Source organism: Leiobunum rupestre, chromosome 1 (genome assembly GCF_980474605.1).
Source record: "Leiobunum rupestre chromosome 1, qqLeiRupe1.1.hap1, whole genome shotgun sequence".
Classification (NCBI taxonomy): domain Eukaryota; kingdom Metazoa; phylum Arthropoda; class Arachnida; order Opiliones; family Sclerosomatidae; genus Leiobunum; species Leiobunum rupestre.
In genome coordinates this window covers 9,536,038-9,608,126 of record NC_143384.1, presented here as the reverse complement: position 1 = coordinate 9,608,126, position 72,089 = coordinate 9,536,038, and the positions used below count along the sequence as shown (strand labels likewise).

Here is a 72,089-nt window from a genome sequence, read left to right as displayed (position 1 = left end):
TGCGGGAATTCATTTAGAAAACCCATGCTTTATGTGGCGTGCTCAAGAGTTGGAGCTGCAAATAACCTGTACATACTTACTCCAAACGGAGAAACTAAAAATATTGTGTACAAAACGCTTTATCATAATTACATCTTAAACTAATCAACGAAATCAAATATTCGCTAACGAAACGGGTATAGGTGGCGCGGCCGTCGCTGCCCCTGCAGCTTGATTTTCCCGTCTATTTCGGTGATCAAAAATAAACATGGCGAGCGTTAAGGCTAGGGTTAAAGGAGGTAGAATTTGTGCTGTACCTTTATGCAATAATACCGCACTAAAAAGGTAATTAATCGTAAAGAACAAACTTCAAACTTATCGGTTCACAATTTCCCAAAAGCAAGAAACTTTTAAGCGTGTGGTTAAGAAAATTAAATCGGGGCAAAAAAGTCTAGTAAATGGGCTTAGATTTGCAGTGCCCACTTTAATGGCAATGACTTCTTAGAAAGAAATTATTTATTATTAATTAAAATAAACTTGGAGATAAATAACACCGTTTTAGATGGAAAAACTGTGAAGAGACGTCTGAAATTCAAAGCTATTCCTTCTAAGAATTTACCATGTAGGCCTACTCCTGAATCAGCTGTAGTTAGAAAGAAATCAGAGAGATCACAACGTTTTCAAAATCGTTCTAAAGGTTGGTCATTTTATAAATTTATATTGTAAATTAAGAATTGTTAATAATGCATTTATTAATTTCAGATGAAACATTGGACGATTTACAATCAGAGTCATTGGCACAATCATCGACTGAGACAAATTTTATTGAAGGCCCTGAAAATGTTTCCACACTTTCCAACTTAAATTTGCTTGCCAAAATAGCAGCTGAGATACATTCGTCGTCTAGCGAAACTGTGACAGAAGTAACGAAAAATTCTATTGGCATTCAAGTTAATTTGGAGCAAACCAAGAATAAAGTGTCATCATCAAGAACTGGACTATCTAGCAATGGAATGACTAGTAGTGATTTTGTATCTCTCATTGGCATTGGAAAATAACTATTTGACAGTTTGTCAATTGAGGTTTTAGGAATAGAAAACAATAGTAACCTAAGTGATTTTCTAATGCCCGTTAATGACCGTATGTTATTAACGTTAGTGAAGTTGAAGTCGAATTTAACGTTCGATGCCTCAGCTTCGTTAGTTCTAACCGTTCAGTTTCAACGTACTTCAAAAGAACGCTTTGTGCCCTTTCTGATGAAATTGTTACTGTTATATGCAGGCTAGTAAATTTACAAAAAAACAATTCTGGCAAATGACAAATTTAATGATTAAATTTAAATACATTGCTAATGAATATGACTCTTACTTAAATTTGATTGAAAAAATTCATGATGTAAAAATTAAAATCTCTTTTAACCTCAATTAAAAGATCGCCTTTATTTCCACAAATTTCTTAAAGAAATCAGATTCTTCAGTAGTCATCTCAAAAATCTGATTCTCGTTGAAGAATTTCTTTCTGATATTTGGCGATTTGGTCTTCGGGGAGAGCTAAATTAAGTTTCCTACCGGACTGAAACAGTAGGAACCCTTGCTGGACGAAGTTAATGTAAAAAATACAACATTTTTTGGTAACCGAACAACTTTAATACTTTATTATTTCTGAAGGAAATGACAATCTGCTTTGGCAGAATTACAGCTAAGGACTTCGAGTTCGAAAGCTTATTCGATTCTGGTTGATTTCTTGGTTCTACAGGGCTTTTTACCCTTCGGAAAGGGCCCCTCCTTTCAAATGGGGGGGAGGATAAGTGGCCGGGCAATGCCTGGAAAATTTAGACAGGCGACAAGCTGACACAATACATTTGAAACATGACATACAATGAACGACCTTCAGAGAGGATTTCCTCTCTGAAGTAAAAGTTATTTTCTTTACAACAAAAATGGAATATTTTTAGGCCTATTTACAACAATCGAAATATTATATACAACACTATTATTTTTACAAAGGTTAATACACTTAAAATTTACAGTCATACAATACAATTTTTACACTAATTAATTTAATTATTTCACTTACAATCTAAAAACGCGTAATTAACTATTTTAAATTTTAACACTCGTGGAGTCCTAAAAGGGTTAGTTTCAAAAGTTCCTCGAGGAAAGAATAGTCTTCTGAATTGGACGGACCAATTTGCCTACGTTTAGATAGATTGTCATTTATTTCACAAGCTTCTGTATTTGCAGTATTATCAGAGTAGCAGTTGTCACGGTTTCTTTGGGTTTTTGATTCGAATTTACAAATTCTTTCGATCTGAATGGTAAATGTCTGGTACACATTGGTTCGTATGGAAAACTAGATATTATTCGTTCTTCAGACTTTTCTAAGCTATTAAGACTAAAGATGGGTTTCTTAGTAATGTGATTGCACTGTCGCTTTGATGTACATGACACTGCTTCAGGCATCTGCTTTAACTCTCTTCCAAAATGATTGATAAAAACAAACCAACTACGGAATGTTTACAGAATCCAGAGTGTCTACAAAATAAAAGAGTTAAAATTGAGAATTTGGTATAAATAAGAAGATAAATATTTACCCGCTTTTGCACGAACAGTGAATACTTTCAATATAGTAATTCAATATATAATTTTAACATCAAGGAGTGAGGGTCTCCGGTTGATTGGCTTGATTGTATGAAAAATCCTTCAATTACTGTAATACCATCCTCTTGACTAGAAAGGAAGAAATTTAAAGACCTCTTTGGGATTTCTTTAAAGGCACTATATCACCGAAAAAAAATCGGTATTGACCTCACTTGTTTTCTAAAAAGTGATTCCATATTTACGTTCTGCATAGTGGCGACCTCGTATTTTTGCGGTAGTTTTCAAAATTACTTTCAAGGTTAGGCAGGGTGGGGGAGATCGGCCGGTTTTGAAAAGGGGACAGCATGTCTTGAAGATACAGGAACCGAGATATCGAGAAGTGTTCCATCCAAAGGGGGATGAACTGCTGGAGGGTAGAAACGAAAATTGGGCTATGAAAGTTTTCGACGGTCGCGCGGACCCGAGCGAAGAGGGATCCCTAGAGAGATAATCCTTTTCTCTGTTCCCTCGACCGAACAAAGAGCAGCTTTTCCCTCGTCTAAATTCATTTCGAGGAATATTTAAAACTAGCTTATCACCTATAGAGTAAGAATGCTTCCGCAAATGCGAGATTGATAAATACATTTCGTTTACTGTATATACAACATAGGTGAAATCCTCCGTATTGATTTTATTTTATAAAAATTTTAAAAATAAAATTGCGTTTTCAATGAAGTAAATAAGGCTTACTTTTTTTCATCGATTTCCAATTAAGTTAATTAATTAAATCATGTATTTTTCCCCCTGGAACGGTGCCGTGAATCCTGCAACCTACATACACCTATATAACCAATATTTTTCTGCCTCAGTCAATTTAGCGGCTGTGCTGGGAGAGGGGGGGGGGAAGGGTTTGGTTTATGACTCAGTCTTCACGGGATTTTAGTTCTAGCTGGGGTCCGGCCGAAGGACGGGCTACTAGGGCTGTGCGAGTACTCGCTCATCATCGAGTACCCGATTTATTTTTATGTCGGTTACCCGAACTCGTAACTCGATTAAGAAAAATGCAATACTCGTCGATTATCGAGTATCGAAAATTTACATATTCGGGTACTCGAGTAAGCCACCTTGCTGAATTCGTCGGGTTATTATTTTCCCCAGCATGTTCGGGTACTCGACTATTTGAGGAGTATTTTACAAAATTTTGTGTTTCCGCCGCAATAATTTCAACGCGACGCTCTGATAGTACTATATTTATTTTCGTCTCCTTGAATTCGGATGACGCTTTTTCGGTTACGGCGCTTATAGTCCAAGAGCCCATGACTAAATAAGCATGTTATAAGGTACACGATGGGTCAAGGTATTTTTTAATTAGGTTAGTGATTTGTAACAAAGAACTGTTTGTCTTACGGGTCAAAGTGGGGGCTTTCCGGAAATACGAACCACGTGACGTCACTTCCGGTGACCTTGAAAATTGATATTACCTGATATTGGTATCATTCGATTGTTCTCAACGTGCTCTTACCAAATATCGCAAATTTAACGATCAAATAAGAACCAAGGGGCGCATACGATTAAAAAACTAATTTTGAGCCCCCCCCCCCCCCAAATTTACAGGTATAAGACAAAGTTACTTTTTTAGTCTTATACGCCGTTTGGTTCGGATTTGAAGGTTAAATTAGCCATATTTGGTAAGAGCACATTGAGACCAATCGAAGCAAACTTTCAAAAACTCGGTATTCATGGTATGCCCCTACCCTTTCAAATTTCGCCACGACCCCCCCCCCCCCCCTCCGTATCTCGCCCATTAAATCTCGACCTGACAAATAGGATTGAAATATACTGCCTACAGCTATCGGGACAAGGAGAGACTGGCCGCCCGCCGGGGTTCGAAATAGAAAAGCCCATTTGCGGGTTGCATATTGAACATCCTTTTTTCGATGTTCTACCCGGAAAACCAAAATGGACTCTTCTATCTTCGCCACATAGCAAACATTACCCGTCAAATACGAACAAAACTTTAGGAGGTCCGTTTCTACCCTGGCGCCATCTATTTCAAAAAATTCAACTACAAGAAAGTTTTTTTTAAATAGGTCGTGATATAGTGCCTTTAAACATCCGCTCACTGTAGTTTTCTTTAGCGAATATGTTAATATTGCACTAATAACCGTTTGCAATTTAAAAAAATGCCTATTTACTATTTAAAAATAATTCGGCCTGTTAAATCACAACAGTTCCCCTTACATATTAATTTAATATTAATGTGTAATTAATTTGGGTTTTTTTTAAACATTTAATTCAATTCGTTTTCTTGTACGGCAATATTTCAAACACCTTGTATATTTTCCGTTCTTTTTATCGCCAATATTCTCCAAGGTCGTTTTACTTTGTCATTGCAGAGAGAATTTATAATAGGGAGTGGAAGGTGGGGGATGAATTGTAGCTCCTAAACCCCCGCGATCGCAATATCTGGCCAGGCGGGTTTCCGGTATGACGTTTTCCAGGGGGCGGGTCTATAGTGAGCCGTTGAGGAAAAAAATTTGAAAATTTGAAAGCAGAAGAAATAGGCAGAGGACCAAGCTGCGGTGTGTGAGCGATGTCCTTCGGAAAAAAAGGTTATTTATTTATTATTTTGCATCTTACTTTAAATTATAATTATTATTAAATTCTTATTTATTTAGTTGCTGTAAACCATTGTTTGAAAAGGACCATCAAAAAGATGAATACCCAGAAATTTGTTTTTCGTTTGGAGAAGTATCTTGTTGGCACTTTTATGACGAATTTAAATCAAATGCTGTGCATAAATAGTGACAGAGAAGCGCTAATATCATACATTTCGACTGAAGTTCAGCAATTGAAATTTAATGACACAACAAGAGAAGAGTACCTAAAAGCCACACACACTATTTTGAAAAAAAAGAGGAAAGATCAAGGGCTTGGACACCTTTTACTTAGAATTACACCTAGTTTTAAAAATTTGCAACCACCAACACAGAAAAATCTAGCTAGCAGAATGCTACATTTACTTTTGCACGAATTAATGGTGCAAATGAAAGTGGGGGTTGACAGTGCAGTCGTAAAAGAAAGCTCCAAGATATTGAGGGAAAATAAGAAAAAACAGCTTATTGGATCAGTTTCTGACAAACCAAAGCCTCTGGGGGTAATCACAAACAAAATTGCAGAAAATCTCCCAGTTACTAGGTATGTTGCTGGATTTTCAGCCTACTCGTTAATAAAAAAAATGCCCTTCAGAACTGATTCAAAAGATTATGAAAGAAAAAGATCCAAGCCATGTAGAGCTAGAAGATGTAACGGACCAATAAATTAACCAGGGGTGGATTAACTTCTGTCACAGATCAATTCTTCCAGTTGATGAAAATGATTAAAACTATATCTGATGTAATTTACGTCACTAATGTTAAAAAGATCAGGCATCAAAATTTAAAAACCAGAGCTATCAAACACATTACACAAAATGATGAAATTGGGCAGGCATGGAAGCTAATCTACAATCAAGATGATAGCAAGAAATGGCTTTTGAAACTTTTAGATGTTTTTTTAAACACGAGAGGAAAATGTTTAGTGCGGGACATTCTTGAGCAATACCAATTTGAAACAAGAGAAGCCCTCAGAACGAAGAAAGCATTGAGAAAGAGCCTTATGGAGAAAAGCAAAGAATGTGAAAACCGAACCTCTCCAAAAAAGATAAAATCTAAAACTAGTCAGAAGAGTCCTGGCAGGGAAAATGTCAAAGCACCAATAAAGAAGAGCATAAGGAAAAAAGCCCAAAAACCAGATAAAATTCCAACTTTACATATAAGAGAATCTATTGAATGTCCCTCAACGCAAGCTACCACATCAACTTCAATGCAAAGTTTCAATAACTTTCAAGACAATTCCGATTATGACTTTTTAAAAGGGGATCCAGATCTTGACCTTTTTGAACAATTCCTACCTCAATTTACCTGAAAAAAAAACTAAGCAACGTGATATTTCAAAATGTTCCTATTTAAAACATGGGGCAGTTTGATGGCCAATTTAAGGGGTTTTACCTCATAATTACTACTGAAATAGTTCAAAAGAAAGTTTAGTTTAGAAGTAAGTCGCAATGAATTTCAATTTATCACCAAAATTTTTATTAAACTGTGATACTGTTTTTAAATGATTAAAACAATATTTACTTAACCATCTTTTCTGATATCATTGTATTGCCATTAACGGCTTCTAAAACAAGTCCTGATAAAGCTTTTAATTTATCCATATTGGCTTCAAAGAGAGAAACGGAGGGATTACAATTTCTACCACCAGAACATCTCTGTCTTCCAAAATACTGTTCTAGCGGGTCTTGATTTAGGTGTTGAGTCAAGACAAACTTGGCTCCCTTTTTAAGAAGGAATTTTACTATTCCCACTGTTGAAAGAGCTGTAATTGAAAAACAACTTAGAATATATGAAAATGTAAAGCTCTTATCGTTGTAATTATAATAGCTGTACCAGTCATACGTAGACCTTCAATAGTTGGAGCACTTAAAAGCATTGCATTCCTTTCCTTTTTTGAAAAATCACCTGGGCGTACTGCAACGTCTTTCTCCCAGTCATCTAAATATTTTATGAAGTCTGTTTCGAGCCACTAAATTTAATACAAATATTAATTATTGAGTCATCCATCAATCCAATATTGGTGTCATTACCTTCAAACGCTCGTCATTAACATCGTCATACGCTCTTTTGTTGACCTTTCTTTTCCTTAAACTTTCATTGCAGTTCTTAACATTACACAAGTCAAAAAAATTATCAAATGTCCGTATGAACTTCACTGTTTCAGGGTATTTCTCTTCCCCAAATAGTGTTTCTATAGCAGAAGCCACAGTTGTGCTCATAACTTGGGTTGCCAAATTAACTTTCATCTTAGAGTATCCATTTAAAAAAACGTGTCCATATGTTAGCTTCGATGCGTTTTTAAATTGACCTTTCATTTTTAATTGCGAGTAATAAAGGCGCAAAATAACTTTCCATGAAATCTCCTCACCATTTTTCCACATACTCCGAGACTTTGAATGAGCACCACTGTTACTAAAGCAGTTGCGAACAGTTTTAATCAAATGTGGAACGTCTGATAGAAAATATATCTCCCTTTCTTCATCAGCTGCATGAATATTAGTAGTGACAAATGGAACAGTCTTGTTTGTTTCATTACTGGCACACATACGAAAAAACTTTCGATTAGTCGAAGCTCCATCTCCAACTACAGCTAAAATTCTGAAACCATTGTTTTCCAACAAACTACTGGCCTCCCAAATAAGTGAATAGAGCTCTCCACTAGTAGCACCATTTGTTGGAAAATGCGCGAATGGTATTTTAACATTGCTGGTAATTCCACGAACCATAAATTGGAGAATATTGGTTGCTAGTGGCGGTGCAGTTCTTCCCATTTCTTCACGCTCCATGTCATCAAGGTCATTATGATGGTCATCTATGTCAATAAATCCAGTCATATATCCTGTATCTTTGTGACATATTACATCAGGCTTGACTGACATTTCATCTAACAGGAGAACAAAGTATTTCTTATGGCCAGGAAGATTATCAATGTCCGTCATTTCAACCATTTCATTAATCGAATCTTCATCAAAACCAGATTTGTTTTTTAAGGTATGGTCATGACTATAGAATGTTCTTGTTGAGGGAAGTATAACAATTCCAGATTTTTGTAAAGCTTCGTAGGTTGATTTTGATTTATTTTTAATGTAGGAGCACCACTTCAGAAAAAAACTGTCCCACCTCATGCCATACTTAGATCTTTCTAAAGCTCTTAATTGTTCTTTAATGAATACTGACATGAAAGATCCAGGTTTTTCTTTCTTAATTTTTTCTTTAAAAAGCTGTTTTAAATTGTTAACTTCTTTCTTGCCCTTCTTAGATAAAACATGCTTGGTTTTCATCTTTCTGTTGGGTTTCATTGGCTTCGATTTTCCTTTCATTTCTTCAGCTTTTTTAGCTAGAGCTTTGGATCGCAAACGTAAGGTTCGTAAGCTGGACCTATATTGCTGGCAAGCGAAGCAACGCTTCTTATAAACTTCAATGAGTGTTTCGCATCCGTTACTATACACAGCTCCAAAATGTTCAGAGTAACTGCTCATTGTTTTATGATTATTTGGGCGCCTCTCAGTGTAAAGTCTAACAAGATCTTCATCTTGATTGCCAGGGCACGTTTTGAAATGATTCATTCGCGCTAGGAAGTTGTAAATATACATATTATTCTCAATTTTTAGATCCTTCTCAATCTTTTCCTTTGATATTGTTTTACCCAAAGCGTTAACAGAAACCAAAAATGTGGGATTATAAAGAGAAATAGGTTCGTTTTTGAAGAATTCACATGATAAAACAATCTGTCTGTTGGAATGTTTAGTAAATATAACACTGTTAGTCTTAATTTCCATTGACCATCCTGTTGGTGGTGACAAGCCTTTGAAGTTGATTTGCGAATTGTTTTTATCAGATATACACAGATTTGAATCATCTTCATCCATTTTTTCCTGTACTTTCTGCGGTTCAGTATGGCTCATTTCTATTTGCAAAGGTATAATAATGTATCTATTTACGTCACAATTACCCAAGAAAAGATTTAAAATATATTACCTGATTTAATGCATCTTGATAAACAAAATTAGGGTCCAATAGACGTTTTAAAGGTATTGGATCTGGGTGTTGATCAGTTGGGCCTTTAAAGCCAAGGAAATGTCGGGAGCAGATGTAGGTACCCCGAGTAACGCATTCTAAATTTAAGTCCTTTCTAGCACAGGCCTCAATCCACCGCTGACATTTTTCAGTTTCTTTTTTAGCTGAGGGAAACTTGACGAAATACACTCCAGGAGCTCCATTTACTTGTCTGTTTGATGAATTTTGTTTTGAAGTGCATGAGCCATACTTGCAAGCAATTCGTTGAGGCATACTTAAGCCTTGTACTTCCACAAAAAGCTTTACTATTTATTAGGATAAACATGATTAGAAATACTATTACACAAAAAACTATTAATAACATATTAAATAGCCATAAAATATTTACCTTTCTTTAAAATTTTAATTTTATATTCCTTAATGTAAATTGACTTGATCATAAGTTCTCTCTGAGACTCTGACTTGATTGAAAAATAATCTTCACAGTAAACAACCAATAAGAAACAAGGGGTGAATTTTATTTTTTGAGTGGTCATGTGACCGGAAGCCAGCCTGGCCATATCAGCTCGGCGGGACCGCGTGTTTGAGCGACATCGCTTTTTGTGTTGTAGAAGGCAGGGCCTTCCACTCCCTATTATAAATTCTCTCTGGCACTACCTTCTTTTTTGTTTCGTAAAGAAAAAATAGATCTTTTTCTCACTTCCAACGGGTCACACGCGCCCAATTTTCCTTTCCGAGATTTTGGAGAATAAATAGTACATTTATGTTACCAGTCGCGGCGAAATTTAGTAAGATTATTGTAATTTTGTAAGTATTGCCCTCCTGTTTATTAAAGTTATTGTTTTAAAATAAATCCGTTTCGATTTCAATACGCGTTACTACGATATACGATCCCACTCGATAGGACCTTTAGAAATTCAGTAAAACCAAATTTTCATCCCCTCCGTCCTAGCGGATTGGCATCACACGGCCGGGCTTCTCAGCTAGTTGAGTAAATTGGGGTTTCGAAAACGGGAACAAAATGCACTTTACATTAAATATGCAAATTAAATTATTTTTAAATAGTAAATAGGAATTTGTGGAAATTGCAAACGTTTAATAGTGCAAAATATCATATCTTGTAACATATATTTGATTTCTTTGATTAGTTTAAGATGTAATTATGATAAAGCTTTTTTGTACGCAATATTTTTAGTTTCTCCGTTTGGAGTAAGTATATACAGGTTATTTGCAGCTCCTCAGTCTTAAGTGACTGTCCTTGCGATTTATTAATTGTCATTGCGAAGTTAAGATCGGTTGGTATTATAGGCAAAGATGGGCACTTGTTTTTCCTATCTATCTTTTTACCTCTCAAAATCATTAAGATGGCGCCCCTATGACTATCCCGATCAATTTTTTTTATAACCCCACAACATTTAAATATCAATTTAGAATCAAAGATGAGTAACTTTTCTTTATCAATTTTCTTTCCTCTCGAAATTTGCATACCTTTCAAAAATTTGAGTAAACACCACTATCAAATTCCTATCAATTTTTATCTAATGGTTAAGTCTATATATCAATTCAAAATCAAATGAGTACTTTCTACCAGATCAATTTTGTTCCTTTCAAAAATCTTTACAAGGTACCTCTATTAAATTCCAATCAATTTTTCACTAAAATCACTTAAGTTTAATATCAAATCAAATAGGCACTTTTTTATCCGAATACCTTAAATAGAAATTTACAACCCTTATCCCTAATCCACCGGAATTACGTGAACTACGGTTTTGGTTTGGTATTAGTTTTACTTTGCCAACGGCCAACTTCGATGACGCGCTTAAGCGCCAACAGCGCGTCATCGAAGTTCGCCGTGCTTTACCCATGTCGAAAATAATTCATTGCACGTGAAATCACGTGACACTCGTCAAAAGACGTTTTAGAGGAAGCATGGACGAACTGCCTTATAATAAAAAACAACGATTTGCCCCTCCCCCCTTTTACGTAAGCCGGACAATGAAAAAGACTGTTAGCAATCAACTTTTTGACCGAGAGCCGAAGATTATATTAGATTCAAATCAATATTTTAACTTAGTTTTTCGAAACTATCAAAAATTAAGTTTCACCTAACCTACAAAAATCAATCTCGTTCCAATTTTTTTCGGTAGATGGCGACCTCTTTAACTTTCAAATCAAATTTCACTTGACCTGTAAAAATGTATGTCATTTCAATTTTTTTTTCAATATTTGTCGACACGTGTCCTATCCCATTAAAATCAAATTTTCGTAACGATAAATATGCGGAATCACAAATCAATCAATTTTTTTTAAACCTTTCAAAATCAATTATTCTTTGTATAAAATTTTTTGTATTAAAAATCATATCAAAATTGATAGAATTTTAAAGAAAATTTCTTAAGTCAATCAAAAAAAGTATCAGATTCAAAAAAGATATGATAGTGCCCATCTTTGATTATGGGTATGCGTGGATTGAATACGGCCCGGGCAAAAGTGTTTGCGTGACACATACAGAGAGGGGAGGGGGTGGGGCTGAGAAAACAGAACGAACGCGAGTGAAAAGGGTCGAAGGTCGTGCTATGCAGCAGCTAAGTGAGGCAATTAGAGCCAGAGATATAAACTCCCGTGTCTCTTTATACCCGCGTCTCTTGACAGCGTGAGGTCAGGAATTTCGGTCTTGCGGTCACCGGTTATTGGTCCCGTGGTCAAAAACTACGAAGGTTAGCAATATCAAGACGCCCCTATAACCTGACGGCAAGGGCCACAATGCCACAGGCCAAATTTCGTGCGAATCGGACAATTATCTTGGGCGTGCATAGAAGGTAACAAACCAATACATACAAACATAAGATTTTATATATAGAAATAGATATATAGATAGATTCGACTGATTTCTCAAGTCTCTCTCTCTTCGCGCTCTACTACCCTCCCCGAGGCTTGTTTCTGGTTTCCTGTCAACCAGCGACGTCACTGAAGGTGGGCCGGTAGTTGCCAAGCCCCCCAACGTACCCGCTGAAGCGCTTCTCTACAGACCCCGTCGAAAGAGCTAACCTTATTATACGCAGTATTTTACCAACCTTGAGTAAGCGTCACCGGTAACTTTACTCCGCTCTTAACCCTTCGGGTCAGAGGTCCCCACTTTCGGAGAATTCCGAAGGTGGACGACGCGAGCGAGGAAGAGTCATCCCTACCTTCCCCAGCAGCGATGGCCCAAAACAACGACAGAATTCTCTGAAGTAAAGGGAAAGGCTGTTAGGGACAAAGCCTACATTTGCGAATGCAAATGCTAGCTTTACACCACTTACCTCCCCTTTTTGGATGGCGTCACCACGAATTTACGGTACAGAAACCCGCGAATTTGAATTTACTTTAAAGGAGTTGAGTTATATGGTTCGTTCGTAAAGCATTTTGTTTATATCAAAATACGTGAAAATGTTTTTTCTACTTCACTAGATATAGTTATTGAATATAAAAAGCGCGCGCTCGACTTGATGAAGATTTTGACATTTGAAGTCCACGTGCCAATGAAGTACTGATAAGCTTAAGACCTTGACGTGGAGAAAAAATATTATACTTAATTTTGTTATGATTTTAATTTATGGAAACTTAAATTTTTATTTCTATAAATGTTTCTTAAAAATAAAATGAACATAAATAAAACATATAATATGTTGCTCTTTCGTCACAAGACACAGCCTTATTAGTATGTTATTCGCACGCGCGGTAGGAAACCTTTATATTCCTCGGGTCTGAAACGCGCACTCTTAGACTTTTAAAAGTAAGAGACTGTGACGTAAGAGCCAAATTTAAACAAGAAGGCCACGTTACTTTATAAAAAGAGCTATTTAATTTTTTTCTTTCAAAACATAAGCTTATAGTTTTCTTTTAACCTAAAGCTCGACGTTTGAGTGTTTTATTTAATGTGGCGTTACCGTAGACAAACATTTTCCCACCAGCTCCAGGGCCAAAAATTTATTTCAACCGTCAACACTTTTATTTAATGTTGTGTTATTGTAAAGTTAAAAAGGCCCTTAAGGCGTTGGGGTGTGCAAGAACTGGTGGCTTTACCGGGCAGTCGGGGTCCGGCTCTTTGCTGGCTTTGTCACCTGTCCGGGCTTGTGGACGCTAGCGTACGGCATTCTGATGAGACCACCGCTGTAGAAGGCTTTTGATTCGCTTGGAGCACCGGTATATAAATTTATGACCACATGTTAAGTTTAAAAAATATATTATCACTGTTTAGTTAACGGTCAAAAGTTTTAAGTTCCATTTCACCGTTATTTTAAATATCAGAGTACCGTTAAATAACATAACAATAATTTGACCTTCAATTTTACGGAAATAAATTATACGTTCAGATGACTGTAAAGTTTAGGGTTAAATTTCGGTGTGGTTACGGTAATTTATCTAGGGTCTTCTAAAATTATTAATAGGTTAATTCGAGGGGCTAACCACTCTTAGAAAATCTGTACACCGGATTACGCTTAGATTAGCACTGCCAAAGGCAGGGACTTCAAAGATTACGCGTAATCCCATTAGTACAGTCAAAGGTACAGCTCTGTACACCGATTACGCGGAGTGATCAGCCCCTCGGGTTAATTGTACACCAATTACGGTGAGTGATCAGCCCTTATAGTATATGCAATTTTGTAAACGTTTTATCTTTGAATCAAAATATTTCATTGGAAATTATTTTAACCTATTACTAATTATAGACCCTAAAGCGTTACCCTTAGGATTATCAAATCAGTGACTATGGAAAATTTCTTGGACATTTGTTTGATTGTATTATTTTAAAACATTTAATGAGAGACAAAATAAAATATCTTATCAATTAGATAAAACTTTTAAGGAAGATACTATGCCTAAGCTTGCTTAAAACGCACAGCAAACATCAAATCAGTGACTGTGGAAAATTTCTTGGACATTTGTTTGACTGTATTATCATTAATTAAACCTTTATGGAGAGGCAAAATAAAATATCTTATCAATTAGAAATAGCTTCAAAGGAAGAGACAAACAGCTTAGCGTGCTTACAACGCACAGCAAACATTATATCAGTGAATGTGGAAAATTTCTTGGACATTTGTTTGACTGTATTATCATTAAATAAACATTTATGGAGTGTCAAAATAAAATATCTAATCAATTAGAAGTAGCTTTAAACGAAGAGACAAACAGCCTAAGCTTGTTTAAAGCGCAAGTAATCAATGATGGAAATGTTTTAAAAGGGTTACTTACTTTAATTCTTTTGGGTCTGTGGTTTGATGAAAATCTAACTTGTTAGTAAAAGTGTTAAAACTATCACACTATACGTACTTAAATAAATAAATAAATGAACGAACGAATAAATAAATAAATAAGTAAATAAATAAATAAATGAACGAACGAATAAATAAATAAGTAATTAAATAGATAAATAAGAAATGTTTTAATTAGCAAAAAATAACACAAATATTTATGTTTATAACAAAACATAGAACCGTTAAGCGATAAAACGTTAATGAAAATTGAGGTCGCACCATAATAAATAATTTTATTATATCATCTAAACAGTCACGCTTTACAATAAAACATCTCTCCATCAAAGTGTTAGGGACACCATAGCCAAGATTGTTTCCGCATGTTGGTTTCCTCTTGTTGATGTATTTAGGTTCGATCGCGCAGAAAATACTCTTTCTGATGGAAGAAGTCAAGAGTATAGCGGGAACATCCTTATCCATTTTGGCAACTGATGAGTAACGCATTTCATTTTCCTGTAATAAACATTTTAATTGTACCATCTAACATTGGTCACACACTAATAATAATAATAATAATCAGCTAAGCTAATACCCAAGGCACCACCTTAGGCCTAAGTCATCAAGCGACTCTGTAATCCTTCTCAGTAAAAAGTCTACCGCACACATTACAATTATACTCATGTAGAAGATTTTCTAGAAATTTCTCGGTAGCGTTCTTCCGTCGGTATGTTACGGGTTTCGATGGTGCATTGTTTGGGCCCACAATGCCGTCGGAGAAACCGCAGAAAATATGAACGGACCACGAAGTCGAAGACGACAGTGAGGGATCTGGTACACATGTTGAAACTTTCGTAAAGATGGTTTCGAAATCAGCAAATATTACGTATTTCATCTAATGACCGAATAAGTTTCAAAAGAACCAAATAGAAAAAAATTTAAAAAAATTCTAGGATCGGGTCCTTAACCGCTATAGAAATTTTCTTACCCACGATGCTTTTCCTAGCATTTACGCTTTCCGAAAAACATGTTTTTATAGAAAGTTGAGCCATGTTTCTTAGTCTATGGTCGAGTGGCCTGCCTGCTTTGCGATCGGCATATTTTCTGCCGGCCAGTTAGCACCCCGCTGATTTTCGAAGGCAGAAGCTCAATCTGTCATTCTTTCAACCTGTCGCTTTTCGCTGGACAATTGTAATATGACTGCCTTAGCTTTAGAGTCAAGTGTAAATAACTACAGTTTAGATTTTAAATTTACTAACTCGTGTTACTAGTCACAACTGACAATTCTTTTCTAACCTTCGCTTTGGCTACGAGGTTACGATAGTCAGTATTATTACAAGCCTTTCTACAGAATTTCGAAATGGTTTTCTCAACCTGTACCTAGGAGGATTCAAGTGATATATTTTACGGGAAACATTTCTAATATTTTCAGTAAAACTGCAAATATTACATAGTAGTAATCTCACTTGATAGATTCGACCATAGCCGCTTTTTAGGAGTGTATTACCACTATGGGAAAAAGTTTGAGTGACGTAGTGTTACGTCCGCCATAAAAGCGACATATGTCTTATGTCGTTTTTGCTATATATGACTATGGTCAGTAACGCTCAGCAGACAATTCCTTTCCTACTAAAATAATATGATTTTATAACGTGTGGGTTTTAGGTATATACGTAATAATTAACTGTCATTTGTACGATGCATCTGGAAAATTTAAACTCGGATATTACCATTTTGCAAAGGAAATTATTTTATATGTTATACATTTACCTACATTCCCATATTGATAAATTACAACTTGTCAATAAATCTAGTGTACTAGCTACAATGATTTCAAAAACGCCTAGCCATTGTCGTGCAGCGCGGCCGCCGTTGTAGTCTATGCTTGAACACATTCCCGCCAGGCTCCTCTCGAGAGGAATTTTTATTTAACCTCAACTAAATTTTCCGTGAAAATTTTCTGTCTCTTTTTTAAAGCAACTTGACTTGTATACCTTTTAGTATAACGTTTGCTAATTTTATCATCCTTTGTATACCTTTTAGTATATTTTGAATATTAAAAATTTTTAACAAAAAAACTAGAACTGATTTTCTAACGTTTTATTAACAGTAGCAGCTGTCGCCAGATTGTCCTTAGTTGTACACCACGTTGGTCACCGTCTAAAAACGCTCATGGGCCGATCCAGTACCTTGAATTTAGTGACCCCCCATGGATACCTCCTCACCTCCTTCTCTCAAAATACTAACAATGGTCAGAGAATGTTACGGATTTGTAAGTCAAATAAATAGTCTTTTTCGGAAGAGCAAACGATACTTTTTATTCTCAACTGAAAACTGTCTAAAAACGCCACCGCTCTTATACTCGACCAAATCGCATCTGACAACACTTTTTTAGTTTTTTACTTTCCGCGCCCACTCCTAGGAGTGACTAATTTTCCGAGAAAGCCCGTGTTATTTTCTAGTTACAATATGAACGACAAAGCTGCGAAAAAGAGCGAGCGAGATTGAGAACCCAGCTGAAAGCCATAAACGCCTAAAGTAGATAGGGATCTCTTCTCTATTCGGGCACTAATGGTTTATTTTTTAGACCCTTTTCACTTCGAACCCGAAACCTCCACATTCTACAAGCATGAAGTATGCTCGTTAAATTTTATGGCATTTCCCCCTCTCTGGCTCTTTCTCGTTTACAAACATTTTACGTTTAAAGGAATCAAGAAATTTCCAATCCTATCACAACAATTACAGACATATTTCAAATCTTGTTAAAGTAATACATTAATTAAACAGCAATACCAATTAGGAAAAACTACACTATCATTGATGGTAAATTGAACACAAATTTCTGAACGACTATATAGTCAACTGCGCTGTAATAATTTTAATTAGCAGCCCATACTCATTGCGAACACAGATGTCTGGATTGCATTTGTCTATGCAGCCGGGGCCCTTTGCGGCCCTGCACTTTGCGGCCCTGCACTTTGCGGCTCTGCACTTTGCGGCATTACACTTTGTGGCATTGCTCTTTGCGGCTATGCTCTTTGCGGCTATGCTCTTTGTGGCATTGCTCTTTGCGGCTATGCTCTTTGCGGCTAAGCACTTTGCGGCTATGCTCTAATAATAACAATGATCTAATTTCCATTTTTAATAATATTCACAGATCAACTACAATTTACTACACAACACACTTATTATACCAAACAAATGACAATATATATATATATATATATATTTTAAACGCGATCTTTGCTTTATATATTTAACAGAGCAGCCGGCATTGATTGCAAGGAAATCACTTGTAGAAGTTGTAGTTCCCCTCTAAAAGAAATGCAGTGGCACTTTGGAGCAGAACTAAAGGGTTTCCTTCGCTTCCATCGCTTGGGTCAAGAAAATTAAATTAATTTAAATTAAAATAAGTTTGAATTAAATATTTTAGTTTTCTCAGATTTATCTTATGTTGAAATTGTATTTTATTTTTAATTAAATACTTTGGGTTATTTGAAGTCATAATTTCATCGTTGACAGTTTTATTTTCTTGTCCACTTACGTGACAGAATTGAAAACGATAATAAATATTAATATAATTAATATTCTTATTACTTATAAATAAATTAAAAACATAAAAAAGCTCAGCTGCGCTGAGAAAAAAAAAGATATATAGCTAACCTCGTATCGATTCACTACGGCCAAGAAGGGACATTGGTTGGTTAGTAAGGTTTTTAAGTCTACTTAAACTTCAGGTTAAATAAAAATTCTACTAAAACGTAACTAATAATGAGATGTGTAACTTAGATGTAATAACTGCGTTTTATCAAATACCTTTAGAGAAAATATACTCTAATACACCTGGACAACCTCCCAATTTTGCATTCTCCTATCTTAAGTATTTTATAATTGCACATGACGATTACTTTGGGGATCGTCTAAAAAGAACTCCTAGGGATTTATAATCGTTTAATTAATGTCAAATGCGTATTATTAGAATATAAGAATATGTTTAAAATGTGTATTGTGTAACGAGTCTAGGAAGTTTCATAACAAAGGAACTTTCATAACAAAAGAACTATCATAAAAAAGAAACTTTCATAGCATAGGAACTTTCATAACAAAGAAACTTTCATAACAAAAGAACTTTCATAACAAAGGAGCTTTCATAACAAAGGAACTTTCTTAACAAAGGAACTTTCATAACAAAGGAAATTTCATAACAAAGGAACTTTCATAACAAAGGAACTTTCATAACAAAAGAACTTGCATAACAAAGGAACTTTCATAACAAAGGAACTTTCATAACAAAGGAACTTTCATAACACAGGAGCCTTCATAACAAAAAACTTTCATAACAAAGGAACTTTCATAACAAAGGAACTTTCATAACAAAGGAACTTGCGTAACAAAGGAGCTTTCATAACAAAGGAACTTTCATAACAAAGGAACTTGCATAACAAAGAAACTTTCATAACAAAGGAGCTTTCATAGCACAAGAACTTTCATAACAAAGGATTTTTCATAACAAGGGACGTTCCTAATACGAGACGTTCCTAACCAAGTGATATTCCGAACAAGGGATGTTCCTAACAAGGAACGTTCCAAACAAGGGACGATTGTTACAGGTGACGTTCCTAACAAGAGACGTTCCTTATTAAAATTTAAGTTAAGAAAATTGAAACCACATCAACATTTAATATTTTAAATTTTAATTAAGATTATATAACAATAAAATAAATGTTTTACAATTTATTTTTATTTAAGAAAGAGGAAAAATATAGTAACATTCCTTAACGGTACGGGATTTGAACTGCCCACCACGTTGTATGTTTTATTAACAATAGTGCTCGTAACGTCTCAGCTGCGATCGCCCGAGTAGCGTTTTCCATTGCGATCATAATAATCAAACTATGTCATTCAAACGTTTTCCCATAAAGGTAATACACTCCTTAAAAGCGGCTATGACCGAAGTTATGAATTGATATTATAAATAATATTTCAATGCAGTTTTCTTGTACCGAAAATATAAGAAATATTTCCCTGAATCCCGTAAAATATATGATAAAGGTTGAGAAAACGATTTCGAAATTCTGTAGAAAGCCTTGTAATAATATTGACTTTCGTAACCTCGTAGCGAAAACGAAGGTTAGAAACGAATTGTCAGTTGTAACTAGTAAGACGAGTTAGTAAATGAAAAATCGATAATCGTATTGCAATGCTCAATTGTCCGGCGAAAAGCGGCAGGTCGAAAGAATAGGCGAGCGCGCTTCCGCCTTCAATAATCAGCGGGGTCCTAACTGGCAGGTAGAAAATGTCCCGATCGCAAAGCAGGCAGGCCATCTCGACCATAGACCTAGAAATATGGCTCAACTTTCTACAAAACAGTAAGTTATGTATTATCTACAAAAATTTAAATACAAAAGAAAAAAAAACACTTAAAGTTTGTATAAATTGTCCTCGAGGGAGGAGCCAGGTGGGAAAGTGTTCATTACCGCGGCCGCGTTACCCCGTTGCACGGCAATGCCGATACGTTGCGTCAAAAATTCCACAGAACGCGACTCTCCACTTCGCGTATTTTCCGACCAATCGCGTGCACTAAGGCCAAGCCGTCCCGCCCAAAGGAGCCAAGGGTTTCAACCGCCAAAGCACGAAACTGAAAACGATGCTCGAGAGCTGAAAACTTTGCCTTTTTCTTCGATTCAGCCTGGGTAGCAGCCCAGAGAGGGGCTGTAGAAGAAGAAGCCAAATATGAAGGCGCCAAAGGGTCGGTGCACGTGAAGTCCCACACTAAAGACTTCCCTCCGGACCACGGAACAAGCGACATCCCGTCAGGACGTTTGCCGTCGTTCCGCAGCAAACCCGGAGGTTCGAGGATAGAAGGCACACCGGCGTATACGATGGCACGTTTAACGATGTCGTTGACGGCGGCACGACTGGAGAGGCGACCAGCGCTTTTACGGCAGCTCAAACCGTGAGTCCCGAGCGAGTCGACATGGGCACCACAATTGCAGAGAAGGCGAACGAAGCGCGCTCAGCCAGGTGCCGGAGTCCTCTGAATTCAACGAAAGGAGCCGAGCCCTATCGCGGTTGCTTGAGGCGAGTTCCGTTAAACGCCGGATGGTTTGCTCGAAGGCGGGGTTCTCCCAGGAACGCTTATCGTTATTCAATGAAAAAATTCAGAAATACGAACCAATTGAATGTAAGCGAAAATAAATAGTTCGTACAGGACGGAAATCGAATCCGGTTCTATTGCATAGACAACTGATTTACGACTGAGCCACTGAAGCTTCGCCAATTTGAAATAATTTCAGGAATAGGAGTGGCGCTCCTTAAGCGCCTGTAGTATAACCGAAAAATAAATAAAAATTTCCTAGAAAGCATCGCAATGGATCGGCGGAGAATCAGCTAGCTAGGCTAATACCCAAGGCACCACCTTAGGCCAAGTCATCAAGTTACTTTTAAAGCCATTAATTCAGGTGGACGGGCTACAATGCGTAAGAGGGTGGTGACAAACCCTTCATGCCACGCGAGCCAACAGCTCCCTACACAACCTATTACCTATAACCTATACAGGTTATTACGGAAGGGGAAGCCGATGAGCTCGAGGGAAAACCCCTTAAACCAGTGGGAAGAAAATTTGCAAACTCAACGCGGAAGAAGTTTTTCCGGTTTTTCACCCAGTGCCACAAGCTGCGGTCGAACCCGGTTCCTCTTGCTGCGAGGTGAAAGTGCTATCCACACCACCACCCAAAGCCGGATATTTACTGTTTTACGATATCCGTCACTGGTCTCAGTCCTCAACCATCAACGTTACAAGCTGTGGATGTACCCGTCAACCAGATATCCGTCACTGGTCTCAGTCCTCAACCATCAACGTTACAAGCTGTGGATGTACCCGTCAACCAGATATCCGTCACTGGTCTCAGTCCTCAACCATCAACGTCTTACGCTGTGGATGTACCCGTCAAGCAGATATCCGTCACTGGTCTCAGTCCTCAACCATCAACGTCTTACGCTGTGGATGTACCCGTCGACCAGATATCCGTCACTGGTCTCAGTCCTCAACCATCAACGTTACAAGCTGTGGATGTACCCGTCAACCAGATATCCGTCACTGGTCTCAGTCCTCAACCATCAACGTCTTACGCTGTGGATGTACCCGTCAAGCAGATATCCGTCACTGGTCTTAGTCTTCAACCATCAACGTCACAAACTGTGGATGTACCCGTCAACCAGATATCCGTCACTGGTCTCAGTCCTCAACCATCAACGTCACACGCTGTGGATGTACCAGTCAACCAGATATCCGTCACTGGTTTCAGTCCTCAACCATCAAAGTCACACGATGTGGATGTACCCGTCAACCAGATATCCGTCACTGGTCTTAGTCTTCAACCATCAACGTCACAAACTGTGGATGTACCCGTCAACCAGATATCCGTCACTGGTCTCAGTCCTCAACCATCAACGTCACACGCTGTGGATGTACCAGTCAACCAGATATCCGTCACTGGTTTCAGTCCTCAACCATCAAAGTCACACGATGTGGATGTACCCGTCAACCAGATATCCGTCACTGGTCTCAGTCTTCAACCATCAACGTCACACGCTGTGGATGTACCCGTCAACCAGATATCCATCACTGGTCTCAGTCCTCAACCATCAAAGTCACACGCTGTGGATGTACCTGTCAACCAGATATCCGTCACTGGTCTCAGTCCTCAACCATCAACGTCTTACGCTGTGGATGTACCCGTCAAGCAGATATCCGTCACTGGTCTCAGTCCTCAACCATCAAAGTCACACGCTGTGGATGTACCCGTCAACCAGATATCCGTCACTGGTCTCAGTCCTCAACCATCAACGTCTTACGCTGTGGATGAACCCGTCAAGCAGATATCCGTCACTGGTCTCAGTCTTCAACCATCAACGTCACAAGCTGTGGATGAACCCGTCAACCAGATATCCGTCACTGGTCTCAGCCAATTAAGTTCGGATTCCTATCCAAAACGCTGACTTTGGGGTAAATTTCTACTGCTATTTCCGTTAAAAAGGCTAGGATTTAATATTAAATCGGGGATAATCCTGAAGTCCAAACCGTTCCATCTCCTACTGTCCAACATTATGACGCATAGGAAGAATTTTAGGATTTCTTCTTATATCAGTGCGAAGAGGCTTTACAGGAATATGTCGATAAACTCGAATTTCCTATGGGCATCGTTAATTCCTCAGAACGAGCGGACCTTATTAAATTAAATTTAAAGAATAATCAAGTTAAAGCTGAACCGGCTGCTTGTTCCTGACTAGCTTGAAGGGTAAGTCTACATTTGGCACGCGATTTACCCTTGGATCAGTGGTAACAGACCTTGAGGAATACATTAATCGTCATCGACCGGCTATTGAAAACTACCTTGTAGGTAAACTGTCTAAGGTCCACGGGATAAATTGGTATATTACTATTAGAGCACGATACACTCAGGAATTAGGTAACTCGTATCACTGTAAGTTTTTTAATTTATGTCTTATCACCAAAGCACTATGTAACCTTGGAGCAACAAACAAAGGAGAACGCAGCTTGCCTTTAAACATGCTAATGCAGTGTTGTGTTTAAATTTCGTTTGGACGAACCTTTACGCTAAAGCGTCTAACCAATGAAAAATGTACACAAGAAAATGTATGACTTTTGACCTGTTGCGTTCTCCTTGTGTGGTGCTGTGTTTGTTGCTCCTAGATGCAACAAACTTTAGCGACGGATATCATCCAAAGACAAATTGACTCGTGTGTGACGGTGTGTCAAAGTGATTTGGAAACATGGAGGATTTCGAAAACCCGCGAAATGGGTGGATTTTAGATCGGATTACGTTTATGAAAATGAACATCATAACTTATTAACCATTAATTGGTGAATCTTTCATTGATTTACCTGAAGAACTCATAAAGAAAATTGGCCTCCTGAACGTAAAATATAATAGGGAAAATAAGGATTTTTGATGGCCGGTTCTAGGTCATTTGCATGCGATTCGTTGTAATGATCATCCATACCACGTGCAAAAGTACGTGGCATTTGAGGACTAGCTAGCTCTTTCAGATATTGATTTCCTGTTTGAAATAAATGGTGATAAGCTAGAGAAGTTTGAACGGTAAAATAGTGTTTAACTAATGTGTTTTGTAATGAAAAAGAAGTGTTTCGGCGATATATACACAGAAAAAACAACGTTTCGAATCTAAACGTTTTCCTAAACGCCAAAATGCAACGCTTTTTTAAACACATCTGAAACCTAAACATGTTTAAGCCAACACGGTTAAATAAATAAACATGCTTAGTAACTTAAGTGTATAGGTTATCAACGTGTTTAAAGTCAATATGTTGTAGTTTTAAACGTGTTAAAAACCCCTTACGTTTAGGCTAAAAACATGTTTAAATTCGTGGTGTTTACATTGTATAAATGATAACCTTTTTAAAAGGTGTTGAAGATTTAAATATGTTAAGTTTTATGTGTTTATGTTACAAAATAAATTTAATTATTTTTGTTTTATTTTAAGGTATTAGTGCTCCGTAGATGTATGCAGCTCAGGATGTCGCAGAGCACTACTTTTAATGCGTTTAGCTTTCATTACCATTTATAATTTCTCAGACACTTAGTTTGATTTAAAATATTTTAATTCAACAAAATAATATCACACTTTGATAACAAAATAGTCTTTTGAGAAGTTGGCATTAAATATAGTTTAAAAGTAACTCAGTCTGTGTACTCCTCTCAAACATTATCATGTGAGAGAAATTGAAAGCTCAAATTTCTATTATTTGATATTGTACTAATTTAACTCACATGATGTTAGAGAGGTGTAATGGCAGAAGGACAAGGCTTAAGAATTTATTCTCAATTATAGGAGACTAAGAGAGTTGGCTTTCATTACACATTTAACTTACGACGTTCGTGGGAATTGTTAATTAACCATCTTATAATATGATTAAATAACAAAATTTATACTAACCATAAAGTAGAGCTTCGAAGTCCAGAAGGCCACACCAACAGTCTCTTCTGCCAAGCTCGGTTGAAGTAAAATGGCGCCTGTGACGAGACTTAGCTGGCGCGTAAATACGAAACGGTTCCGACTAAACGTTTTGTTTAAAACCTAAGCAGTGTGTTTAGAAAAACGTTTACTTCCCGAAAACGTTTGCGAAATAAACACTTCCTAAGTGGCCGCAACGCGTACGAAGTGTTTAAAATTTTAGCGTTTAGGATTTGAACATAATTTTTTACCGTTTAGGAAAAACACATGTTTAGATGTGAGAAATGTGTTTAAAAGCTAAGCGTTGTTTTTTCTGTGTAAGTTCCAATAATTTTTACGGATCGTGAAATCGACCTTTTATATCTCACACGAGGCAACAAAAACAAATTGGTCCTATTCAAAGCTTAAGTCGATTATTGTGTAATTTCACGAAATTTGGACACATAACATATTATTGTCGTTTTTGCCTACATCGTTTTTCCGAACCAAACGAGAAGCTTAATCGAAACCATCAAGTCGAAGATTGTAGGAACCATGGTGATCGAAAGAGTTTAATTACGCGGGTGAAAACCTAGCCCATTAAGGACAAAAAGCAGTGCACAGCCTCACACAACACACGTATACATCCAAGGCGACTATAATACGTAAATGTGCGTTTTATACGTCTCTGGAAACTGCGATCACAATGAAAATACTTTGATCCGAGTGGCCATTGGCGAACACAATGATAACACTTGGCCCCGGTTTGCCAACTGCGAATACCGTTCTAACAATTTGCCCCGGGTTGCCAACTGCGAACACCGTTAAAACAATTTGCCCCGGGTTGCCAACTGCGAACACCGTTCTAACACTTTGCCCCGGGTTGCCAACTGCGAACACCGTTCTAACACTTTGCCCCGTGACGTCAATTGCGAATACCGTTCTAACAATTTGCCCCGGGTTGCTACTGCGAACACCGTTCTAACACTTTGCCCCGGGTTGCCAACTGCGAACACCGTTCTAACACTTTGCCCCGTGACGTCAATTGCGAATACCGTTCTAACAATTTGCACCGGGTTGCCAACTGCGAATACCGTTCTAACAATTTGCCCCGGGTTGCCAACTGCGAACACCGTTCTAACAATTTGCCCCGGGTTGCCAACTGCGAACACCGTTCTAACACTTTGTCCCGGGTTGCCAACTGCGAACACCGTTCTAAAAATTTGCCCCGGGTTGCCAACTGCGAACACCGTTCTAACACTTTGCCCCGGGTTGCCAACTGCGAACACCGTTCTAACACTTTGCCCCGGGTTGCCAACTGCGAACACTGTTCTAATACTTTGCCCCGGGTTGCCAACTGCGAACACCGTTCTAACACTTTGCCCCGGGTTGCCAACTGCGAACACCGTTCTAACAATTTGCCCCGGGTTGCCAACTGCGAACACTGTTCTAATACTTTGCCCCGGGTTGCCAACTGCGAACACTGTTCTAATACTTTGCCCCGGGTTGCCAACTGCGAACACCGTTCTAACACTTTGTCCCGGGTTGCCAACTGCGAACACCGTTCTAACAATTTGCCCCGGGTTGCCAACTGCGAACACCGTTCTAACACTTTGCCCCGGGTTGCCAACTGCGAACACCGTTCTAACACTTTGCCCCGGGTTGCCAACTGCGAACACCGTTCTAATACTTTGCCCCGGGTTGCCAACTGCGAACACCGTTCTAACACTTTGCCCCGGGTTGCCAACTGCGAACACCGTTCTAACAATTTGCCCCGGGTTGCCAACTGCGAACACCGTTCTAATACTTTGCCCCGGGTTGCCAACTGCGAACACTGTTCTAATACTTTGCCCCGGGTTGCCAACTGCGAACACCGTTCTAACACTTTGCCCCGGGTTGCCAACTGCGAACACTGTTCTAATACTTTGCCCCGGGTTGCCAACTGCGAACACCGTTCTAACACTTTGCCCCGGGTTGCCAACTGCGAACACCGTTCTAACACTTTGCCCCGGGTTGCCAACTGCGAACACCGTTCTAACACTTTGCCCCGGGTTGCCAACTGCGAACACCGTTCTAACAATTTGCCCCGGGTTGCCAACTGCGAACACTGTTCTAATACTTTGCCCCGGGTTGCCAACTGCGAACACTGTTCTAATACTTTGCCCCGGGTTGCCAACTGCGAACACCGTTCTAACACTTTGTCCCGGGTTGCCAACTGCGAACACCGTTCTAACAATTTGCCCCGGGTTGCCAACTGCGAACACCGTTCTAACACTTTGCCTCGGGTTGCCAACTGCGAACACCGTTCTAACACTTTGCCCCGGGTTGCCAACTGCGAACACTGTTCTAATACTTTGCCCCGGGTTGCCAACTGCGAACACCGTTCTAACACTTTGCCCCGGGTTGCCAACTGCGAACACCGTTCTAACAATTTGCCCCGGGTTGCCAACTGCGAACACTGTTCTAATACTTTGCCCCGGGTTGCCAACTGCGAACACTGTTCTAATACTTTGCCCCGGGTTGCCAACTGCGAACACCGTTCTAACACTTTGTCCCGGGTTGCCAACTGCGAACACCGTTCTAACAATTTGCCCCGGGTTGCCAACTGCGAACACCGTTCTAACACTTTGCCCCGGGTTGCCAACTGCGAACACCGTTCTAACACTTTGCCCCGGGTTGCCAACTGCGAACACTGTTCTAATACTTTGCCCCGGGTTGCCAACTGCGAACACCGTTCTAACACTTTGCCCCGGGTTGCCAACTGCGAACACTGTTCTAATACTTTGCCCCGGGTTGCCAACTGCGAACACCGTTCTAACACTTTGCCCCGGGTTGCCAACTGCGAACACTGTTCTAATACTTTGCCCCGGGTTGCCAACTGCGAACACCGTTCTAACACTTTGCCCCGGGTTGCCAACTGCGAACACTGTTCTAATACTTTGCCCCGGGTTGCCAACTGCGAACACCGTTCTAACACTTTGCCCCGGGTTGCCAACTGCGAACACTGTTCTAATACTTTGCCCCGGGTTGCCAACTGCGAACACCGTTCTAACACTTTGCCCCGGGTTGCCAACTGCGAACACTGTTCTAATACTTTGCCCCGGGTTGCCAACTGCGAACACTGTTCTAACACTTTGCCCCGGGTTGCCAACTGCGAACACTGTTCTAATACTTTGCCCCGGGTTGCCAACTGCGAACACCGTTCTAACACTTTGCCCCGGGTTGCCAACTGCGAACACTGTTCTAATACTTTGCCCCGGGTTGCCAACTGCGAACACCGTTCTAACACTTTGCCCCGGGTTGCCAACTGCAAACACCGTTCTAACACTTTGCCCTGGGTTGCCAACTGCGAACACCGTTCTGACACTTTGCTACGGGTTGCCAACTCTAGATGACTTGGGCCTAAGGTGCTGCCTTGGGTATTAGCCTAGCTGATTATTATTTAAATTAAATTATGAAAATAAATATTGAGCATTATCTTACAACAAACTTCATTGCGGTCAAATAAACTATACCCTTATTCGTGGGAACAAACAACTTAAAAAGAGTAATCATTAATTATTATCATAATTAATTATTTATGATATTCATTTCTTATTATTATTTTTTCACTGAAAATCGCTCTTAGGTGTTTTTTGTCATTCACTATAGCAGCTAAATATAAAATTTCAATATTTATCAAGGTGGCCATCTTGAAATATGAGCCTAATAAGAAAGAAAAATTCTTGGTCATTACGCCTCTAAGGAGACGTTTTACCCGCACTTTATCTTAAGGACAATTTTTCTCAAGGATAATAGTAGAATAGCAAATTTCGAGTATAAGGACCAATTTTGATCCTTACGAATCATAAGCACCTGGTTGTAGAGCTCCTCAAGTACTGTCCAATGTACCCTCTAATAAATATGTAGATATTATATATTTTCACTTATACTGCTCCAAACGTTACTAAATTTATTGTTAAATATAAGGCATAAAATAATTTAAAGTTAGGTCTATATTTTAACGCGTCAAGCCACGTTTACGGATCCGTTACCAAAATCAGAAGGCGATACATTACATTGTTATTTAAATATAAAATATAAAATATGAAGTTTTTGCGTCCATGTAATTTAAAAATGTATTCATTAGAATTAGGCCAGGATTGATAATTTAAAATAAGGTTTAAAAGGGAATGGTCAAGCTTTAAAATAAGGCTTTAAAGGGGAGCGTTCAAGCTTTAACCGCTTAGATAGCCCTATAGCCCGTTAAAACTAAAATATATGGGGAAAAAAGCATAAAAAATATTAAGTATTTACTTTTTAATAAAATAAAGAAATTTCGGGAAATTGAAAAGCGCGCGTCCGCTGTGACACGTGGTGATAAATCGGTGAGACACAAAAACAACGTAAAAGCGCGCGCTTCTGAAGAGGTGAAAGATTTGTTCCATTTATACGAGACCTAAGCCGAAATTGCGCGATTTTAAAAGTTAGTATAGAGTAGTGTCAGTTGCACAACACGCAACGTCACCCATGCTTTTTCCTATAGAGAAAAAAACGCGCTTAAAATGGCAGCCATGGCCAAAGCTACGAGGTGATACTACTCTGTAGTCCGCAAATCGCTCACTAAGGTGCAGCTGCTGGCGCTGGCGATACACCTTAAGATGGCGGCGAAAATTCAAACCCAAATACTTGGCGATATTTTGCGTTTAAACTTTTTAGGCCAAAAACTATTTCTTAAAGACAAAATAAGGTACGTGCAAGTATTATAACAATTTTTATCCCCTGACCGTTCTATTAGATTTGGCTAGGCCTACCAGTTGCCAATTGTTACAATTATTTTACTACTACTGCGAATCTACTATAACCGACTGCCCGGAGTACGCTACTATTTGAATTTGTAGGTAGAGATGAAATAAGGAAATATATTTTGCCATACCAAAAGACCAAATTTTAGTTATAAACATAAAAATGGTTAAAACATGCACACTCTTAAATGAGAGGAAACTAAAAACTACTACTAAACCTCCTTAGCTAAACCCCATTTAGATGCCATTTTCACCGAACCTAATTTGTGTGCCATCTGCCATGATATTAAATCTTCGGTTTAAACTTATTGCAAATTTGTCACAAGTATTTTCACTATGATACGAAGTCCATCGAAGGGGTGGCCAACTCATTACGGTGAAGGGACTACGTTGTGGTCGTGAGTAAAGACATCTCAGGCGACGCTCGAAGAATTGAGAGTTTTTCGTCCAGCGAGAAAGAAACGTCGAAGATTTGTGGAGCAAAGCCATCTTTATGTTGATGACTATGTGACGGTTATTCTTGTCGACTAAAACGACTAAGTTAATACCCGAATAAAGATTTTCCGACCGATGAAAAGCATATTCGAGCTCGGTGGTACCGTGGTTCAGTAGACAACCGAACGGTTGTTCTGACAACCCTCAGACACGAAGTTTTTGAAAAAGATGATATCTCTGGGTGTGCTCCATGGTTTTGTACCAATAGACCACGTGGCCTACGCGTCACGTGCAGTGGTGTAGTCGGGCAGGGCCCCGCCCCGCCTTGGTTTTTCCATTTTGCCAGGGCGGGCCCTGCCTCTTTTTTTCAACTTGCCAGAGCGCGCCTTGCTTCTAATTCGTATATCATTTTTCTGGAATAAAGGGTGTGTGAATTTATGATAAATTTTGCCCGCAGAAAAATACCATAACAATTTCAAATCGTTACCTAGTTACGGCCAGCTTCGATCACGCTAAAAATCGAAGTTGGACGTGCATTTATAGCGGCCGGTACAGCCAACTTCGATTTCGCTCGCAATCGAAGTTGGCTGTACCCAGGTAGCGCCCCGGTTCTTTTTATTTTAGGACTACACCACTGGTCACGTGAATTTAATTTTTGATTATTAGGTGCAATCACGGCTGAAGGTGGAGTTGTCCCCGACTAATGGTCAAAAGGGGTAAGAAATTTAAAACCCCCGGTAAAAGCGCACACCACAAAACTTTGCTATTGACTGATATCTTCGATGGCATTTAGGCAGGATGGCACCGGCATTTCTAATCCCTGCGGCATCTTCTAAACTATCCTAACTAAGAATTTCCCCGTGCACACTAGAAAACCCCGAAAAATACCACCAATTTATTCAAAATACAATACAACACAAAATATCAAAATTACAGACTACTGGCGCCAGTGTCGGTTACTCATCTGCTAATACAAGTCACCGTAACCAAAGACTATATAACGCTGGTGTCCCTGTAGTAATAAGATGAAAATCGGCACACCTTTGATCTAAGAAATATATTTAAAGGCTTAATCCCGTAGACGCTTTCGTTGACGCCATTTTGGAAAATGGCTGCCAATAAGAGTATTTTTGTTAACTTAATATTTGGACAAAGGAAGGGATTAAAAACTTAATACCAACGGTCAATTTACTTAAGCAATATTATCTCACAGACCAACTTTTTATTAATATCAGTAACCATTTTGTAAAATGGCCGCCAACACTCCATAAATTCTTCACAGAAAACCGGAAGGCGATTAAATCATAATTCAAAACGGTTAATACGATTGAATAGTCTTACCCCTTAGGTATAAAATATTATGGTATCTTTGACGACCATCTTGGAAAATGGAAGTTGCTTTTAATTCAGTAATTATTATTGAAGTTTAAAGTTGTTTGATATAATCGGCACTATATTCCCAGATAAAATTGTTGCATTCGATTTTTAACCGCTCTTTATAATTGGGCCTAGTGCGAATCTGCCGGAATTCATGGCGTCTAGGTAGCAGGGAACACTTAATATCCCCTGAAGGTAGTTCCACCTCCATTTTTCCAAAGTGTCTCTAGACGCGGTTTAATATACATGGTGACTAAAGACGGCAATGAATGCAGCAGGAATACTTTCAACGTTATAGATGGTGGACATCTTACGCTCAAAGTCATTTGAAGATAACTAGCTCCTGAAGTTTTACAAATCTACGAATCTTATTTGAAATCACACTACGGTTACCAAGTAGTTGTGGTTTATGGTTACAGCTCTCAAAAATAATCGAATGTATAAGAAAAAGTAAAAAAAATCCGTTTCTGTAACATTAAAATTAAAAGACAACATGTTTGTGCCAGCTATTCACACTAATTTTTAAGTAATCCTCAGAACAAAAGCCAACTAAAAAGAGTTGAGAGCTACCGAGCAGAAGCGAATGTAACAACGACAATTACTGAAGCTGTTACAGTTGTTACCGACGACAGAGAAATTTAGCTTCTTTTGGTACTTCTTACTCATGATAGAAATTAATTATTACCAATAATAATACAAATTATTTTAAGGTTTAGAGTGTTATTGTTGTGGAGGGGGCTTTCATAATTTAGGAGGTAGCGGTTTCTGCATTTGGGACTCCATGTTTGCGTTACGTTATTTAAGAACGGCTCCTTAGGCGAGGAATCAGCGATTCTTTGGCTACTGGTCAGCTGCCGTCAGAAGCGGGGCCAGTGGGCCACGGGGGAGATGACCGCCAGCCCTTCACACAGAGCAGATAATTGCCTACACTCCTTCTCTCCTCATGTTTGCCAAAGAGCACCATCCTTAAGTCGAGATAAATACATTTTTGACATAAGCGATACATATTCGTTTGCTTTATTTGTATCGAAGATTCAAATAAATTAGTTCGTTTGTTTTATATGTCTCTATTTCGCGGGACGTGGTCTTGACCATGCAAAAGGAAAATTTCACTTTTTTGAACCGTTTGGTTTACCTGGAAGCAGTATGCAGCTTGCCGAACTTAGAAATGTCTTCATGGGTTTGGTGTCGGCTGACGGAAGAATGTCGACTTTTCCCGAAAAAATCTCAGCGCCTACGAGACTAGGAATATTGTGAAATAATTGGGTCAGGCGAGGGAGCTTGTACAATGGTCATATTGCGAAGGATTCAAATTTTAGCCTTGTGAAAGGCAGGTATTTTTTTATAATTTACCTGATGCTAACCATTTAATTATTCAACTTAAATTTAAATCAATAAGAGAGGGTATACTATGTTCTATGATCTGTATAAATTATATTAAATTCCTATGGACAGTTCAAAAAAGTTTTAAGTTAAGGTTAATTTTAATTATATTTAACAACTGTGGAATGGTTTTTATTTATTATTTCTTTGAATTCTAGGACATTTGGCATATTGCACTTTAGGAATACTCAAGAATAACTATTAATAAATGGCTGAAATAGTACAAGATGGTCAAGACCAGTAATTTCTACCAGGTGGGAGCTTATAAATTATTAGTCAAGAGTGCGGGGGAATCGGCGATTACCAAAGTTTAAAACACACAAAATAATGTATGTATGTGGGGGAAGGGTAATCTAAAGGATTACACCTACCTCGTAAATGCACTGTTTCCAATCGACCGTCGGCTTTTCCCCTATTTTATAAGCAAAAATGCTAGTTTTCGTCGCTCCAATAAACGTTTTCCACGAAAACTTCCCCCATTTAATATGTTATAATATTGTAAAATACCACTTGGAAATTTATGCTATTTTAATTTAATTTTAATTTGTTTTTACTCAAAGATCTATTTCATCCGAGTTTTAATTTTATCCAGTAGATGGCGTATTTTAAATGATAAAGAACTATTGGTCGAAGTATTTCGTAAGGTTTATCATTACTTTTAAATTTGTTAGGGTTTAGCTTTTTTGCGCCCTTGTAATTATGGACTCTTCTACCTTTTCATGTTATTTAACATAAGTGTGTCACATGCAAAAGTTTTATTGAGAGTTATTCACAAGACAGGTTGCATTACGGGCTTCGTCGCCGTTTTGCGTCACACGTAGCCTTTGACAGCGCCTCGCTAGGGGGATATTTTTTTCTTGTAATAACGTCACTCTCAGTAAAATATTCCCCGAAGTGACAACAAAACCCCCGGCATGAAATCGGGGCCCCGGAAGTGGGGTATTTGCTAATTGTGGGCGATTTATTTCTAGCAATTTTCGAATTCAAATGCACATAACGTTTTTAAATTAGGACCGACTTTGTTGTAAATTATATTTTTATTTAGTACTGATTATTTGAGAACTACGTTTTCCATTTTTTAATTTTAAGTGAGATTTCTGGCCGATTCGCGGTACCCAATCGACCATGCGCTAGTGTGATATTTGAATTTCGTACCAGTTGATACAGGCGCCATCTAAAAAATTGGTACGCGTGTCACTACCTCATTTCCAAAACTCGGTTACTCGAAAATTGGTTTTTTGATTAAATTAATTTAAATTAATGCGTAAAAATTTTGCTATTTTATTTCCAAAACCAGGTTACTCGAAAAATCTAGTTTGTCTAAAAATAATTTAAATTAATGTTTTCGCATTTCGCTATTTTATTTCTAAAATCCGGTAACTCGAAAAATTATTTTTTTATAAAATTCCTCTTGGGTTTGTTCTGGAGCTATAGCATTTTTCTCTAAAATTCTTCTCGGGTTTATTAAGTTAATGTACAATATGGTTATAAATTTGTTCAAATTTAAATTTAATATTTCAAATATAGTTAATACACCGTGGGTACGTTCAGTAACAGTCAACGAAAAAAAAAACCCGATGGATTTGATATTTTCCACCGATGAGCTTTTTCGTCATAATGACATCGTAAGTTGCTGAACGCTTTTATTCAGTAATCGGTGTTTTTTAAAATGGCGTAGCATTTATAGCAGTTTTACGTCAGTAATGACGTCAGTCATCGGAAAACCCGGCTCTTCCAGCCGATGCCTATTGTGACGTCCAAACCGGAAACGCGAAAAAGCGTACAGTAGGTAACCGATGTCAGCGATTACTAATCGGTGAGTCCGATGAGCGCTGCTGAACGTATCCCGTATTTTCGTCTGAACCTTTTCCACGACTGATTATTTCTGCCGTTACAATATGGTATTTTTGTTTACTATATGGCCTTTTAGTTTACTATATGGTAGTAATCTTTTGTTTACTGTATGGTATTTTTGTTTACTATATGGCATTTTAGTTTACTATATGGTAGTAATCTTTTGTTTACTGTATGGTATTTTTGTTTACTATATGGTAGTAATCTTTTGTTTACTGTATGGTATTTTTGTTTACTATATGGTAGTAATCTTTTGTTTACTGTATGGGATTTTTGTTTACCGTATGGGATTAATCTTGTGTTTACTGCATTGGATTTTTGTTTACTGTATGGGATTAATCTTGTGTTTACTGCATTGGATTTTTGTTTACTGTATGGGATTAATCTTGTGTTTACTACATGGGATTTTTGTTATTGTATAGGATTAATCCGGATTAATATTTTGTTTACTATATGGGATGAATCCGGATTAATCTTTTGTTTGCTATATGGGATTAATCTTTGGTTTACTTTATGGGATTTATCTTTTGTTTACTGAATCGGATTCTGGCCCAATATGCGCATGCGCTTGTATTCATTTCCAGAAATACAACTCTTTTCTATTCTTTTCTCTAGCTTCAGTATGTGCGTTTGCCTCGGCGGTTACACCAGGGCCTGGTTACACTGAAATTTCTAACTCTCTCTCTCTCTCTCCAGGGATTGTTCGCCTCGAGGTCGCAGGCCATACCGGGCCAAAAGCAAGAAATACAACTATGAAGGGTGATTCTTAATTATTTGGAATTAACTATAGAGTGCAAAATTCATGAGAGCCTCGCTTCTTTTTTTAGAAAGTGTATCAGGTTTGCTACAAGCCGACTTTGGCTATTTTGAACAATAGCCCCGCCACCTAGTTTCCACTTTTTAGTTACACCATACCAACGTAGGACCACAATATTTTCGAAATATGCTGCTGTAGTAGACGTGGGGTCTAAGGATTAAAATGACGGTGCCCGAAACAAAGCGGGCTACTATATAGGTAGGAAACAAAGACTATATAAGCTATCGCTACATAGACTGGACACTCAATGCATCAAAAAGGTTGGAAATTTTTACCCCCAGTGCCACGTAGTGTCTAAGCAAAGAACTAAAAATACTGACATCTATCGTTCAGTTTTTGAACTAAAAGGCTATAAATTTGAATTTGATTGAAAGCATGCAGCTGTAGACTTTGATAATTTTATTAAACAAAGCAGAATTTGTGTTATAGGCCTAATAAAAGTACATTTAAATTATAAAAAAAAATATATAAACTTTTCAACCATGAACTTTATTTTAGTAAGAAAATGTTTCTTAAACTGTTAAACATCATTGTTTCATGCAAGCAGAAAATTTGTTATTATGAGCATATTAAATTTCATTCTTTGAACACATCACCCAATTATTAAACCAGAAAAATTTTTGAATTCCCATTGGCACTCAGTTTACAATTGAAATAAATTCTAAGCCCAATAATTGTTAACGAGTTGTCTGTTCAGGAAAAGGGCCTCAGTAAAATAGTGTTTTCAGACGGTAAAATAAATTCCAACGGCTTCCCAGCCTCTGAAGGGTTTTTGAATTTGGGGGTAGGAAAAAAGGGGAAACGTTTCGTGACAGCATGGCTGCCAGCCTCCCCCCTTCGCGACTTTAATTGTCACTGAAGTCATTTCAATCGTTTTTCTCGTCTATTACGATTAATAATTAATAATTTGTATTTTAATTTAAAGAATTCAAGTTATAGGTAAATTTACAGTTAAACAACCATTTGGTCTAGCTTTTATTCCCGAAATATAATGGTCAGTTTACTTAGATGGCGCCACGTGCTCTACGAAGAATCATGATATAGATATTTGTTACTCGGCGACAGTTAAAAATTGGTCTCTGCGCATACTCCAATACCAACCAATCCGGTGTTCCCTCCCTGGCTAGTGTCCAGTTTTTAAGTGGCAATGACGGTTTGAAATTCCACCCCCATTTATTTTACCGTCTATAATTTCCATTAAAAAGACTAACTATCATAGACTTCTACTACTGTAAAAGGAGATTGTTCAGGTAATTGTTTAGTTGAAACTATTACATTTATTTTCCACAGAAATATAATAAGTTCTCAAACTCAAAGGGTTTTTATGACAAAGCCAAAGTAAAGAATTTGTTATTTCAGAGTTTATATTGGTAGTTCATTTCTTTGATTATCTTAGTATTAGAAAGTACTGTTAATTTTCTCCGCAATGTAGTATAAATATTGTTAATTCCAATTAGGCCATAATATCTTACAAACTATAACATGACAGTTAATCTTGAATTTAAATTTTTCAATTTTGAAATAGGTGTTCCAAATTTTTACTTTCTTTTCTCCAAGAAGTGAAGGCATGAGATTGAGAGAATATCAAATATACAAATGGATTATCTGAAGTTACTGCTTGAAGTGGGTGGTCAATTAATCCAGCCATAGCCCCTGTGAATTATGGAAAATAATAAGAATAATTTACAAATCTTTAACTTGTTAGGAAGAAGGGGCGTACCTAGTGAACTGCCTCCTGAACCACTTGAACCTTGATGAATGGTGATGCAGGGCTTCCAGGTGAACCAGGTTGTGGTGGCCACGAGGGACTGAAACCTGGACTAAATCCATTAAAATATAATGTTATTAAGAGATAAATAATTATAACATAAGCTTCAGTTAATTTAACCAAGGAGAAATTCTAGATGGGTCAAAGTTAGTTATTTCGTAGTAGACATTGGCAAGTTCCTGATCTTCACTGATGACAGTGTTTTGAGCATCTGGATCATAGTAAATAGCAGTGTTGGCTGTTACTTTCCTAAAAGTGGTATGCTCTAAACGACATAGTACATCTTTGGCTTTTTCTGCATCTCGAGCAGCAGCAGTGAGAGAAGGAGTCTTAGGTTTTTTAGATGTGTTAATAATTTTCTTTAGACGGGGTACACCCAAGGTTACGTTCTTGGCTGACACACCAGCGTAATGGAAAGAGTTAAGGGTCATTTGAGTGGCGGGTTCTCTCAAAGATTGGGCTGCTAAAGCTCGCACCATTTCCCCAGGTTGAACTTGAGACTGCTGGAATCTCTTGTCAATTTCTCAGAGCAGCCAGTCAAAAGCTTCAGCAGATAGTCTGAAATCATTAACTACTCTTTTGGAGCAAAGAGTGGATCTCAAGAGAGCTCTGAATAGGAATGTAACATTGTCATTGGCTTGAACCCTGACTCAGTCTGTCTTTGCCTTGCACAATAACCAACTTCTTGACCAATTCTTCTACACCTTGGGTAACTTTCAAGGGACTCAGATCCATGGGTGCTCTTAGATTACTAATGTGGAAAGTATTTTGGGCAACTCATTAAAAGTGCTCGCACTGCCTTTCATTTTGAATGTTAAATTTGAACTTCAGTTCAAATCTTTTATTTGATGGTTTGATTGTTGGTAAATTCTGAAACTCAACAGCGACACAGTCCAAACCATCTTCACCATAACGGAACTGAATAACTTGGCTTGTACTATTTCTGACTGTTCCATCATACGTACAGCGGCGGCCCTAGGGCGGTGCGAACGGTGCGACCGCACCGGGCACCGTCATAGGTGGGGGCGCCGAAACGGGATCAGGACGACTGGACCAATAACATTTGACCGCAAGACCGAAACGCCTGACCTCGCAATGAGATCTCGCAACACCAGAAAAACTTGCTGGGGCCGCTACTGCATACGTAGCCATAACACTCTCCATAGCCTTTATTAAACGACGTTGGATATAACCTTTTAAAGTACATAGATTTGAAATTTGATTTTTTAAAAAGGCAAAATTAAAGTTTACCTGTTTCAGCAGTTTTAACAACTGTATAAATAAGACCTTCTCTACCACCCAGCCAAATAGGACTCTCAGGACCATAATCATCCTTGATGAAATATGGCAAGGTTCTTTTGCGAAAACCAAAAGGAATTCGTTTACCGTCAATTTTCTGTTGACCTATACAGTACATAACCTAATGGAAAAGTGGAAAATAAAAGAATAGACATTCTACAATCTGACCACAAACAACAGGTACAAACTTCTGAGATGTTAACCTTGGATATTTTAGCTCCAGAGCCAACCATAACTTTGAAGTTATTAAACTCTGATAAAGATTTTTAGCAATTTGCACCAGTTTTATCATGAGCATCATTCAGGATTATGACTTGAATATCAAAAGTCTGCCTCAGAGTATTACGGAGTGAAGGCTCCAATTCATAATGGTATTTTTTTTTTCAATAAAGTCTTTCACATCTTGTTGGCTTTACGAATAGTCATTGTATCTATACAAAACATTTTGTTGAACGGTTAGTCTTTACAAAAAACTGTACATTCAGCTGATCAGCGATAGTGTCTCCAATACCAATGGTATGACCTTCTAAGAGTAACCAACTGTTAACACCGGTTTGAATATGTCCGTAGAAGGCACCGGCCACTTCATGACCAAGTTCAGCAAATATGACGTGCTCCTACAGTGTTCTTACACCCAATTCCAGTATAAGTTCGCCGTGTTCAATCATAACCTAAAAAAATATTTTAATAATCAGATTCTGAAAGTATCAAGATTTAACTTAAAGATTTACTTTTGTGCCTCCAGAAGATATCCAACAATAAGGGTCATCATCCTCATCATCTGGATGAGTGCTGTGCTTACTGATCAAGTTTGTATTCCCAGGAATAATTAAGGAAAATATTTGTTTTCCAGTCCATAATGGTTTGATTTTTAAAATGGCTGGCATTTAATTCTAAATAATCGATATTGATCAAACAATTCGAAGGTTTAAGACGATAACAATTGGTTGCAAGCATCCCTCCTAAGTTTAACACCCTAGATGGGCTACTTTCAACAATTTGGTGTCTGGTTTTTTGCCTTTTTTCCTTTTCTTGTTTTTTTCCCCTTTCCTCCGCTATGTCCCAGTTTATGAAAATCACCGCATAATAAATTATCATTTTTAAAAAGCAATAAATTATTTTTCTTTTAAAACCGGGACAAATGTCATAACCATCAACTTCATCTGTCTCTTTGACTAATTTTGTTAAGATATCAGGTTCATGAATTTTTTCATTAAATACTTTAATGAATATCTTTTCAATTTACAGCATGAATGCAGTGACGACCTCAGATGGAGAAATCAACCCTCCAAAATCTCCCTTATTATAGGAATAGGCTTTAAGATGTGTCAATGTCTAGCTTTGGATTTCCAGGCATTCAGACTCAGTAAAGAAGCGGCACATTGTTTTATCAAATTCACATTGATGGCAATCTCTTACTTTCTTTATGACACTGCCTGTCACGTATGACAAAGCATTAACGTCAACTGTACTTCCAAACGCTTCAGCCACAGTCTTGCCATCAATTTCCTTCATGCCAGAAACTCTTTTCTTTTGTAGGTTGGAGCCAGTGCCCTTTTCTTCACCGTATTCAATGGTTGCTTATTCAAAGATTTTAAACTGAGAAGAATCTCGGCAAAATCTTCTTCGCAATTTTGGCCGAAAAGATTGCGTTAACAACTGCTTGAAAGCATCCCTCAATTGCAAAGCATTTGGGTTTTGGCGGTTTCCTCCTTTCTGCCTCACGCTGCAAAAATAATTTTCAAGAGGGTCCTGATTAAACCGCCTTGTGAACAAGAAATTAGCTCCTTCTTGGTGGAGATCATTCCAAAGCCCTTTTATAGCTGCTATGGCTAGCAACCAGCCATCAACACAGAAAATTCTGATGCTTGGTTTAGGCAGGATAAACTTTATCGATTTCAGCATTTCTACTGAATCATTGAAAGTTTGATGGTGGGCAGAGTTTTTGGTAAGCATTCTTCGAAGTTCTTTGGTCGAATTGTATTTCGAAGAATTTACTGCATCGAACATTCTGTCAACTTTCGCAATAAACTCTGCTGAGTATGCAGCTTCTGCCTCCAGTTTTCCTAAAGTTTAATTAACAACAAATATTTTTAATGTGTACAGCTGAAATTTGTGGTAAAAATTAAATTGACATACCAAATGCTATACACGTTGACATCCCTGCAGATACGGCGTGAGAGAATAATTGTGCCGCATCTCTGACTCTCATCTTTGAGAATGATGTCGGATGAATGTGTGTGTGTTTTTTTTTTCAATTTCGGCGCTAATCTTAAAGGTCTTGTCCGGTCATATTGTTTACCAGACACTTCCATCAAATAAGTCCGAAAGTTAGTTCTCAGGCTTTTTAGTAAGTGAGGTGGATCATACAATCCATAAATCTTTTGACCATTGTGTATAAAAAAAGGTTGTTCTTCTGATAACTTTAGGCGGTTGAAAAGGGACCTATTGGCGGGACCTTGATCAGCTACAACTGCTCGTACCATGATTCCAATTTTTTGCAGCTTAATTATACACTCTCTGAGAAATGTTTCCATTTTCCCAGAGTTTGTAGTCCCACGAGCGAAAGAATAGTTGAGAACTTGTTTCCAAGGCTTAAAAATCCCTTGGATCATGATCACAAAGGATTCAATTGCCAAAACCTTTTCTCTTTCCCCGTTGCCATGGTCTACAAAACCTTCAACCTGGTCCTTGGCAGGATCATAGGACAGACCAGACATTAAACTGACTTCATCAATAAGCAGCACGCAGTTTCTGTTTCTTAATGACATATTTTCAGTTTTTTTCCTCAAAGCTTCAAAAATGTTGTCATTGAAACCAGGTTCTATGATGACACCTTCCATCCATTTTCTTAAAGTTCTTGGATTTGGTAGCAGAAAGAGTTTAGAAAATAGACGATAAAAAATGGCCAAAGCAATCTGTTTGTCATATTCAGGCCATCTTCTCCCATTTTTTGAACGGTTGTTGTTGAGCAATTGCGACTCAAAAAAACTTCCCTGCTCTTTTGTGAGAAACTCTTTTGCAGTTAAAATTAAATTTTTTATTTTTGCTGGTTGAGTTTTTGGAAGTTTAGATTTTAATTCAACTACTCTTTTCCGACTGCGGCTTAAAAGAGTTGATTTTACTTTTAGCTTCTTTTTCAGTTTAACTTTGCGTGGTGTATCATTTGTTGGCTTTTTCAGACTGTTGGATTTTATCTAAAATAAGGTGTTTAAATAAATTTTATGTCGAAATCTATCAGAACATTTTGTATAATACCCACCAGTAGAAACCATAGTTGGCGATTTAAAAGAAGTTCTACAAAATTCAGTTGAAATTGCCTCATCTAAAATATTAAAAAGAAACTAAGTCCTGAAATTATCTATATAATATATAAGCAATGTACCAGTGATACCAAAGTTACTGCGATCATTTCTGGAAAAAATCCCACGACCTCCGAAATGTGGATGTACGGGTTTTCTCAAGACTAAATGCAAAACATTTAATTAACAATTATACTAATTATATTAAGTTAATATTAATGACATTACAGTTCTCTTTGTCTTTATGAAGCTTGGTACTTTTGAAGTAATACTCCACAATGTCTACAATTGAAGGTGGGTGGTGCTCCATGTCATTTAAATTTATCCATGACTTATATTCCTAATACAATGAAATGTAAATTAATTATATAGAAATAATTACCGAAGGACTAATGATTTTACTTGATCCTCATCCATCATCAGGTTTGCTGTTGAAGGCATGTCATTCGTGAATAAAAATTCATGAACTAAACTTTTCAATAGACTTGTAATGAAATCTTAGGAAAGTGAATAATGATATTAATACCTATATAATATTGTTATATTATATTAAGTTTGATATTCGTGTTACTACCTTTAGGTAGAAGATCGTTTCTATTCAATCCAATGGCCAGTTTTATTTTAGTGGCTGGTGAATATATGGATAATGAATCCTTAGGACTCCTTTTCCCATCATGATTAACTAGCCCTAAAATGCAATATATTTGTAATAATTTAATATAGTTGAGTTTCTCATGCATAAGAAAGTTACTTGTTAAATCAATGGATGTTTTTAAAGGAGTTGATGTCATTGGTATTTCACTGTTAGACATTACCTGAGTGTCATCTACATTGTCACAAAAAGATATTTAATTAGTTATTTATACTACATACTCGATAATTTTAAACAATACCCCTCATATTGTCACATAGTGTGTGGTTCACTGGAACTTTTGAAAATGAATCACTGACTAAGGAAATTATAAAAATAATATTCCCATTATTAAGGAAATTATAAAAATAATATTCCCATTATTAACACAGTTGACAAATCCGCCTTCAGACTCCTTTTACCATCAAAGGATAAACTTCCTTCATGATCATAGTAGTAAAGGTCTAACCTCTTTGAGGGTTTTCCATGTAGAGGTAGACGTGGGGGTCAGCACCGGAAGTCCCCGCTTCCTTCCCCCCGTCAAAGGGGGTCGACATTTTCCTCCCTCTGCCTAAACTAGGTCAGGGAACTCGGGGTGAGGTCATTGACACGGGTTTCAGGTCACTCCCGCCAGGTAGCGCGTGATCACGCGATTACCACGCGTATACCACGCGTGTACTTCACGCTGATTGGCTGGTGTTTTGGCAGTGGATGAAGTCTACAACTCATAAGCATTTTGGCGTGAATTTAACATGTGTTTTGATTAGGGTAAGGATCAACAAGTAGTTACACTCTACGAAAAAGTTTATTATATGTTTGAATATTAATTGATGGCGGGGAAGCGGGTAAAGTTTGAGCGCTCCTTTAAAGGAATGCCCGTCGCTTTTCTCCGCGTTTCTCTCTCTCTCCATTGTTAACGCTGTGACAGGTTTTGATTGATTTAGAACAGGTGTTATTCGGTGTAGAAAGTACGAGGATCCCCCGTTGCTCTCGGGGGTGCATTCTATATACAGTAAAAGAATTTCAACGCGCCCGCCCCTCAGAGCGCTTCGCGAATTTATCGGGTCGGAGAAAGCCGGTTCGTCGCAAAAAGAATTTATTTCGGGGTTTTCTTTTAAACAAGCGTCCCATTCACACTCCCATATGGTAATTAAACGCGCGTTGGGGTAATTTTGACGATAAAACTCGATTTTGTCGTGAGTTTTTAAGTAATTATTGATATTAGATTCTTTAAGTTCGTAATTGTACCCATTATGGTCAGTGTGATTGGGACACCCGTGCCAGAAACACCCGAAAAATTCCCCAATTATTTAAGGGTCAGCGCTGTAAATGTCGGGGTGGTAGGAGGCTAAAAACTTTTCGCCCTCCAAAGATCGCGCCGTTTGAAACTTTACGTGCATTTTTTGCTCCAAGTAAGCCGCCCATCTGAGAGCCTTAACGGAATGCTTACCCTTGTACCCTGCTGGCGGGATAATAGCTATGGTATTTGGTTTCAGATACCGACTCAAAAAAATCGGTTAAAGCTCCAGGTAGAGTCACGCTTTTTCCCGCCAAAATGTCGAAATTGACCTTTTCAATGGCGTACTTTGTCAATACTTCTTTTAAATCAAAAACGATAAATTTTTGGGCGTCGTACTAAGTTTCGAAATTTGCCAATTGGTCGGGGGTGAATTTATCTACTTCGAAAAAGTATTTTTGAGGTACGGCGTCGATATAGTCTAAGGTGTCTTTTTTTAAGAAGGAATACGGCAAAAAACCCTTGCTTTCGCTTAAATTAAACATTTTGGAGAAGCTTCTGAGAGGGGCTGGAAAATAAGAAAAGCTATCTATAAATCTTATATTTTATTTGGGCAGAAACATCGCGAGAAGTTTGCAGCCTTTAAAGATAACTTTGGGGGTTATTGACCGGGCCAGAATACCTTTTAATAAGAGTAAACTGTCAAATCCAGACCCAAAATGCGAAATGCACGTAATGTTTTTAAAAAGTGGTTCGACCTTTGAATATTTGGTCTTACCCTTTTTTGCAACGACCTGACTCTCCAATAAGTAATCTAAAAACGTCTCGACGCAATTAAAGACGGTAAAGATACGGTAATTGTACGTTTCAGAGTAAGGACAGTCTTGCATAGCTGTAATGAGCAGAACGGGTTTGATCTCGTCATTGTCGACTAAAGTTTCAAAATCAAAGTAAAGGATTCTGGTGGAATTTTCTGGTAGAGTTATAGGTTGAACAAAACACGAATTTTGCGGGTGCTCAATTTTACAGTAATGACATTTCAAATCGCATACGTGCTCCCCTTCAAACTCTTTCCCGCAAGTCAGGCAACGTTTGAGTTGGTCACACGTGCCTAATTCTATATGCTTTTGGAAGCACGTATCCCCCGAAAAATATCTAAAGCAGCTGGCGCAACGTTTACTAGGTTCGGTATGGGAAACATTCGTGTCGAGACAACGCTTACAACTAACGGGACCCTCGCAATTGTGCTTCTTTTTTTCTTTGATATTCCCAAAAACTTTCAAACAAAATGGACAGTACCCTATTCCCCCGAACATGGCGGCGTAAGACCTCACTACGTGGACGTGGTTTCTTAATTTAAGGAGAAAGATTTTTTTGGGTTGAAAGTGGCCTAACTAAATGGGGTCAAAATTGGAATCGGAATCGAGTAAGATAATTTGATAATCTGGCAAGACATTTTGGAATTTAGGAATGTCTTTTATTTCAACAGGACCTGGGGGCAGTGTTGCGAATGTTTGACGAGCGAAAATCCCACAGTCCAGTTCCAAAATTTCCAGCCAAACCCCCTACACGTTTTTAGCCACGCCCCTTCCCAAAACTCAGCGGAAAACATTCCAAATATTTTCAAGTTTTGTAGGCCAGCGCCGCGAAAAAATTAAATAAAAATTACTAATAATTTTTATAAAAAAATCTATAGGAAATGTTTTATTAAGTCATTTTACCAGCTTCTTTGATTGAAACGTACGCTTAAATGAGCAGTATTTTTAAAATTGCAAGAGATTTAATATTATGTTTATTGTGATTATAGAAGTCTGATATTTTCGGTTTATGAATTTCTGGAAATAGTGCTTTTTCAAAAATTCAGGCCACAAATCCCACCAAATCAACGATTTTCGCTTAAAAATCCCTTTATCCCACACAGCCCAAAAAATCGCCAAAAATCCCACAATGTGGGATTTATCCCACACATTGGCAACACTGCCTGGGGGAACTTTTGACAATCTGTGTAACGCCAAGGCCACTTTTTTTTGTTTTGGATGGTTGACATTACGAATGTAATTTAGATCATGCATATTAAAATTTTTGGATTGGCCTTTATTTTTTAATTCTTGGTAGTCAGCAGGGCATTTTCCTACAGCTACAGCCCTGGCAAAGCACAGATTATCAGAATTGCGAATCGGAATAAAGGTAATGCCCTGTTCAATGTAATTTTCTAAGCACGCAATAGTCCTGTTACGAATACTTTTTCGACTACCACTCATATTGGTGTCTTGCAGAAGAATTATGTCGAATTTTAGAGGGGCTTCAAAGTATAAATTCTTATGGGACTGGGCTACTTGCTCGATACCACTTAAAATTCTATCGGCCGTCAACTCGTTTAGGTTCATAAATTGGAAATTAATGGGCTCTTCGAGTTCGTCCGAACTGACCGCTATTCTGATTCGACTATAACCCTGATTTTCATCGCTAATTTCGTTTAATAAGGATTGGAAAATTTCGTTTAATTGGGTTTCTATTCGCGCGTGATTGAGTTCGTCCAAGTTTTTAAACTCGCACTTGAATTCTAAAGTTTTACATTTGTATTTTTTGGAAGTCCGAGAGATAATTTTAGTAACCGAATAATAGTTCTCAGGTCGAAACCTGGTACTTAAATCGAGAGGGGCTTCTTGAGTCATTGTAATTTACGAATTTCGTCGTAGCGTTGAGTCACTTCCCTAAATAACCGCAGGACGTCGTGAATGTCTCTTCTTCCATTTAGGGTAAGCGATTTTGCTAATGAGGAACCAGAATTTTGGGTCAAGCAAGTGTGACCGGTGGCCTGGCTATGGCGAATTTCTAATTTATCGCCCTCAATTAGGTAAACGGCGTCTTGGTCCTTGACGTCTTCTAAGGCTGCTTTAAGCTGGGGTCCTGATTCTAGTTTAACGCATACACCCTGTTTAGTCGGTTGCAAACGACTAGATGCTACGTGCGTGGCGTAACGCCTTATATCTATATATATTTTTTGGTCAAAGGTCGTTATTTTAACGCCCAAATCTCCGAGCTCGGAGAATTCTAATACAACATCGTGCCAAGTGGTATTCTTTGTTAATTTTTCTAGGTCTTGCTTAGCCCCTTTCCCAGCTTCGCTTTTTTTCGTTAAATAATTGTCGAGGTTTAATTTTTTTTAATTACTTCGCCGACTTTCGATATCCTAGCGTATACTTCGGGCAACTGCACTGGTACTGTTGGTGGAGTGTAATAATCGAGCTTAATGTCGTCTCGGGCTGCCTAAGACATATAGAGATTCAAAAACTAATCTCGCTTAATTTTTTTTCAAAAACATAATTACCATCTTGCTGATCTTCTTGAGTCTCTGAGTCGTCGGGGAGAGCGATTCCGGTGTTAGTCGCTTCTGCGAAATTGACCGTTACGCAGAGCTGGGCAAAACTGACATTTAGTTCACCTTTCTCGAACTTTTTGTAGTTCGTTCGCCCAAAGTTCACTGCATGAATAATTCGGACTCAAACGTACTCCTTATCACTCTCAGCATGAATTCGGCGACACTTAAGTTTGACAAAAATTCTCCCGCAAAGAAGTTTTTTTCAATCGAGCTTTGGTACAAAGGTTCTTAGCAGAAAGGGAAAATTGGGTGAACGCTTTATTTGCGGTTGCACTGCGAAAAGTTCGATTAATGAACGAATTTTTCGTGAATTTTGAAAGAGAGTGACAATTGGAAAAACGTGTTATTTTCACTCGTTCTCCGAGAAGTTCGATAAAGGAACGAAACTTCTGTGAATTTTAAAATAGAGCGACAATTGGGGGAACGTGTTATTTTCACTCGCTCTCCGAGAAGTTCGATAAAGGAACAAAAGTTCTGTGAATTTTAAAATAGAGCGACAATTGGGTGAACGTGTTATTTTCGCTCGCTCTCCGAGAAGTTCGATAAATGAACGAAACTTCTGTGAATTTTAAAATAGAGCGACAATTGGGTGAACGTGTTATTTTCGCTCGCTCTCCGAGAAGTTCGATAAATAAACGAAACTTCTGTGAATTTTAAAATAGAGCGACAATTGGGTGAACGTGTTATTTTCGCTCGCTCTCCGAGAAGTTCGATAAATGAACGAAACTTCTGTGAATTTTAAAATAGAGCGACAATTGGGTGAACGTGTTATTTTCGCTCGCTCTCCGAGAAGTTCGATAAATAAACGAAACTTCTGTGAATTTTAAAATAGAGCGACAATTGGGTGAACGTGTTATTTTCGCTCGCTCTCCGAGAAGTTCGATAAATGAACGAAACTTCTGTGAATTTTAAAATAGAGCGACAATTGGGGGAACGTGTTATTTTCGCTCGCTCTCCGAGAAGTTCGATAAATAAACGAAACTTCTGTGAATTTTAAAATAGAGCGACAATTGGGTGAACGTGTTATTTTCGCTCGCTCTCCGAGAAGTTCGATAAATGAACGAAACTTCTGTGAATTTTAAAATAGAGAGACAACTGGGGAAGTGGCGTAGCTAGAGGGGAGTGGTCCGCCCCGGCTGCCCCCCATTTGGGCATGATTTCGGGGTGACACCCTGCACCCGACCGTGAAAAAATAAAAACTTTCACAAACTAGAGACTATAGTGAGTTGCAGGCTAAGAAAGACAAAATATATAGTACAATCGGCGCAAGGATGCCTCAGATCGTTTCCGGTCATTCCACCGCGCGAAATTTGAATTTGGCCATTTATCTGTCAAATTGGAATTTTGCTGTTTTTGTCGTCTTTTAGCGCCATCTAGAGACCGAAATTGGAATCTTTATTTTTAATTTCATAATTGTGGTGGCGAGCAAATTTAAAAGATTCCTATCATTCTTAAATTTAAAATAGTATTTATAATTATTTCTTTTTGTAAATTTATTTCTACGTCTTACCAGTTAAATCGGCAGTTTCTTTTAAAATAGTTACTACGCTTTCTGGGGGTAACGTTGTCTTAATGAGCTATAGACGTTTAAAATTATATTTTAACAATAAACCTTTATCAGGCTTTTTATAGTAACCTCTTGGGCTATTTAAAATATTTGGAGCTTCAATTATCGAACCTTCTTTAGCTGCATTCAGTAATTAAACTCATGACAACATGAAATTAAAAATAGATTCCAATTTCGGTTCCTAGGTGGCGCGAAAAAACGATGAAACTCACGAAATTTGAAATTGACCGTAGTGGTAAAATTTAAATTACGCGCGGTCGACTGACCGGAAATGGTCTGAGGTATCCTTGCGCCGACTGTACTATATATTTTGTCTTTCTTAGCCTGCAACTGACTATATTAAGTAGCGCACCATGATATCCACCCCGGTTGTCACCCATGCTAGCTACGCCACTGAATTGGGGGAACGTTTTAATTTCGCTCGCTTTCCGAGAAGCTAGATAAATAAATGAATCTTATCCGAATTTGGGAAAAAGCTTCATTTGTGGCAAGTTTCACCAATCGAGTTTAGTAAAGGAATCTTCTCATAATAATTTTATTGACAAGTATATAAAATTGATAAGGCGAAAGGATTCTTAAGCGAAGACGTATCGCTAGGTTTTTCGTATAGGAAATTTCATTTATCCAATGGTTTTCCCTAAAATCTGGAATTTTCTCATCGGGTATGATTTTCGTCAACCCTTGTCAATACCTTTCACTCTTAAAAACTTTAATCCGACCTCGCAACAATATGAGCAAAATTCTATTTGTTTGTATGTTTGTTTGGTGGTTGGTATGTATGTTTGTAAAATGGTTTGTTACTCTTTATGCACGCCCAAGATAATAGGCCTTTCTATAAAGTAACATAAGCCTTCTTGTTAAGATGTATCGAGCGCGTCACTCGTGACGTAGTAGTGACGTTTCACTATGATAGCCAATTAAAATTCGACGAGTCACCCTTTTTATAAAGATCTAACCTTCAAAACTGAACTGAACTCCTAAGTATCTCGTGGCGAAAGCGATACATTAAAACAAGTTCGGCAAGCGAAATGAGTTTATAGAAAGGCTTATTGTCCGATTCGCATGAAATTTTGTCTGCGGAGTTGTGGTGCCTGCTATGGCACGCCAAACCGGACAAAATTCGTCTACCACTCGCTATATTCATACTTTACCTCTTGTTATATTCATACTTGGTCTTGCTATACTCATACTTGGTCTTGGTATATTCATAACCTCTTACTATACTCATAATTGGTCTTGTTATATTCATACTTGGTCTTGCTATACTTATACTTGGTCTTGTTATATTCATACTTGATCTTGCTATATTCATACTTGGTCGTGCTATAAATTAATTAATTAATGTTTATTTTGGAGTTTTATTGGTTTATTTACCTCGGGTAAAAGGTAATTTGACTTAAAAAACCATGGCGGGCATTTTCCTAATTCGATTGAAGTTTTTTTTATTAATATTCTTAAAAACCAAATAATGAATTTAAGAAAATCGAGTATGTTATTATGGGCTTGAAACATATATCTGTTTAAAGCGGTGGTTGTGAAATGACTCGACTCTTTCAGCCGCGATAGTTTGGCCTTAGACCATTCCATTGGTCGTCGTATCCGGGGGGGGGGGGAGTTCATCGGGAAATTTGACTCTACGAATCGCGCTCTCGATTCAACGGGGCATTACACTCTTTTTCGCACCTTTATTTTACCCCTCTTAAATGCCTCCCACTCGTCGGCCATAGCTTCTGCCCTCAGCGGGGAGTCTAGAATCCACTCTTTGGGTATCCGTAATGGAGGATGGGGCTGAAAGGGAGAACACCAAACATGGACGCGCTCAAAAAATACCGCGAAAAAGAGTGTATACATAGTTTGCATCCCTACGTCATCAATGACGCAGTTCCAAGTATAGATATAAGAACCAAGAATAAATATTTAATTTGAGCAAGAATGAACAGTTCTTTGCCGCCATTTTGAAGGTGTAGATTTCTTAGTATAACGGGAGGGTTAATAGTTTCAATCGTCTGTTTGCGGATTTTAATTATTTTCAAATGATTAAGGAATTATTTTCACGTTAAAAATGGTTATCTGCCTGGTTAAAAATTGTTCAAATAGTTCAATTACCAATGGAGAGCGAAAATTGTTTATTTTATTCGATAGTGAAGGTAATTGTAAAAAGGATGACCGCAAAGGCCTAACTTTGATAAGCTTTGTTAACTTCTTTTCGTAGATATTTCTGTCGTAATTTGATATTTTATTTAAATAATCCGGCCTTAGAATCTTATCTGGCTTTGTTTAGGGCCCATTTAAAATTTTAAAGCATACGTTTTGTAGCTTTGACGAGATTACCAACAAAATGGCTACCTATTTAGTAGCTACGTGCGAAATGGTTTGAATTTTTGATCGCCCTCCCAGTTTCCTTGGAGACCATAGGCCCCTCCCTTCGGTGCAAACTATGAATACTATGCCGCGTCGGTGCTGAACACTTTCCCGCCCGGCACCTCCCTTTGGGGAATATCTCTATGGCTTCTAAAGTCTTCTTTTTTGTAATATTTAATGTCTTTGAATAAATTAATCTCAATCATGGGCGTAGCGCTCAAAAACATAAATTTTGACTATTTGATTTGGTTTTAAATTATTTGGCATTCCCATCAAATTTTCGCCCGTGAGCGTCGCAACTTTTGCAGTGTTTGAGAGAAGGCACTAAAATGTTCCATGTGGCGTTCACTCGCAGTGTTTCCCCCTCTTCAAATGCCCTAAATCAAGAAGGAGAAATTGGCCTCACGTTTTTAACTAAGATTAAATAATCCAAGGACAAGGTAACTTTAAAGAATTTGAATTAAATAATTATAGCAAAAACCAAAAAAAAAAAACTATATCCTTTCAAAAAGCTTTTATCTTCCGTAGCTTTACCTTTGGTTTGTATGAAATTTCTTTAGCTCACGAGATTACTTATAGCCTAAGTCCCGTAATACTGAACGATATATGTGAATGATAATCTATGACATAGTGATTGCGTAATAGAAAGTTATGGAAGAGGACACTATTCACTTCCTAAACTTTTCGCCGGTAGATGCCGGTTAGTTTTAGTGGCGTTTAAGTTTCAAATTTAAAAATATGAACTTTGAAAATGAAGCGAATGTTTATAAGTCTGATTTTTAAATCCCGATTCAATAATTCATCATTATTTTCACAAAGTAAGCTTTACTTATATTTGTAGTTCATGGTCTTCTGACACTGGCGTTTTAATTTTCAAAGGGACTTGGCTCATTCATCAAACAGCGGCGATTTCGCGGGCCGCGTTGTTACTTGGCACTTACAAAGACTAAGTTATTCGAGGACCCAGTGGCGCCGCCAGGATTTTTTCCCACGTAGGCCCTACAATTTGGGGCCCCCTCTTGGCAATTCCAACCAATTTTTAATATGTTTACTTAACCATAAGTAACATAATAAACATAAGTATGACACTACCTACTTACCTAATGCATTTTTTAATAATGGTCTGTTTCGCCATTGACAACTTAATTATTATGTGACTAAAGACTAATAACTCTCGGCGAATTCTTCTTAGTCTTTGGAAATCGCCGAGTGATACAGCCAAGACCCATTAAAAATTGAAATGCTTTCAAAAATGTAAATAACGCTTACTTTGTGTGAAAATATTTATGCATTATTATATCAGGATATAAAGCCCAGTTCACATTATACAATTAATTGGTCCACTTAAATGTATCCAACTAATTGTAAGCAAGAAAATTGTATAGTGTGAACAGACAAATTGTAACAATTGTCCGAGGGGCTGATCACACCGCGTAATCGGTGTACAGAGCCGTACCTTTGACTGTACTAATGGGATTACGCGTAATATTTGAAGTCCCTGCCTTTGGCAGTGCTAATCTTAGCGTAATCCGGTGTACAGATTTTCGAACAGTGGTTAGCCTCTCGCAATTGTCCCCACTTTTTACCTCTCCGAGGGGACAAAGTCCCCTAGGAGGGGTTATACAACGACCGTGTCTGTCTGTGGGTCTGTGGGTGGGTCTGTGGGTGGGTCTGTGGGTGGGTCTGTCTGTCAGGACTGCGAACGCGTTCGCATTTTCGGTGCAAAGTGTAATCACTGCGTACGCAGTTTCTCAAAGGGTTGGCAAAACCACCGTGTGACGGTGAGCGTTAACGGATGCATTTGCGGTTTGGTTTGGATGGTGTTTTTTCGCTCACCGTCGTGACGGTTTGGTGTATTACGTTTTTGTAATGTTTATGCGTAGGTTGTGAGTGTTGAATTTGTTGTGTTTGTGTTCTGATGGTTGTGCATGTTGAGTCTGTTGTGTTTACATGGGCGTTTTCTCTCCAACTTCTTCTTAATGACTTTGGGACGGACCGAGTGCTGAGTGTAATGCTACCTCTCAACGTCCAATGGCAGGGTTTCCACCAGTTGTACACGGTATTCGTCTTAGTATCAATTTGCGATCGCATCGGGCGGGATTTGAACCCGAGACCTCCTGATTGACAGGCGGACGTTCTACCACAGAACCACCGACACTTGTTACGCCTTATTGAAAATTAGACCTTCAGCTTTATCGGAAGCGTATTTAATAGAGTACGAAATTTTGGTTTAATTGAAATAGAATTGAAATTGAAATTATTGCATCGAAGAAATTCTAATTTAGCGTTTCTCTATTGATTAAAAACAAATGCGCCACCCAGGTTTCGAACCCAGACCATCCGGCTTGGCAGTCGAGCGCTCTACCACAGAACCACCGATAGCTGCTTAGATTCACTGAAATTAAGACAGGCATCGTAAGCATAATAGGTAATAAAGTCTTTTTTTATTAATGAATTTATGAAGGCCTAATCTGGTATTTTTTAAAGGTTAAATCTTGTTTTAGCGCAGTCAGCCGAGATTAGAGGGTTAAAGGGTAGACCCTGTGGGTGGTCCACTTTCTTAACGACCTATATATAGTTCTGTTAATTCAAAGGAGATAATTTAACGTTAATTGCTTTAAGAGGTGGCGGTTAGTCAAGTGGCTCTCTGTGCTTTGTTGATGGTAAGGTTTTTGCTTCTTGTAAATACATTTGGTGTGGATATTTGGATATCTACGATTTCTAACGCAGTCAATGATTTCTTGGGTGTGCGAGTCATTATATGATATTGGAAATTGGACGGCATTGGTCTTTTTCATGTGGTATGCGTCACAACGTCAACAGGAAGTGAACGAGTCGTCCACTACCAGATATCTACGGTATCTTCATCAAGGGCGAGTGTTGAAATAAAATGAGCGTTAAAGATGCGGCAAGTATTTCGTAAGCGAGTAATTCCAAAAAGCCTCTGTAGATATTTCTTTCATTAAAATTTGCTTCGTATTATATTTAACTGATAAACTTGTTCTGTAAAAGGGTTTAATTCAATTGTGCATTGTTATAGTACGTCTAACTTACTGTTGTAACTACTTAACTTATGATATTCTGAATAAATTAAAATTGGTCGTTCGTCTCAATTATTTTAATTATAATTAAAATTTTATACCGGGCGGGATAGAAATGGGTTAATATTTTTAACAAATAACTCTAAATTGCGGAGATATATCTTTAAGGGTTATCTCGAGAAATTAATACCACTAGGGATAATTCTACCGAGGAGAGGTATATTTTGGCTTGCCAACTTGTTCTGTTCACACTATACAATTTTCTTGCTTACAATTAGTTGGATACATTTAAGTGGACCAATTAATTGTATGGTGTGAACTGGGCTTAAAAAGAACTATTATAAACATTAAACATTATAGCTAGTTATTTTCCAATTTAAAACATGTGTTTTCGCTGGTATGAACAACCATCTGAAAGACACAAACTATACTACTACTATAACTAACAAAGTTACTTTATCAACTTATATACAGGGTGATTCAATAGTCAGTACAGAAATTTCTTGGGGTTGTAGGGGATGAGCTGAGAAGTATGCAGGTTTTAGTCGCGTTTCTCTGCGACGAGTTTAAAGAGAGCTAGAGGGCTTCAAAGTTTGACCTACTACCCCCTGGAAGTAGGCCGTTGCAAACACGCACCCATGAAGCAGAAAAAAAACTATTTTCGGGCTTTTTACCTACCCATTCGAAACTATCACTAGCCACGCGCGTAACTCCCCCTCAGCGGGAGGAGAAGTGACAGCCGCGTAAGGCACCCGTTGCGTTTTTGCTAACGCGCTTACCCCCTGGTATTATACAATGGGTATTATCCTTTTTAAATGGAGTAAATATAAACCCATAAAATATGTGCATTAGTTGATAGTCACAAGTTTGAAATTTTTCGGCAATTTCTCTATTAATTCAGCTACGGAAAATTTACCAATATGAAAAAATAGGGCCCCCTTTTTTAATAAATTTGGGGGGCCCTCTGGTTTTCCACGTAGGCACGTGCCTACTCGTGCATATTGCTGGCGGCGCCACTGAGGACCGTTGTCAATTCTTAGTAACCCAGAGCCTAAGCCAATGGAAACGACGTATTAAAATAATATCAAAAATGTTAGTAGCACGTTTCGTAAGTTTGAGGGCGGAAAGTCACTGGGGAAATGTTTGAATAAAGTCCTCCGATTGATGGCGCCAACAAGTATTAGGGATTAAAGCTATTCCATAACGTTATCTACCATTATTTACCACTTTTCCCATTTTATGCTGTAATGTTAATAACCATTATTTACCACTTTTCCCATTTTATGCTGTAATGTTAATAACCATTATTTAACAACTTTTATATCATTTTGTTATTTACCACCTCTTAAATACCACCCTTTCATAGTCGCTGGAAACTCCTTAAGCTAAATCTTTGATATTTGGTAGAATACTGTGATAAAATGACCATTTAGTTGGAATTTTTAAACCTGGAGGTATTTGGTCAAATTCTATGGTCATTTTTTAAATTCGATTTGACATAAGGTTTCTAAAAACCGAAATATTTGGTTTTTGACAAATACCTCGCATGGGCGCCAGCAGACATTATTTTAGGGGGTTCCTTCTTTTGCTCGGTGGTCACACAGAACGGTTAAATAAGTGAACGAGCTTAAACTAAAATTTAATAGGGATAAATGCTCTCCGTAAGTGATATAACATGCATTTAAAGTAATTGCTTCAGTACTCTACTCAAGTTTATTCCTCAAAATAAAGTTCGACAAGTTCAAGTAATACGTTGGTGCGTACGGGCCGCGGGAAATTGTGCACCTCCGCGATTTTTAACGCGATAAAAGTATGTTTAAAAAAAATTCTCGGACGATACTTCTCCCCGAAAAGGGTTTATTATAGACATGGTAGAACTCATTTAGCAAACTACGAAATATAGTCCCATTTTCATTTTGACTATACCTGACTTTAAAAATAATGCCTTCTCCTTACAAAAAAATTGAAATAGTGATTAAAATAGATTCCATAGTTCAACACAAGACAACACTTTATTAAACATTGTATAAGGAAATGTCAGCTCGTAGCTTTGACAATGGTGGCCATAGTGGTATACTTTTTGTTTTCTGTATATTATTGGTCACGTGACTGTGACGTACTACTTCCATGTCCCAATTTATTCGAGATTTCCCACCAAAACCGTCTTTGAGAAAAGGCGCAAAATTTCCGTCTCGATTTCCGTCTACTCCCCTTACAATACTTTTCAAAAAAGGGGAATTTTATTTTCGATTTCTTTCAAAAGTCATCTCATGTAGATTCTCATTGTTGAAATTAATTTCCAAACGCCCTGTACAATAAAATATGGCTGAGACAGAATAGTTTTTTAGTTGGTCAAGTTCTCATTTAACTTGGCCAAAAGCGCGCGGTACAAAGTTTTGATTTGATAGCGCGACGGTATGAAGCTAGAGAGAAAGCTAAGGAAACTATGGATGTATAAATAGCGAAAGACCAAGTTAGAGTAGAGAGAGAGAGTCGAAGTATGAGAGAGAGGTGCGATGTATGAATAGTGAACGACCAAGTTAGAGTAGAGAGAGAGAGTCGAAGTATGAGAGAGAGGTGCGATGTATGAATAGTGAACGACCAAGTTAGAATAGAGAGAGAGAGAGTCGAAGTATGAGAGAGAGGTGCGATGTATGAATAGTGAACGACCAAGTTAGAGTAAAGAGAGAGAGAGTCGAAGTATGAGAGAGAGGTGCGATGTATGAATAGTGAACGACCAAGTTAGAATAGAGAGAGAGTCGAAGTATGAGAGAGAGGTGCGATGTATGAATAGTGAACGACCAAGTTAGAGTAGAGAGAGAGAGTCGAAGTATGAGAGAGAGGTGCGATGTATGAATAGTGAACGACCAAGTTAGAGTAGAGAGAGAGAGTCGAAGTATGAGAGAGAGGTGCGATGTATGAATAGTGAACGACCAAGTTAGAATAGAGAGAGAGAGAGTCGAAGTATGAGAGAGAGGTGCGATGTATGAATAGTGAACGACCAAGTTAGAATAGAGAGAGAGAGAGTCGAAGTATGAGAGAGAGGTGCGATGTATGAATAGTGAACGACCAAGTTAGAGTAAAGAGAGAGAGAGTCGAAGTATGAGAGAGAGGTGCGATGTATGAATAGTGAACGACCAAGTTAGAATAGAGAGAGAGAGAGTCGAAGTACGAGAGAGAGGTGCGATGTATGAATAGTGAACGACCAAGTTAGAGTAGAGAGAGAGAGTCGAAGTATGAGAGAGAGGTGCGGTGTATGAATAGTGAACGACCAAGTTAGAGTAAAGAGAGAGAGAGTCGAAGTATGAGAGAGAGGTGCGATGTATGAATAGTGAACGACCAAGTTAGAATAGAGAGAGAGAGAGTCGAAGTATGAGAGAGAGGTGCGATGTATGAATAGTGAACGACCAAGTTAGAGTAGAGAGAGAGAGTCGAAGTATGAGAGAGAGGTGCGATGTATGAATAGTGAACGACCAAGTTAGAATAGAGAGAGAGAGAGTCGAAGTATGAGAGAGAGGTGCGATGTATGAATAGTGAACGACCAAGTTAGAGTAAAGAGAGAGAGAGTCGAAGTATGAGAGAGAGGTGCGATGTATGAATAGTGAACGACCAAGTTAGAATAGAGAGAGAGAGAGTCGAAGTACGAGAGAGAGGTGCGATGTATGAATAGTGAACGACCAAGTTAGAGTAGAGAGAGAGAGTCGAAGTATGAGAGAGAGGTGCGGTGTATGAATAGTGAACGACCAAGTTAGAGTAAAGAGAGAGAGAGTCGAAGTATGAGAGAGAGGTGCGATGTATGAATAGTGAACGACCAAGTTAGAATAGAGAGAGAGAGAGTCGAAGTATGAGAGAGAGGTGCGATGTATGAATAGTGAACGACCAAGTTAGAGTAGAGAGAGAGAGTCGAAGTATGAGAGAGAGGTGCGATGTATGAATAGTGAACGACCAAGTTAGAGTAGAGAGAGAGAGTTGAAGTATGAGAGAGAGGTGCGATGTATGAATAGTGAACGACCAAGTTAGAGTAGAGAGAGAGAGTCGAAGTATGAGAGACCTCGATGTATAAGAGAGAGAAAAAGTATAAATATAACGAGACCAAGTATAAATATAACGAGACCAAGTATAAATATAACGAGACTCAGTATAAATATAACGAGACTCAGTATAAATATAGTGAGACCAAGTATGAATATATTAAGACCAAGTATGAATACAACACGACCAAGTATGAGTATAGCAAGACCAAGTATGAGTATAGCAAGACCAAGTATGAATATAGCACGAACAAGTATGAATATAGCACGAACAAGTATGAATATAGCACGAACAAGTATGAATATAGCAAGACCAAGTATGAATATAACAAGACCAAGTATGAATATAACAAGACCAAGTATGAGTATAGCAAGACCAAGTATGAGTATAGTAAGAGGTAAAGTATGAATATAACAAGACCAAGTATGAGTACAGCAAGACCAAGTATGAATATAACAAGAGGTAAAGTATGAATATAGCAAGTGGTAGACGAATTTTGTCCGGTTTGGCGTGCCATAGCCTGCCGTCAGGTTTTAAAGGTGTCTTGAGTTAGCTAACCTTCGTAGTTTTTGCCCGCGGGCCCAATAACCCGTGACCGCAAGACCGAAGCACCTTGACCTCGCGCTGTCAAGAGACGCGGGTATTCTCTCGCTCCCCGGGCCGGGGTAGACTTTGGATAGAATATAATTGATTAAACTGACGAGGATACTACCCGAGGTGATAATAGCCGATTTTGTTGAAACTAGGTGGGTGTGTAGAACTTATGGTAACATAAAATTTCACCAAGGGAAAAGTTGCAATGGGCATTAGTTTTGCCATGGCAACCGAAAATGTTTTTGACAACACAGTATGTATATTTTCCCTTTGAAAATAACATGGGAATCTGAGCACTTCTAAGGGCCCCTGTAAAAAATAATGATAATAAATCTAATTAAAATTGTAAATTTTGATCGAATTCAAACAACTTAATTCCATTTTATTAATTTCGATAAAATTCATTTATTATCGTCGATTCGGCGATAAGTTGCCAAATACAAATTTTTTATCTTCATATTTCGCTTTTCTCCATTTTTACCGATTCTGATCAATTTTTACATATTTTGATCAAATTGACCAAAATTTATCAAAATATCATAAAATTAATTACATTTGTCAATTTTGATATTTTTTTTTGCTAAAATTCCCATGTTATTGTCAATGGGAAAATATACATACCGTGTTGTCAAAAACGTTTTCGGTTGCCATGGCAAAATTTATGCCCATTGCAACTTTTCCCTTGGTGAATTTTCATGTTACCATAAGGTCTACATACACAGCTAGTTTCAACCAAATCGGTGATTATCACCTCGGGTAGTCTCCTCGTGAGTTACAAAAAAGTGCCAGAGCCATTGGCGTAGCTAGGGATTTTTCCTAGGGGGGGCCATAATCGGCCGGCCACGTCAAGGTGGTCACTGACTATCAGCGCATGCGTAACTTCCTAATTTTTACCTTCTTAGAATATGTACAGGTTTTGGAAAATAATTAGATAAGTAGCTAATTAAACTAATCAATTCTCAAAAACACGCACATGAACGGACTTTCTTCCGAATTCCGAATAACTATAAAGATTTCAAAATTATATTTTCCCATCTTATCCTACTTAGATACTTAGCATTATTGAGAACAAACACGTATTATATACAACGGTATATTAGTATTACCTAAACAAATTTTTATTTTATCTTCGGTGGTCGTTCACCCTACTACATAAGAAAAATATCGAACGCTCGAGGGAAACGATAGTTATAGTTTCACTTTGTATTATTTAATTTCAACCCTGGTTGGATCTTTCGATTTTAAACGGTTAATTCAGGTTGTTAAATTTGTTAACCAATTACAATATGTGTGTAATAAAAACAGAAAAAAAAGAACTTACGTTATAATCCGATTTCATTAGGGGTAATATTCAGACTGAACACACTCGGATAAAACGGACTCTACGGTCTACCTCACGGTTATTGCTACGTTAGTAGCCGTCGGACTGATGAAGCAAAATTCGTATTTTATTTTTATTTTATTAAAAGCAAGATGGAACTGACGCTTCTTTTTTTGTAGACTTGGTCATCCAGGACTTTGTTTTAGATCTTAAAAGATAAGATTCGCCCGGTTGGATTAGCCTAACGAAATCGCACGTTCTAGAATTTTCGAAATGAAAGTGAAAATAAAACCTATCACCTCTAACCTTTTTACTTTCCCAGAGACAAACAGAATGAGGAAGGGTATTTTTCTAGGGTGGGCCCAAAGCTTTTTAGGGTGGGCCCGGCCCTCACTGCCCCCCCCCCCCTAGCTACGCCTATGGCCAGAGCTTATTGGGTCAGCATCGTTTACAAAAACAAAACAAAAGAGAGACCAAAAAAAACGAAAAATAGGAACGGATTAGGTCGATCCCATACATTTGTCCAATCTAGTTTAAATAGCACCAACTGAAGAACGCGATTTTACAGCAGACGGGAGAGAGTTCCAAGAATTGACCACACGATGGGTGAAGAAAAGTCGTTTGGATGACGTGACACATCTGGTTTTAAATATTTTTTGAGCATTTCTACCACGGCAAAACACTTTAAAGAATTTATCTGTGGGCAGATCATATAGCCCATGCAAGAGTTTAAAAGTCTCAACTAAATCAATCCGCCAACGTCTGGTTGCTAGCGATTGCATTCCGAGCCTCTTCAAGTGTTCTTCGTACGAGCACTGGTGAAGGCGAGGAACCATCTTGGTAGCTTTACGTTGCACACGCTCAAGGCACTCTATGTCCTTAATTAAATGCGGACTCCATATACTGGAACAGTATTCTAGGTGCGGGCGCACATACGTGTTGTATAGAATCTTGACCGATTTCTCATCGCGACGAGAAAAAGAGCGACTTAGTAGGTACAGAACACGGGACGCCCTTGCCACTGCACACGAAAGTGGACGGTGGGGCTCATAAGACTCGAGACTTGAATACCCAAATCACGAACCTGGTCAGTGGGAACCAAAGGCCCACCGGACGAGTGGTAGGTAGAGCGTGGATTAGTTTTACCGAGGTGCAAGACCGTAGATTTAGTAGCGTTGATGCTCAAGGAATTGGTGCTGGCCCAGGCCTCCACGGCAGTGAGATCTTCCTGAAGTGTGCGGCAATCCACTTGAGTACGAATGCGGCTTCCCACTTTGTTGTCGTCTGCAAACAGTTGAAGAGACGAATGTTTCACAGCCATGGGCAGAACGTTGATGAAAATAACAAATAGCACAGGGCCCAAGACTGAGTCCTGGGGGACCTCGCTGGTGACCGGTTGCCAAGCAGACGTTGAACCACGGTGGTAAACGCGCTGGCTACGGTCAGCCATGAAAGAGCCTATCCAGTTGATAAGTGTCGGCGGAACTTCCAGATTGCGCAGCTTGGACAGCAACAATGAGTGCGGGACCGTGTCAAAAGCTTTTTGAAGATCTAAGTAAATTAAATTGTAGTCGAGGCCGTCATCCAACGCGTCATAGACCTCGTTGAACGTTGCCAAGATATTTGTGAAACACGACCACCGGAGAAGAAAACCATGTTGTGCGGAAGAGAAGAAACCGCGGCTATCGCGGTGAACGACAACCGAGTCTCTCACAGAGGAATGCACGTGAGACTTTTTGGGTGGAGGTCTTCCACTTTGCGACTGTTAGGCTACTTTTTCAGAGGAATGACGTCAGCCTTTTTCAAAATAGACGGTAGAATACCCGTAGACAACGATTGCTCGTAGATAACGAGCAGAGGGCCATCCAGAATTGAGGCACCTTCTTTTAGGAGACGAGGATGGACTCCATCCGAACCGGGAGATTTATCGATTTTAATGTGTGACAAAGATCGCTTGACTAGGCTGTATGTCAACCCAACCGGATGGGGTTCGGTAGAGGCTTTGGGCTCAGAAAGCGGAGCGAAATCGCCGAGAAAGGCCGCTTCAGGGTGAGGCTCATGGCGAAAGACCGATAGGAAGAAGTCGCTCATGAGACCAGTGATGGTAGTAGGATTACCAGACACCTGGCCATCAGGAAGTTCCAGGACCACAGGAGGAGCCCTGTGCTTTGTAGTCCGTACAACGTAGTCGAAGAACGCCTTGGAGTTCGAGCCTACCTGTTCGACGAGGCGGGATTCATAACTATATTTGGCTTTTCAAATATGGGAGATGAGAGCATTGCGGTGAACCGAATACTGATGACGAGAATTGGAAGTTCGATGTGTACGGTAACGATGAAATTCCCGACGCTTGGCCAGGATTATGGCCTGAGTAACTTTGGTCCACCAGGGTTCACGACGAAGTTTAGTGGTGTTGCATGGCGTAGTAGTAGAGACTGGCAACGCTTCAGCTCGTGCTGAGAAGATAATGTTTGAGAAACAGTTCAATGCTATTCTTAGGAGAGTTAAGAGACCAGTCTTGGAGGGGCAATGCGGCTCTATAAAGTTCGTAGTCCTCACGGCCATAAATGTATTTAGGCTCCGAAGGCAAGGCAATGTCTGATCCGTCAGACAAATTGTATGCAATTTGAAATAGCAGAGTGGCGTGATCACTTTTCCTAAGTGGGGCATTAATTTTCAAAGACGAGACATGATCCCAGTCAAAGGTAAGGACCAAATCCAATATATTAGCCTGATCAGTTCCGCGATACCGAGTTGGGCCATCGACGTGTTGGTGCAAGAGGGTTTCCCGACAGGTCTGAATAAATTTGTAATCAAACGACCGCGTGCCTCGCGAAGTAACAGAGTTAATCCAGTCGATAGAGGGAGCGTTGAAGTCCCCAAGGATAACCACACGATCACCCAATCGACAAACCCGGCTGATCGTGTTCAATAACAGTTTATCAAAGTCGGCGGTAGCAGACGGGGAACGATAGCAACAAATCACAAAAAAAAACAAGAACGACCGTACAGGTCGGAATCGTCAGACTAAGATGTTGCTAGACGATAAAGTAGCGTTGAAACTTCCTTCCAAGGATGCTCTCACATACATGAGACAGCCGCCTTTACTAGAGGAAGAATCACAACGAAACGAATCGTATCCTTGAAGAGCATAGGCGCTGTCAGTAATGCCCTCGTGAAGCCAAGACTCAGTGATAGCAATAATATTGGGGCTGTCACGAAATACTACCGGTCACAGTTCGGTTAACTTGCATAGAACCGATTCAGCGTTGGTGGATAAAATCGTAAGAGCAGTAGGGATGGTTTCCGCGAGGGCAGGTAACACCATAGGACTTACGGGAATGGTAGGTACGGGATGGAATGTTGGTGCCAAAGGCGATAATCCGGAAATCAAGATAGTTGAAGGCGAGATTAGGTTGTAGTCGCATAGTCCTACGTGAATTTTTAGGCCCATTTTACGCTCAACATATATCCAGAAGTAAAATATAAGTGTGACACCGTAAATCATAATTTTCTTTAATTATCGGCGAATCCTACCTTGGGCTGCAGTCGCGTAGCAAAAAAAAATAAGTTTTTGTGGGTTACTGGGCGTTTCGGTTAGTCTAAAATAAAGTGATGGAAAATTGGCACCTGACGGAAACATTATTCCCACTGTGAAATGAATTTACATATTTAAATATTTTGAAAACCTAGAGGGAGTCTGTCTATAAAGCTAATAACCTTAGAATTATCGGGATACGCACACTTCTCAGGTATACGTATATTATACACTTCCGATGTAGCTTTGTTATTATTGGGTTTCAAAAATTTTATCAAATGTATATATACACTCAACTCATACGACTTTAAACATAATATTAACTGTAGGCTTACAGGTGATAGTTCTTCGCATTCCTATGTAATTATATTTATGGAATAGATCCCACATTGTAACTACATGTATTGTGAATATTGCCAGCAACTACAATGCCAATGAGAAGTCTGAATTTATAGGTGGCCGTCGCTATCACTTGGGTGTAGAAAATCGGGATTTGGGTTTGATGATTTTATGTTTGGGTTTTCTGGTTCTCTGGGAGAGTAATTTTTTATTTGGACGACTGAATAAAACGATATAAGAGGCAGTGCCGCGTCCAATTGGGCCTACCTTTGACTGTACTTTTACCACCGTCTCCACCGGCTCTTAACATTCACATACTTCGCCCCCCCCCCCCCCTCGACGAATTTCTGGCTTCGCCATTGGTTGAAGGTTTGTTTAAGGTTTTTAGATAAAATGGGGGTTGCGTAACACTAGGGCACTTAACAACCTTTGTTTTAATCCGCGGCGCAAGACAGCGAGCGCCGCAAAAATTTAAAAACAGCTCAAAAAAAAGCTCGTGTTGCGCAGAGTCTCCTTTCAACGAAAAACACTTCAAGAACCTTGTTAGTGAAGTTTATAAACGCGCATTAAGTTTTTTACTAATTTAAAATATATCTAAGCGGACACATCAGAATTTGATTTTTAAAGATTTCTTTATTTCTTTAGAAGGGTCGGTTTTATCGTTTTACGGCTTTGATTCTAGTTAGTTTTTTTGATACAAAAATACAAAACAAATAAAATTAGGTGGTGACATCAATGAAACTCGACGCGGGTGTCTTGAATACCTGAGAAAGTGGGGGGTAGGGGAATCGGAAAATGGGACCCATATGTCGAAATACCGCGCCAACCCGCTGACCATTTCCCCGTCTTCAAGAATTCTTGGCAATAGACAGTTTCAACAAACCCATTTCTAGGCATTTAGGTGAACATCTAGCAATTTCCTATACATTGCAGACGCTCACGTTACCGTCTAAAAAACAGTGAGCTGAAACTGTTTAATGTCGACAACCAAGTGATGGGGTGAACGCGTTATATAAGAATGCATAGCGGTGTTCTTATGGTTTTACCCCTTAGCGTGAGATAATTAAGAGGGGTAAGAAAATAAAATGAATTCCTTTTTCGACAGGGGGGAAACGTTTTCCTGAAAGTAGACCTTTATGAAACCATAATAGACCTACACTAAAAGGTGGGCAAAAATTTCAATTTAACATGTAGAATTCGAATTTATGTGAAGACCAATCAAAGTCCGCTGTTTTGTTACAAGTCGTCTGAGATGCAGACGACGTGAATATTTAAAATAAGCAAATACACATGACCAGATGGTGTTCTTCAAATAAATTCAAATTCTGCAGGCTCGGTCGACATTTAGACTAAAAAAAATAGTATAGGTCTATAAACGCGAATTTCAGATAGATTTAAGAGAATTGACAAGTTAGCTTGACGAAATGATGGCTTCGAAAACCACAAACTAGAAGTTCTATAACTTTGTAAGAAACCAAATTTGGTTGGGTAAATATGCGGTACTTCGGCTGATATCTCTTCTTGGCGAAAAATTAACAATTACGACTAGCGCCTGTGAAATATTGTAAGCCTAAAGCGTCGGATAATAGAATTATGAAGTCATTCTTATTTTACTGGTGACTATTTAGAGCTGAAACTTTAAAATAAGTAAATAACAATTCAGCATTGTTGGAAAAATAAAGCCTGGTTTTCACTTATTTTAGGCGTAAAAATTCTGTGTCGAGGAAAACGTTTTTCTCGTTTCCGCTCTGGGTCGGCGGTAAAGCAGCTATTTTTTACGGTAGATTTTTTGGTGCCTGATCAGCACCTTTTGAACTATCGCAATTCTATAACCAATTAGATTTAATATTTTTTTAAATATCCGGTTTCGATGTCGAAGTGGTATACAGCAGAAGTAAATAGGAGAAGTGGCCCTCTTCTAGATTTTGGAGAGGCGTAACTTTCTCAAATATTTAGCGCCTTTCATTTTCGGCGGGAACTCGCGCTTGAATACATTGTTCATAATAAATATTTTACTGTATTAAAAAAGTCTCATTTTCAACTTTGTACAGACAAGGATTACCAAGAGCGGAGAACTTTATATTGGATGTTAATAGCAGCTACTAATACCGAGGGGTCGGACATTTACCTAAATCCCGTACACTTTGTCTAAAATCACAAAATCTTTTAACTCTCTCTGTGGTAAATAAAGATTGAAATCCCAAAATCACTTCAAAAATAATGATAAAAGCTAGGATTTGATATTCCCGATTGATTGACTTTTCGTTTGATTTTGTAACGCAAACGGTCCGCGAGTAATAAAGCGAACTTCTTGGCGTCCGATTTCAAAATAATTAACAATGGCGACCACGGTTTTATACACCTAATCGATTAACGTATCGTTCGATTTTATATCGCAAGTGTATTGAGAGTAATCGAACGAACGACGGAGGCGACGGCTGACTACACTGTACGTTACTAACACATTCCAACCCTATATAGGGACTGTGTGTAAAAATGAACCAAGGGGCAGGTCAGTTCTTTGAATTTATTGATATTTTAATTGAAATGTTTATTGTTTACTTTTTATTTTCAGCAAATGTTTATTGACCATATCTAATTATATTGATAGCTGGTATCGGTAATTCAACTAACATTAAGTTAGTTGAATACTTTAAATTGGTGGAAATAAGGAAGAATCAACGGGGCATAGCTCATGTAAGGGGGCAATTGCCTTATTTACCCCTGACTTCGCCCCTGGTTTTACTCTTTAAAAAGGTAAGATGGAAAACCTTAAAATGATTTTACACAGAACCTTGAAAGGTAATTTAAAAACATCGTATTGCGAAAAACAATAAAAACACTTTTAAGAACCTCAAGGTTTCCAAAAATATCTCTGTGAAAAGGTATTTCAAAATACCTGCACACAAAGGCATAACTTAGTACTTCAGAAGGGTCGCAACCCGAAATTCTTATTTTTGTTTCTAAATAGCGACCTTTTGTAAACAGTGTAGCCTTTTTTGGTACACACAATCCCGTAGATCACATTTAGTTATTCATTCTGATCATTCTTAAGTATCACACTTATTTGCTACATCTGATCATACGTTGTTTTGATAAGTGTCACACTTATTTGCTACTTCTGGTCCTAATTTGTTGGAATGTTGTTAATTTTTTATTGTCACACTTATTTATAATTCCTGGTCATAAGTTGTATTGATAAGTAAAACACTCATTTGTTATTTGTAATAAGTGTCTCACTTATTTTTACTTCTGGTCATACGTTGTACAATTATTACAACGCGGAAGACCCTCGGGAGAGAGAGATTAATTATATAACACGAACAAATACATGTATAAAAGCGTTTAATCTTAGAGCGCGCGCGCTGGCACCGTTCTAGTTACGGCACTGAACAGTACGATGAATCTAACGTAATCACGTGACGTATCTTATAATAATAGTAATAATCAGCTAGGCTAATAAAGAACTTTTCTACCTCTGATATAAATTATATTTAAGCGACCATTACCGAACGGCATAGCAAACGCGTCTTTCATTTAGCGAATGGTTTACAGAATTATTAATAACTGACCTTAGCGATAATTATTTTATTTAACAAAATGAAACTAACTAAAATTTTGGTCGTCTGACGAGAAATGAGAGCTAACGATTATGCGGAAAAGCGGATTGCGAACAACTCGTGAACGAGCGGCTCTCGAAAATTCTTGGTGACCAGTCGCTCTATGCGTACGAAAATTCTAGAGACGTTTGTTTCCCGAGCTATTATTTCAAAACTCCTTCTAGAGACGCTCGATTAAAAACTGAAATTCCAAAGAGACTTTCACTCTTGTTCGAAATCCCCGTTGTAATTCCGCTCTCACTCACGAACGGCTGCCGTGAAACGTTAGAAGGCGCTTCAGATTCAGTGAGCGAGATTTTTCAAAACGAACCATTTCGCAAAATGCCCACCACTGCAAGTCTGAAGAATTGCATTTTATTTGAAGAAATTTAAACTAGCTCAAAATTTCGTTGTCTGACGAGAAATGAGAGCGAACGATGCTGCAGAAAAGCGGATTCCGAACAACTCCTGAAAAAGCGGCTCTCGAACTTTTTAGAGGGTGGTCGCTCTATTTGCACGAAAATTCTAGGTAAGAACTGAATGAGATCCAACGGCCAAAAGATTGGTTCGCTCATCGAACTATTCTTCCAAAATTCGTTCTAGAGACGTTCGCTTACCGAACTATTACTCAAAACTCATTCTAGAGACAAGCTCACTTATCGAACTATTACTCAAAACTCATTCTAGAGACAAGTTCGCTTCTCGAACTATTTTTCCAAAACTCCTTCTAGAGAAGTTCGCTTAACGAACTTTTATTCCAAAGCTCGTTCTATAGAGACGTTCGCTCTTGTTCGGAAATCCCCGTTGTAAATCAGTTCTCGCTCTCGAACGACTGCCGTAAAACGTAATAATGCGCTTCAGATTCAGTGAGCGAAAATTTTTCAAAACGAACCATTTCGGAAAATGCCCACCTCTGCCGTTACGCGATTTCTTTTATACTGGCAAGGTAAGAGGGTAGGAACAATATAATCGCGTGACGGTTAACGAATGAGTCATATTAACAGGTGTTTTCAATATTACAAATAACCCTTTGAGCTGTCAAAATGATTAATTACTTAACGGTCAACGAAAGCGTTATAACAGGTAGCTATAGAAATCGAGATGTGCTTGTGTCTAGATTGACTGGACTAATATGGTCTTAATAGGTCTTTGCATCATTTTCCCCACAATATCCCGGAATGAACCGGTTTCTACCATGACTATGCGAATTTTGCGAATTACGTCGCTAAAAAAGGATTGTTCACTAACCCGGCCATTTTTCCTAATTTCGCTACAAGCAAATAAAATCGCGTGACCTCAATTTGACAGACGTAATAATTCGAGAAATATGACATAATTAATAGGTTTTGCGATTCTCTCGTTATGTGTATTGTCTTAAACGTCGCGCCGAAGTCACCATAGCAACGGGGGATCCTCGTACTTTCTACACCGAATAACACCTGTTCTAAATCAATCAAAACCTGTCACAGCGTTAACAATGGAGAGAGAGAGAAACGCGGAGAAAAGCGACGGGCATTCCTTTAAAGGAGCGCTCAAACTTTACCCGCTTCCCCGCCATCAATTAATATTCAAACATATAATAAACTTTTTCATAGAGTGTAACTACTTGTTGATCCTTTACCCTAATCAAAACACATGTTAAATTCACGCCAAAAATGCTATCCATATAACAGTTCAATGACCCATAACGGTAATCCGCCCAGTAACACACTACAAACTTTACCCCCCCCCTCCACTTGTTCATTGTACATTTTACGCGCTTACATCATCATAAACCAAAACACATGTTAAATTCCCGCCAAAATGCTAATGAGTTGTAGACTTCATCCACTGCCAAAACACCAGCCAATCAGCGTGAAGTACACGCGTGGTAGACGCGTGGTAATCGCGTGATCACGCGCTACCTGGCGGGAGTGACCTGAAACCCGTGTCAATGACCTCACCCCGAGTTCCCTGACCTAGTTTAGGCAGGGGGGGGGGGGAATGTCGACCACCTTTGACGGGGGGGGAAGAAACTGGGATTTCCGGTGCCGACCCCCACGTCTACCTCTACATGGAAAATCCTCAAAGAGGTTAGACCTTTACTACTGATCATCCATAAATATATGATTAACTAGCTCTAAAATACAATACATTTGTTCTTAATTAATATATTATGGTGTTTCATGCATAAGAAAGTTACTTGTTAAATCAATGGATGTTTTGGGTGTAGATGACGTTGGTATATCTCTCAGAGATAATTCCAAAGACTTGTCTACATCATTGCCAACTAACAAAAACAGGTTAAATTTGTTCTATATACTAAATAATTAATTTAAATAATACCTGTTGAATTGTCACACAGGGTATGTTCTTTAGGAATTGAATTTCCTTTTAACGTTGGAATAGCATCCCAAACCAGACTATTTCTAGAATCATTCATGAAACACTTGGTTTCAAAATGTTCGGCACACACAGTAAAGGACTTATAAAGTGAAAGATAAGTTTTCTCTTTCAGGACACTATGACCGGAGTTTGCAACCCAAGTCTTAGATCTATAAATTAAAGCAGCAACATTAATTGTTGACTATAGCAATTAATATCTCAACAAATGATAGTTTACCTTTGTTCATTTTTAGGAAATTAAAAAAATTATAAACCTTTTCTATTACTTCTTTCATTTTTGCAATCAATGAAAGCGCAAAAAGAACTACTACTATAAGTTTTTGTAGCCATAGCAAATATATTAAGTGAAATTAATTTTGAACTTAACTAAAACACTTTTGAACTTTCGCAAAAGAAAACCGTTGAAGAACTAAATCACTAACCACCAGTTGATCGTCACGTTTATTTTTTTACAACTAGTTTTTTGCTTAGCTACTTGATGGCGCTGATGCTTCAAAAAAACCTTCAACTTAATGCTCCATAGATCAATCCAGTCTATGTAGCGATAGCTTATATAGTCTTTGGTAGGAAAGAAACATTTCCCAAACCGTATTCATTTTTCACTAACTATGTCCGATACCGGGTCTTCGCGTAGTTCCGCAAGTTCGGAATATTCTAATTCTGTTAATTCTGGCAACGAGGAGAGTGATTTAAAGCGTTATTTGGCTATTTTTAAGAATAGCACCTTTTGTTTTTTTTTATTTTGTTTATTTTTTTTAGGTGTATTATTTGTCAAGGATTACAGTAATGCCAAAAGTTTTAAGCGCAATTTATTATTTAGAAAGATATGATAAATAGAAAATTGTCACTTACCCCCACTATTTACCTCGGAAAATACATAATATTTCGACATATTTCGTGATTTTTGTACGTGTTGGGTGAAGTAGCACTGATGAAGAATTAGATGTAACGGCAAGATATTACTAAATTAAAAAAAAAGTGCTACGTGAAATGTTTTTTTGCGGCGAATTCAATTCGCTAGATACTAGGTACGTTTTCACTGGATACGATGTCCGTAGGTGGAGTTAATATATGCACACAGAACGAGGGAAAACTCCTTCGTGTGGGATCGATTCATCTCACAGTCGCTCTCCCTTGTTTTATTCGCACCACAAAAGGCTATACTTGGTACTGTCATCTAGGTTGCGTTATAGATGGCACAGCTTGATTACCAAGAATGGGGCTGGGGTGGCGCCGCGCGCCCCCAGCGCTCGAACGAAGTGAGTGCGCGGCGCCGTAAGGCGCCAATACTTCGTTTATGAGTCCGGTTTCACTTTTAGTTTGGACCTTTTTTTTCTTAATCAGCCCTACTTTATCCAACCCGCATTTCTTTTTTCCATGCTTTGTGAGTATTTGATTCTCGTGTCTGTCTTTTAAACTACGAATATTGTTAATTTTCTCTGCGAATAATGTACGATTCGGATTCGAGTGGGAGTTCAACGTCTACCGTGGACAAGGCTATAGAAGAGATGGTTGAGCTACTTTCCCGCTACACAATAGGGGGATAAAGTGATGTTCTGGTCATTTTCACCTCCCCCCCCCTTCATTTCTCGTCGTGGCTCTCCTGCGGTTCGTTTTTTAGCGCCACATCGCGATTCAATCTGTGTTAACTTTAAAAATAATAAAATTATAACATATTTTTTTAAATTTAAAATTTAAAAAGTCGTTTATAATAAAATATTATTCATTTAATTTTCTAATTAAAATTATAAATAAAAAATGGGAAAAAAATAATTTTATTCTTTCAAAAATCTATGGTAATTGAGTTATTAAAATGAAATTATTAGGCCTAATATGGAATTGAACATGTTTTAAAGTGTAAAAGTTGATATTTAATATATTTTTCAAATTTACAGAATTTTGTTCAATAGCATTTATAAAAACAAATTGATAGACTATTTTCAATAAAAGAAATCAACATAATTACTCTTAAAATCTAAGTTTTTATTTTTTTCTAGATTAGATACCTTTTTGGTATTTTCCTGTTATCTGCTTTTACCAACCAGTGTAACCAGATGGCTTCAGATAACAGTAAAGTGCGTACATTTCTACGTTAATTTTGAACTTTTGTTTAAAGTTTTCCTTTTTACACGGCTACTTAAATTTCTGTTAAAATTTCGACATATAAAATGCACTCTACACAAAATATAAAAGTTTATTACTCTAGAAGTTAGCCCAATATAATGATTTTTGCATCCTATGATATTCTGCGTTAATTCTTCAGAAGCAAAAATATTGTTCCGAATTTCTAAAAAGGCATCTTCTGTAATATTTTTGCTGTGAAGTTGTACTATTTTTTTAATTAAATTTTTTAATTCAAATAGTTCTCTCGCTGGATTAACTAACCCTCCATTGGATTTTAATCCTACTAAATATCATTCAGGAATAAATTTTTCAGAACTGTCTATGACGTACTTGTAACAAAATTCACATTTGATCAATTTACTAATTTTATGGGCAACAAAGCCATCTAAGTAATATTTAGCAAAGTCTTCTGTGCTGGCTTTATTATAGTCATGATCTGGGTTTAGGTCCATTTCAGGCCACTGAAAATCTT

At 38.2% G+C, this 72,089-nt stretch overlaps 1 long non-coding RNA gene and 1 pseudogene across 2 annotated transcripts; both read right to left on the bottom strand.

The window, feature by feature from the left end:
* Window positions 1-36,607: 36,607 nt before the first annotated feature.
* LOC149961055 (DNA-directed RNA polymerase II subunit RPB1-like) lies at window positions 36,608-39,051 on the bottom strand (annotated as a pseudogene). Its single transcript, XR_016472219.1, has 8 exons — window positions 38,896-39,051; window positions 38,639-38,835; window positions 38,353-38,595; window positions 38,117-38,285; window positions 38,003-38,058; window positions 36,965-37,840; window positions 36,818-36,912; window positions 36,608-36,750 (listed from the first exon to the last, which is right to left on the bottom strand). The product of XR_016472219.1 is annotated as a DNA-directed RNA polymerase II subunit RPB1-like (transcript).
* A 3,440-nt stretch (window positions 39,052-42,491) lies between these two features.
* On the bottom strand, window positions 42,492-69,788 carry LOC149961054 (uncharacterized). Its single transcript, XR_016480849.1, has 5 exons — window positions 69,711-69,788; window positions 69,434-69,642; window positions 69,291-69,377; window positions 69,188-69,227; window positions 42,492-42,533 (listed from the first exon to the last, which is right to left on the bottom strand). It is a non-coding gene; the product is annotated as an uncharacterized LOC149961054 (long non-coding RNA).
* Window positions 69,789-72,089: the final 2,301 nt, after the last annotated feature.